The sequence below is a fragment of the Lynx canadensis genome, chromosome A1, assembly GCF_007474595.2.
Source record: "Lynx canadensis isolate LIC74 chromosome A1, mLynCan4.pri.v2, whole genome shotgun sequence".
NCBI lineage: Eukaryota > Metazoa > Chordata > Mammalia > Carnivora > Felidae > Lynx > Lynx canadensis.
The window spans coordinates 14969289-15038766 of NC_044303.2; the positions used below are offsets into that span (position 1 = coordinate 14969289).

At 38.0% G+C, this 69478-nt stretch overlaps 1 protein-coding gene across 4 annotated transcripts; it reads right to left on the reverse strand.

Annotated features, from left to right (window-relative positions):
• Window positions 1-680: 680 nt before the first annotated feature.
• SPART (spartin) lies at window positions 681-47476 on the reverse strand. Of its 4 annotated transcripts, none has more exons than XM_030309068.1 (9): window positions 47455-47476; window positions 27176-27984; window positions 23061-23258; window positions 20334-20501; window positions 17900-18023; window positions 12893-13087; window positions 11685-11843; window positions 11515-11605; window positions 681-2336 (listed from the first exon to the last, which is right to left on the reverse strand). In XM_030309068.1, exons 2-9 carry the CDS (start codon window positions 27980-27982, stop codon window positions 2063-2065), a joined length of 2016 nt encoding a protein of 671 aa, XP_030164928.1. In that variant the 5' UTR covers window positions 27983-27984; window positions 47455-47476; the 3' UTR covers window positions 681-2062. The 4 variants fall into 4 exon arrangements, with proteins under 4 accessions (XP_030164928.1, XP_030164925.1, XP_030164933.1 ...); XM_030309065.1 differs by lacking the exon at window positions 47455-47476 and adding an exon at window positions 31742-31843; XM_030309073.1 differs by lacking the exon at window positions 47455-47476 and adding an exon at window positions 31559-31578.
• Between the last annotated feature and the right edge of the window lie 22002 nt (window positions 47477-69478).

Here is a 69478-nt window from a genome sequence, read left to right on the forward strand (position 1 = left end):
GAGATTAACATTTCCATCAGTAGACCTAATAAATCAGATTGCCCTCCCAAAGACAATGGACCTCATCCAATCAACGGACCTGAATAGAACAAAAAGGCTAAGAAGGAACTTGATTTAGTTGAACTTGGTTTAAATCCTTAGTTTTCTGGCCTTTATACTCAGACTGAAATGGGCTCTTTTTGAGTTTTGAGCCTACAGGCTTTCAGAATGGAACTTACACCATTAGCTCACCTGGTTCTCAGGCCTTCAGACTTGGACTGAAACAACACATTAGATCTCCTAAGTCTCCAGCTCACTGAAGGGCTATCTTGGGAATTTGCAGCCTCCATAATTTCATGAGTCAATTCCTTGTAATAAATCTTATTCTCTCTCTCTCTCTCTCTCTCTCTCTCTCTCTCTCTCTCTCTCACACACACACACACACACACACACACGTATTTATCTCCCCTATTCTGTTTCTCTGGAAAACTCTAATATAGAAGCTATACTTATGAAGATTTTGTCTGTCTAGCCATTAATATGAAAAAGCAACCCACAACCAAGTAAGCAGAACGGAATAAAGGAAAATGGACAACACAAATCCAATTTTTCGACCTCTGGTCTAAGTGAACTTTGTAATCTTTAGGCTCCACTATTTGTCATCCCACTTCTCAAACTTAAGGCAGAGACTAACTGGAAGCTATATGCCAACTCATTTTTATTTCCACTTTAATTAGTACATTATCCTTGGCCTTAGGGAAAGGATCCATCAATTCTATGTGTTCCCGAAATACAACCCTGTGAACACATTTGAGGACAAGCAATTCAGAAAGTTTATTCACAAAGCACATTTTTTAAGACAGTTTCAAATAAAATCTAATAAACTAAGTAGCCATTAGACGTTTAGAAATATTAGAATGGACAATAGTTATGAACACCAGTACCAATCATTTTAAATCTGTAGACAAAAATAAAATGCCGTTAGGTACTTATTTATATATTTGTACCTTATAGGTCTGTAAGTGTCCTGTCTTCTGCCAGAGTGGAACCTGTTAAACCTACTTGCCATGGATTAAGTCTAAAGCCTTCACATTCTTTACCATGACTATGAACAGAACATTTTCTTTCTAACAATTTATTGGCTTTCTAACATATAAAATTCCAATGACTAAATCCCAAACTAAAAATATATTTACCATCCAAAGAATCCTGCTTGTATTTTTATAAAATTTTAGCCTCTTGGAATAACTTAAAGTGGATATGGTAAAATGATTTCTTAAAGCAACTTTGTCCTATTAAGCTCATGATATCACTTCATATTTTAACACAAATCATACACCAAAATTTCCTAAGTTCCTAGTAGATCAACACCAGTCTAAATCCAGAAGACTTAAAAATCTTTGTATTCATTCTAAATCAAAAAGGCCATCCCACTTCCTAACAAAGATACAAGCTACCAAATAATTTTATAGAACCTCATTTTATTTTTCATGATTAGCCTAGTCCCTGTATTGAAAAAATCTTTTAAATATTATCTGAGTTTTTTTAGTTTAGGATTACAGTTTTTGTGTCTAGCTTACACACTGAAAATTTTGGCAAGCACCTAAAAAAAAAAAATCCACAATTAGTGCAAAACCAGGAGATAATATTTTAAGTTGGTCTTTCCAAGTACAACTCAAGCTAAGGTTACTAAATGAGAAATTTTATGTAAATATATAATTTCCTACCTTGCTTTATGAAAGACGGCAAATACAAAAATAGCTTAACATTAGGTTTAATGAGGTTTATTAAAGCAAATGTTTTATTAGTCTTATTTTAACTGCAAAAATATTTTAGCCACATTTAGGAAAAATAAACTTACTGAGACTATATAATCCTGTATTTGTAAAAGCCAGATGCAAGAATACAGATTCTTTCTTTTTAAGTAGAATACATGCTATAAAGCTTATGAAACAGTCACTTTGTAGGAATGAATACATTTTTAAAATACTGGTTAATCTGTGGGGAATTCCACATTTGCCTATTAAAAAAAAAATGCATCCACCTTGTAAGGCTTTGGTATAGGTGATTCACAACACTTCCATCATTTTTCTTTCTTCTTTGCCTCATTCTTCTCTCGTTCCTCTGTCTGCTCACCTTTCTCCCTTTTCATGTTTACATTTGCTCTTCCTTCTTGATGTCCCCCCTTAGAATTATCAACTATTTTATAGTCTTCAAGGAGGGTTTGTCCTGTTTGTTTTGCTGTTTTCTTCACCATTGCTTTGATACCAATGTTGTCAATATTATAGGCAGTTACACCAACATTGATGGCAGAATCTACTGCATCATGTGTAGCTTCTCCTGCAGTATGCCCGTATCTTTAAAAGATTAGAAAAAAGTGTAATGACATTATAAATGTAAATTAAGACCTTCTTATTTAGTATTATATAAGTCACATGATTAGTATGTTATTCCTAAAAGCAAAATCAAAGATTTGGTTTCAATTTTTTTTTTCAATTTAATAACTTAAAACAAAGTAAAAAATAAAATCAAACTGTGCCAAAGCTATTATTTCTCCTTTAGCAAAAACTGTGTGAAAATAAAATCAAGCTAGCCGAGATTAATGTAATAAAGACTGTTTATGATGAAGAATAAAATGTAAATTATAATCAGGGTACCTGGGTGGCTCAGTCAGTTAAGTGTCCAACTCTTGATTTCAGCTCAGGTCATGATCCCACAGTTCAGGAGTTTGAGCCCCGTGTTAGGCTCTGCACTGTGTGGAGTCTGTTTGGGATTCTTTCTCTTTCTCTCTCCCTCTCTCTGTCTCTCTAACCCCCTCACTGTCCCATCCCCACTTGTACATGCTCTTACCCAAAATAAGTAAGTTTTTAAAAATGTAAGTTATAATAAAGGTTGTTAGTCATTTTTTTTTAATCCACCCCTTCTGGAAATAGGGGAGAACTTTCAGTGAAAACAACTACAGGACACAAAGAATCGAGAGTCACTATAAATGGTTTTGAGTTCTATGTTAACCAGACTTTGGTAACGTCTTTAAACTATCAGAATCTGAGCTTGTCTTTAAGCAAAGATTGTATAACACTTTCTCCCTCACTCCACTCCACTCCACTCCACTCTGCTGCAGACTCACTGGCCTTTTTGCTATTCTTTGAACCATCAAGCATACATGTGCCACTTTATGACCTCTGCACTGGCTGGTATTTGCCTAAACTATTCTCATACCAGGTACTCACATGTCTAACTGCTTCACCTTCTTTCAAGTCAGGTAAGTATTGTATTCTAACTATCCCGCCGATTTCAACTGCCTTACCCCACATGCTCCACCCCACGGCCAATCAATCCCCCCTAAAGCTCCTCCCTCATTTGTTTTAATGTTTATTTATTTTAAGAGACTGAACAGGCACACACAAGCGGGGGAGGAGCAGAGAGAGGGAGAGAGAGAGAAGCCCAAGCAGATTCCATGTTCAGCACAGAGCCAACACTGGGCTCGATCTCACAAACTGTGAGATCATGACCTGAGCTGAAATCAAAGTTAGACACTTAGCCAACTGAGCTACCCAGGCATCCCTTAAGCTGCTCTTCCTTATTCTATAACTTATCACCTGCTACATACTCTAGAACTTATTTACTCTCTTTGTTTTGGTTTGCTTATTGTCTGTCTTGCTAGAATAAAAACACTATTATCATAAAAGTACTCTGCTGTATTAACATATCTTATGCATTGAGAAAACTGACATTCGATATTTGTTAAATAAATAAATGAGTAATTCCTGCCCTATCCATCTGAGAGTTTCTTTAGCATCAAACATACAGCAAAATGCTTGGGAGATTATACAGGCACTATACAAAATAGTATTATTGACAATTATCGATATATGTGTTTAATATCATTTCTACGAGAAAATACAAGTTGAGGACCTATACAAGGATACTGAAAGTTATCCCACTGTATTTTCTCTTTCCCTTTTTAAAGTACCAGGTTTTTATAGTTCTCCTTGCTTAGCAGAGAACTGCCTAAACAAGCAACAAGAGGGCAACATTTTACAATTGTCTTCAGGATGCCCTCAAGTTTCATATGTGCTTTGTGACCTGTATCTGGACATTTTATACTAACACTGGATCTGCCCTCTGAATTAACAAGTTCTGTATTACTGTAAGTTTGGCCTGGACTTACAGTCCACAAGACTCACAAACCGCAAGATCATGACCTGAGCTGAAGTCGGCCGCTTAACCGACTGAGCCACCCAGGTGCCCCATTTTTTTTTTTTTTAGAAGGCTAGGTAACCACTTTATTAGTTACTTCTGGTTGGCAATGCTAGAGAAATGCGTAAGGTCTGAATATGAAAAAGACAGAGCGACTCTGATGAGTCTTATCAATTAAGTCACTTAAACACCTAGAGTTAAGGTTAAATACAATGGGAACAAACCTAAAGAGGTATACAATCTAGTTAGGTGGATAAAATAAAGATACAAAATAACGGGAACAAACATGAATGCACTTGTTACAGTTAAAGAATATCGTAGGGCCGTGCCCTGTAGGACACAGTAGAGTAACACTGAGTTCTCTGGTTTTCTTCTTTTTGCAAAGCAAATCTTGTTAAGTTTCATGAGTGGCCACACAATGAGAGAACTGGCCTGGAATAGTGGTTTGTGATCCTACCAGCTTGTTCATGCTTGTTTTTTTTTTTCAACCTCAGGGCGAATAATGTGAATCTTCGTTCCTGAATGAGGATTCCATTATATCCTTAGCCTAATTTTAATAATTAGAGTCAGAGAATGGCAGAACTTATAATGTGCCAAACCTTACATCCATATCACTCTTGACTGGGGACTTCTCACCAGTTACCAGACATCAAAGCTTCTTAGCTGCTTTCTGCTGGTCTCTATTGCAACCCTTCAGCATTCCATAGTACTTGCTGATGTTGCAAAAGACATGGAGCTTTCTCACTGTCAATCAAGCCCCCACAAATACCAGGTGGCAATGGTTATGGTTATGGTTAAATGAGAAGAAAGGGGTGGAAGAATTGGAAGAGTGACCATAACTCTTGGTTGAGCAGGTTTCTCTTAGGGCTCTTTTCTAGGACTGTGTGACTAAGAATTTGGCCATATTAGTGTTTATGAATACAGGAAATCCTCCAGATTCATGAACTTCCACTTCCCTATTCTAATGTTGCAGTTTGATACCTCTAACTGCACTCACAGTATTTAAAAAAGAATTTTTTTTAACGTTTATTTATTTCTGAGAGAGAGAAAGTGAGTGAGCACAAGCAAGGGAGGGGCAGAGAGAGAGGGAGACACAGAATCTGAAACAGGCTCCAGGCTCTGAGTTATCAGCACAGAGCCCCATGCAGGGCTCGAATCCACAAACCGTGAGATTATAACCTGAGCCAGAGTCTGACGCTTGATTGACTGAACCACCCAGGTGCCCCATTCACAATATTTTTATATATAACACAATTCTAAAGGCTACATTATTAGTAATAATGTGCTGAAAAGGAGTCTGTGTTGGTACCCTGATGTTTTGCTTGTTTTTCCATGCTATCTCCATTTCAGCAAGAATTCCTGTTAATTTGGGGAGAAGTATCAAACTAGCAGTCAAAGAACTAGATTCTAATACCAACTGTGCCAAAAACTAGCCATATGACCTTGATGAGGTCTCAACTTCTTTACAGTTCATTAATTTTTTTTCTTTCATCTCATAAAATGAGATTTGTAGGTTAAAGCACTTTGAAAATTCCACAATACTAAATGTATAATTATTTTTAAAGACCTTATAAAATGGCTTTTAAGCAGTTCTGTTTATTTCCTTTAATATATCCTCACCCTATCATCTCTGCTTCCCAATATGCCTTAAAACCAGTATTCCTGGCAGGCATCTATTTTTCTCTTCCTTTATAAGTAACTGCTCAGTTCTTTCCTTTATTTGGACTACATTGTAAATTCAAACTACACTGTTAAAAACTAGAAAGTCTACCTCTGATAAAAAGACAATGTTTATTTTTGATTTCTTACTTTTTAAAAAGTTAACTTTAATTATAGCTTATTAGATTTTATATTAAAGAGCAATAAAAATGAATACAAAGAATGCTCTAAATAAGTCAATGAGACTTAATACACAGTTTGAATGAGACTTCTCAGAAATTTCTCCAGCACATTCAGTAATGTCTACAAAGACAGCACAGTGGTGGTGATTCTAGATTTCACTAATTGTAACAAAATTTCAGTCATAACAAATTTCAAACAAATCTTCCTAAAATTCAATTCACATGCAACCTTCAAAACTATTCTTGAAAATATTAATCTTAAATATTTTAAATAGAAATAGCTTCTTCTTAGTGTACCCATCAAAGATAGGTGGATTGTGGCCAATTTCTAAAGGATGTTTAAGGTGAAGCTGAGGAATTTAAACTTTATCTTGAAACCAATGGGAATGGCATAACCAAAAGTACATTTTAGAAAAATCTAACTCAGGTTGCATCGTGAATTGTAAGGGTGTCAGAGACAGATAGAGGAACCAGTTAGGAAACAAGCTGTGTGATGGATGAGAAACAATGAGGGTCTATTCTACAGTAGTGGCAATGAGGCTGGAGAGGAAAGGATAAATATAAGAAACAACAGCACTTGGTGAATGAATAGCTGTAGTGCTATATAGTTGGGACTTATGAAGCCTAAAGATTACAATAAAAGTTAATCAAAAAACATAGATTTGAGAGGTTGAGAGGTTGTATGGACACGGTATAGGTAATATCTATGAAGAGTAGAAAAGGATAGAACATAGAGTAAAACTCTAGAATGAATGGATGTGGAAGACAACAGCCCTGAGAAGAAGTTTGATAAAACTGAAAGGTGAGCTACATGAGAATACTGTTAAGATTTGGAGACATCTGACCCACCAATCTTAATAAGCATATCTTAGTGCAAGATCAATCAGGACAGGCTACAGTAAGCATGTGACTGGATTTTACCCATGAAAATTTAAGGAAAATAAGACATTAAAAAGACAAGTCTTTCAAATCTACAGATAACATAAAATGGAAACCTGGCTAATATGACATACACTAAATCTGAAGCCAAACTGAAGGACTTAATAATGGATCAAGATCAACAGATGAAATTAAGCGCAAATATAAAGTTCTTAATTTTAGGTACAAATATCAACTGCCCCCAAAATAAGAGGAAGGCCCAAATTTTAAATAAAAGTTTCATTTTTTAAAAAAACACAAGTTTGATATGGGTTAATCAAGTAACAGCCACTAAACAGATAGTCTTTGTCTTGTGTGCCATGTATGCCAAATGCTAAGTATGACCTTATTTTAAGAGAGGCAAATCTCATGGTATTCTAGCTGGTCACAGCAAATGTGAAATACTTCATTCAATTCTGGGTTCTGTATTTTGAGAAGAACAATGATGAATGAAGTATCTGGAAACCATACTATATAGAGAATTCTTAAAGGAACTGGGAGTAGTTAGAAAAAAGTAAGTGAAAGACACAATAATAATGTTTAAATATTTGTACAGTTACCACAAGGAAAAAAGAAGACTGACCTTAAATACTTAAATAATTCCTGAGCAGATGTTATATAGACTGGTTTTGGGTACTATGACATCTGCCCAAGGAATTGCCTTCAATAAATTTGAATGTGCCCCTTCATCCAAAGGCAATTTTAATTAAAATTCACTAAACAAACCAATAAAATATGGTACCTGAAAAGAGTAAATTCCTCATAGAAGAACAATTTTACTAAGCTTATTCTTCACAAATATGTATTGTAAGATAAAGTTTCAATGCAGGGAAAACAAAAATGGATCTAACTGATGTTATATGATTTTCCTCTAAACAAGGGTTTTTAGTTTTTTTAGTTTTTTTTTTTTGTTTTTTTTTAAGTAACCTCTATACTCAACATGGGGCTCAAAGAGTTGCACACTCTTTCAACTGAGCCAGCCAGGTGCCTCATCCTCTAAACAATTTAAAATGGAAAAAAAGAAACTTAAAGGTGAAATTTAGAAGCTATGTAGAAGAGTGATGAATTATTTACTAAATGCTATACTGCAGTTATATATAACAGGTTTGAAGTTACTTATTGCTTTTCGTTGTTCCTGTAAGTCTTGATGTTCCTAAGTCTAAAGTAAGACAAAAGCATTAATGTAACTGACAAAAATAAAAGTATTAATGAATAGTTCGCACACATTTACCTAAAAATTTAAGAGTATAATTAATTATACAGATCCTTAAGTAAACCACTCATCATCAGTGAACACAGTCCCAAATCCTAATCAAAACCATCAAAAGTATAAATAATATACTTCTCCAACATAATCTGCTTTAATTTATTTATTTTTAAATGTTTATTTATTTTGAGAGAGAGAGAATCCTAAGCAGGTGCCACACTCAGGGCAGAGCCCAAAGCAGGGCTCAATTTCACAACTGTGAGTGATGACCTGGGCTGAAATCAAGAGTCAGACACTTAACCCACTAAGCCACCCAGGCGTCCCACAATCTTCTTTTAAATATGCTTAAATTAAAAGATAATCCTCTATGTTGGCTTGTAACACCAGAAATCAGATAAGGAAGTTTATATATAGTTTGTTTTTCTTCTTGTCATAATGCATGTAATTATGGCAGATTTAAAACAAGCTGGGAGAATAATTTATCATAGGCAAAAAGAATATAAATTTTCTATATTATGCAATCATCAGTTGGATTGGAGAAAAACACAAATGCTTACTCATCAAATACTTTTTCAAAGTGCAAACAAATGTAAATAAAAGTAAATTTATAAATATAAAAATATAAATTACATTTATACTCATAAATGTAAATTTACATAAATGAGAAGTAAATTTAAGAACTAGCTCTTTCTTTTCTTCAGTGATAAATATCACTAAGTTATTATTAGTTTCATACCTGCAGTTTCTTCTCTTAAAAGACAACTCTTCTTCTTCTGGGCAAGATTATTTATAAGTATTACAAAACCCTTTGTATCCCCTTGCCCCTCTCCATCTTCCCAAGTTTTTTTTTTTTCTTTAAAAAAAATTTTTTTTAATGTTTATTTTATTTTTGAGAGACAGAGAGACAGAGTGTGAGTGGGGGAGGGGCAGAGAGAGGAGACATAGGATGGGAAGCAGGCTCCAGGCTCTGAGCTGTCAGCACAGAGCCCAACATGGGGCTTGAACTCATGAACTATGAGATCATGATCTGAGCCGCAGTCGGCGCTTAACCGACTGAGCTACCCAGGCACCCTTCATCTTTTCCAGTTTCTAATTAAATTACTGCTAAGACCAAAGTAGTCTTATAGTTAGAAATACAAACCTACTGGGGCACGTGGGTGGCTCAGTCGGTTGAGTGTCCAACTTCAGCTCCAGTCATGATCTCGCAGTTCGTGAGTTCAAGCCCCACGTCAGTCTCTGTGCTGACAGCTCAGAGCCTGGAGCCTGCTTTGGTTTCTGTGTCTCCCTCGCTCTCTGCCCCTCCCCCACTCATGCTCTGTCTCAAAAATAAATAAATGTTAAAAATTAAAAAAAAAACATATTATTTAAAAAAAAATACAAACCTACTTAACTAAATTCTCACCTGTTTTTTCATTCCGTGAATCTTTGGAGGAAAGGATAAAAAGAATAGCAATATGTACCATAATAGAAATAAATGAGCTCAGAGTCACTGTTAAAATATCCTTCTCATCATATTAAGTTCTCCTCACTAAGGACAAAAAATACAAAATCTACACCAAAACTTTGATAGTTATGTGAATCCCTAACCTTTAATAAGGCTCCACTTAATCGTACTTAGGTAACCTTTTTTTTTCATTAAAGTAGGAAATGGACAAATCCAATGAAGCATTTCCTAACATGACTAACATGTTTCTAACATGACTGCTTAATTATCTCTGCTAACAAATGATACTGATAATCTAAAACGAATTCACTTCTGACTTTCTTCTGCTCTTGCAACAAGAAACTGTTATTCTAATTACGACTGATCCACCAAAGTAACCTCAAAGCCGTAACACAAAGAGCATTAGAGATCAATGGTATAAGTAGCAAAAGATAAGACTGAAGACTTGGGTTTTATATTTCTACCAAAAGAATTACAGATCTTTTCTGGATCTTCTTTGCCAAATCTTTTAGTCAAATTGAAACTGTAAGATGATGTGTCATGTTGCTTTGATTCAAAGGTATGCATGCCCCAGATGGAGATCAAATCAACTCAGGAGAAATTAAGTTAGTTTTTTCTAAGTCAAAGGTAATTTACTATGGTGGAAGAGAATCTAAATGTATGACAGATAGTGCTGGAAAGTAACTCTAGATACTGAACTTGCACAGATGTCCCAACAAGGGCAGGGTTGGTCCACCACTGTTGTTTCATACTGCATGACACAAAGATACCTGGCTTACATCCCAGCTCTACCACTTACTAGAGGTATAATCTTTAACAAAGTTTAACAGCTCTACACTTTGGCTTCCTCATCTGTAAAAATGGAGATGATAGTGTTAAAGATTAAATAACATATACTGAAAAGAACCAAACACACTATCTGATACAGAAGTATGAACTCAAATGTTGTGAGTGGGTAATTAACACAAATAACTGAGATTTGAGAACACCACTAATATTACTTTTTTCTTTCTAAATAAAAATTTAATATTAGGCTTTAAACTCATGCAAAGCTAAGAAAGCAACTCAGGTCCTTCATATTATCTTTAGTTTTTAGACCTTGATTGCCCTAGGACTTATAAAGAATAAAGACCTCAAATCAGAAGACCTGTTTTAAGTCCACCTTAAAATAGTTATCAGATCAGCTTAGACCATTCATTTTTTGTTTGTCCACTTGTTAATATATGAAACAGATGACATACCACCTGTCCATTCTAATAAAAATGAACAGTGGTAGAGTCAAATAAGATGTGACAGAATTTAACATTCTTTGTAAACAGAAGAGGCTAATATTAACAAGGTATAATAGTTTAATTATAATTCAAGTTTTTCCCATCAAAACTAAAGGCAAACATCACCCATCAAGAACATGCAGTAGGGGCACCTGCATGGTTTAGTCGGTTAAGTGCCCAACTCTTGATTGGGGCTCAAGTCATGATCTCATAGTTCCTGGGTTCAAGCCCCGCGTTGGGCTGTGTGCTGACAGTGTGGAGCCTACTTGGGATTCTCTCTTCCTCCCTCTCTGCCCCTCCCATGCTCTCTCTCTCTCTCGAAATAAATAAACTTTAAAAAAATTTTTTTAACCAAAAAGTACCAAAATTTACTAAAAAAAACAAAAACATGTAGTTGATAAGGTATACAGAAACTCCAGGCTTTTTTTTTTTAATTAAAAATATTCTCTGCATTAATGATGAAGAAATATAACCATTAGTAATAGGAGGCAAAGTCATAGTAATTCTATTAATTTGCTAAAAATATTATTAAGAAAAACAGTGAAAAAAATTTTGTTTTAGCAGCTACTCAATGACATAATCATTTTAACTGTCCTGAATTTTTACAAATGCTGTAAGAGTTTTTAGTCATTAAAATTATAAAAGTCAACTTACTTGTATCTGACAGTTTGTACAGTTTCTGCTGAAACATTGTTAACAATACATTTAGCTGCACATTCCAATCCCTGCCAGACAGTTGAAAATCCTGCAAATATATTTAAAAGTAAGTAAAATGATAGCTAAAGAAATGGACCTTCCTAGTTAAATTTCTGGCCTATTGTTACCTTGAACACTACTTGCTGCTACGACCATAGCACCATCCAGAGGAGACTTCCCATTTCTGTCTTTTTTAAGAGATTCTGGAACAAGTTTGCTTCCATGCTTCTTGACGTGTGGAGCTAGTTCCTTTCCAACACAATTTGCTACAGTGCAAACTCCATCAACTAATATAACCATAAAAAGAAAAGAAACACTTAGAAAATGTTTCCCTTGATTCTACCATTCTTACTTAGCAAAATTCTTATATGAGCATCTAACATTGTTTTACTGCATAATTTACCATTTCTATATAAGGATGAGAACAAGGCCTGGCTAGTTTTAAACAAAGGCTATTATCTGGTTTAAAGACATGTTTGCAGGATTATAACCTTGCCTCTTAAATATGTTCTTTATGGCAATTTGCTTAAAAGAAAACAGAGACTGCTGCAGTGTAAGAGCTATAGGTCCACCTTTCATGTTTTTCAGCTATGAGTGTTTCTATGTTCTATCAACAAATACCTTACTGAAATAGTAATAAGGTATTTAAATCTATAAAAAAAATAAAACCATAATCTGATTCAAAAGAATATTGAATATTGAATCCCAAGAAGATAATCTTACTAAATTTAATCATAACCTATTAAGGGGTGATTTGACCATCTCAAAATACCAAACTTTAAGGCTATGATTCTCAAAGGAGCAGGAACGAGAAGCATATTGCTTGGGAAGACGAACACCAGAATCACTGAATCTGCTTAACTGAAATAATACATCCCTCCACTTGACCCTCAGCTATGACACAGTGAGCTGTCCTTAAAAGAATGTATCATATTCAAGGATAGCCAATACATTCAGAGCCATTCCTTTTCAAAGGTACAGACACTTCCCTCTCCGACCCATCAAAACAACCCTTTAACCAATGTTTCTCAAACTTTAATATACAAATAAAAATCACCTAGGAATCTTGTAAAAATGCAGATGCTGAATTGGTAATGTGTGCCAAGTACCTGAAATATATTTGGGTATCAGTATTTCTAACGTATTTGAGCCTTAGTATTTCTAAGGCTCTCAGGTTGATGCTGCTACAGATCCCACGATGAACAACAAGGTGAAACAGCTTCATCCTAATCCTTTACTCTTAAGGTTAAACCACATAAATGTGCATTTAGATTAACCCAGATTAAGAGACCATTTTTAATTTAACTGAAAGGAAAGTCTTCCAAAGTTACTTTACCCAGGAACTGACTGACTTTTGCTGCTCCTCCTGTAGCCTGCTTTGCTATATAAAGTCCCCTGGTCACAGCTGGACTAACTTCCACTGGTTTTTCTTCTGGTTGAATCCGTTCACGGAGTTTAGAAGCGCCTTTCTGGATTGCTTTTCCAGTAAATTCAGCACCTTTGACCAAACCCCAGCTCACCCAGGAAGCACCTTTTTATAGGAAAATTTAAAATTGCACAATTAGAGTTGATTATACCTGTAAACCCTTTAATAACTTACCAACAGGAAAAAAACAAAACAAAACAAGGAATTCAATGTTTAGATCCCAAAGATGCCATTAACTTTCAAGCCAACTTTATACTTATAATTTTCTGCCTGGAATACACATCTTTTCTAAGTAAATTCATCTTTCAGTACTTAGGCCATAGATCACTCAATAACAGAGTTCTATATTACTCTATGCTGCCACTATAACTTGTAGGTATCTCTCCATGTCACTGACCACACTATTACTATTGTTACGAACTAATTTTGAGTTGGTACCATTAAGATGGTATTTGGCTTGAGGACCCAGGTATCCTTGTTCTTCTTGCCTTAGTCCAGGTACCACTTTTCGTCCATGAAGTGCTGAGGGGTTTAGACGCAAGTAATGCAAGCTGGAAACCAATACACCTATATCTCAAACTCCAAGGCAGAAGAACTCTTTGCTTCCTTTAGACTAAAGGCATAAGGCAAGGGGACCTGTTCCTCCCTCAAGCCCAAACCCCACGATCTCAGCACCTTTTAGCTTATATCATAAACCTGAATAACAAAGACAAAAGAATACTCAAAAAAATTCATGAGAAGAAAAGATGTAAGAAGAAAACTTGGGAAGCCTAGATGGTTTAGACATTTGTCATGAGAACAGGCCCTAGCACTTTGCTTTGGCTCAATGCTTCCTGCAGAATGAATGAAAAAAGAGAGAGAAAGCAGCACAGTACAAACTGCTCTAGCGAAAAGGCCCTGCACACATGCAGGGAAAGGAGAAGTGGGAATGAAATGGGAAAAGCAAGAAAAAATATACAAAGAGAATAGTTGCCCCTAAGAGGAAGAATCAAGTGTTACCCTGCCTTGGAGAGCTTACAATTTTAAATATTTCCTTTTTGGCTATACCCTGGAACAATGAGCTTGGACATATAAAATACTTAAGTATATTGTACCAAGGTCTGTGGCATAGCTTTTACATAATTACTTTCGCCTGTGAGTGAGCAGGCACCCAATGTCATGTGAAAATCCTGTTTGTTTAAAAAGGCTGACAATGAAAAGTAAAGTGGTCATTGATTAAAAAAAATTGTGGTACTTCTGTTTTTGTTTTAGTCAACACATCCATCTGACTCAAACCCTACCCCCACCATCCTACCCCTGGGGAAGGACCAGGTCTCAACCCAGGGAAAAAGCTTCCAGCCAAGAGTTCCCATAACAATAAAGAGATTAAAGACCTCTATTAAAAAACAAACCAAACCAAAAAAAAAAAACCAAAAAAAACCAAAAACGTGTATTTTTAAAGTTAACTCACAAGTTGAAAAGATACAAGAAGTAAAAAAACCAACTGAACTTGAAGACTGAGAAATCATAAAACAAATGATAAAGGAAAGCTCTATACTCCTGCAATGAAACAAGCAAGAGGGACAGAGTCCATTGATGACTGAGAAGAATAAATGGAAATGAGATAAATGAAAAGTCACAGGACTGATAAAGAGAAACACTAGATCAAATTATAAAGAAGCTATCACAGGGGCGCCTGGGTGGCGCAGTCGGTTAAGCGTCCGACTTCAGCCAGGTCACGATCTCGCGGTCCGTGAGTTCGAGCCCCGCGTCAGGCTCTGGGCTGATGGCTCAGAGCCTGGAGCCTGTTTCCGATTCTGTGTCTCCCTCTCTCTCTGCCCCTCCCCCGTTCATGCTCTGTCTCTCTCTGTCCCAAAAATAAATAAACGTTGAAAAAAAAAAAATTTAAAAGAAGCTATCACCATGGAAGAGCACATAACAGAGATAATGTGTTAAAACTGAAAAGACTGCAATAGAAGATCAAGAAATGTAATGCTTTATTGGTAGCTACTAAGATCTTTTAAATGGCATGTGTAGTACCAGATATAAATTTATTCTATCCACGTTCACATTATTTGCACCCATTTAATGTTGAGATACAGCAGGCAATGAATGTTTGCTGAATAAATGAGAAGTTGGCAGACGACTTAAAATGATCTCACTCAAATCTAACATAATGGGGGGGGGGCTCTAATCAGCCCATTGTCATATATCCTCTACCTCCTTCCAAATTAGCTTACTAAACTCTACTCCATCTAAGATGTTTGGCAGTTGCCTTCTTAAAAGTAATTCTAGGCTCCTCAAGCCAATATTCTACACAGATAATTTTTAAGCAGTTCATATTTTTTCACCTTTTATATTCATAAAACCTAAGACTGTAGCTTTTACTGATCTTAACTGATTCTCTGACAGTGGACAGGAATCAATCATGGGCTAAACTGACTGAGCTCAATTTAGATCCCTGATTACTTATCTTTGTATAGAGCCTGCACAAGTCAGGAAGAAATAGTTGCTTGACAGATCAGATTATTTTCCTCTGGAATAAATCTTGGGTATTTTCTGCACCTCTTTGCTACTTATACTTTTAAGTATTTGGTGAGGTGGTGGGTTTTCATTCTATCTACTAAAAAGCACATAAAGAGATATATACTCTGATTGGCAGTTAGTTTTAATGTAACCAACTATTAGAGATATTTCTAGAATTCTGAGGGAATGAGATGAAAAGTGTTACAAACACCTGCCAAAGTCTCAAGCAGTAAAGTAGGCCTCTTTGCGTTACCATAATGTAGTTTTTGCTCATTCTCAAATGATGCACTGCTGAGAGTTTTTCTGAAATCTCTAAAGAGATCTCTGCCCAGAATTAGCTGATACTAAGGATGCTCTACCTCTCTGAATAGAATCAGTGTGTGAAATCTTTGGAGGTCTAAGACTCTGACATGCTATACTTTCCAAAGATGGTCAAAATAGTATTTCCTGTTCTACATGTTCTTTTAACATGACCTTGACATTCCTCCCATTGAGAAGTGGGGTCTCTGTTACAATCCCTTCAATTTGAGCAGGTTTGTTACTTTCTTGTGATGAGTGATACTAGAAATTTCCAAGAATATGTCAGGAAGAGTATGCAGCCTCTAGCTGTTTGCTATATCATATACGCTTCGAACCCTGAGCTACCATGTAGAAGCCAAACTGGCTTAAGGCTGCCAAGCTGTGAAGAAGTTAAACCACATGGAGACCATGTCTAGCCACTCTATTTGGCAGTCCTAGATTTTGAGCTCTTCCAATCCAGATGCCAGATTTGTGAGTGAAGGAGCCTTTGGATGATTCCAGACCCCAGACACGGAGTCACTAGTCAGCCTTTGAGTCTTCCTAGCTAAGGTCCTGACCTCATAGAGCAGATCTAAGCAATCTCTGCTGTGACCTTCTGGAATACCTGGTCCACAGTTATCCTAAGCATAAACAAATTGTTGTTTCATGCCATTAAGTTTGGAATGGTTTGTCACACAGCAATAGTAAATAGAACTATTTACTATTTACTATAAATAGTGGTATAAATTTTAAAAAGTTTATAACCTTTGAAATTAGTTATCTACCTATGTGTGAATATAGGCAAGTTTTCTGAATACTGACCTAATAGCCTAGCAACCTGTAAAGTTATGGGCAGGGTAGTAAGAGTGAAGGTTTTCTTTATAACTTCTTTGAAAATCTTTTTCAAGAATCAATTTTAACTGTTAAAAATTGTAATTGAAAATTCTGGCTGTCTTTTCTTACCTCTAGCAGCTCTCTGACACCAGGCAAAATATTTTGTTAGCTCCTAGCTAATTAATTTCCCCTTATTTTAGCTTGTTGGCTTTTCATGTTGAAGGTTTTTTCTGCTTTAGACACCTTTTTATTTTAATAGGGTTTTAGTACAGACATGGAAGTCTGTATTGACAGTCTTTTAAATGACTGGTCAAGATGCCTTTACAGGGTCATGAATTTGGCTAACTAGTGACTGGTAATGTTTTTTAAAAACAAATTAGAATGTCTAAATCTGAGAGCTACTATAGTTGAAAAGCTAAAATGTTAACCAATAAAAGTGAAAAGATCTGTGTCAGTAATGATAATTCTGGTTTTAAAATAACTGATCTGGGGCACCTGGGTGACTCAGTCACTTAAGTGTCTGACTCCTGATTTAGGCTCAGGTCATGATCTCACGGTTTGTGAGTTCAAGCCCCAAATCAGCTCTGCACTGACTAGCTGAGCCTGCTGGGGAGTCTCTGTTTCCCTTTCTCTCTGCCCCTCCCCTGCACTCTCTTTCTCCCAAAAATAAATATATAAGTAAATACATAAATATATTTATATATATCCAACATATATATAAACGCATGTATATATTAAATAGATACAAATATATATATATATATATAGGCCTTTAAATATATATATATATAGGCCTATAAAAAATTATAAAATAATTGATCTGATGCCCTTTCTAGCCAAAATTAAATAGTAGGGCCTACATCCCAAAAAGCTTGGCTGTAATCCTCAGATCTTTAATACCTCCACTGCTATGTGGTTAGGGAGTGCTGGTTTGCTTCCAAAGATAGATGAATATCTTATCATTTTTTGGAGGAAGAGGGAAGGGGAGAAAAGAAAAGGATTAAGGGAGACTTTCAAAGGGGAAAGGAGAATAACTAATTTTATGTTCAGAGTTGTCCTAGGAGTTTGGGGATTCCTGAAGTTTTTCACTATCAATTTTCCCAAAAGTGAAACAGAAAAAAAGCAAGAAGAAACTTATACCTATAGGATAATATGTGATGTTCTAAGAGACTAGTTCCTTTCAGGTATTTATAAAATGATCATTTAGAACCAAAATACAAAATTACCTTTCTAAGTAGTCACTTATGGATTCCAAACATTTCACATTATATGGGGGAAAAGTTAGCATTACTGTAATACCTGACAAAATATTTTGAGCCACTTTCTCACTCCATTCGGGTAATTCCTTTGCTTTGTCTTCTGAACCTGGCTCATAGGGTACAATGTGACTCAGATTAACTTCTTCACTTGGAGTATCTTTGGTCTAAATAGTAAAAATATTTCAAAATGTAAAACAGTAAAATACTAAGGGGAAAAATGATAAGCAGTATTTAATAAAATATTAAGCCAACAAACACTAGTTATAATTAATAAGATTATTTCCACCCAACATAGCTATCAGTACATTTTATACACAATATCATAACTGCCATGAAACTGAAAACTATACTGGTCTTATGTAAGGTCTCACTGGTAAATAAGGTTTAAATACCAACATATCTCCAATAGAGCATTTATCAACTCATATTTAAATTGATGAGATTACGGGGTTCCTTTATATAGCTATCAACCCCTTAATAAGAGTATGCACATGGTGTACTCAGTAAGATTTAAAAGATTTGTTAAATGACTCAATCGGTAAGAATACATCCAAATAAATTGGTTTTGATAGAAATCAAGTAAGGCAAGTAAAAATATATAAACACAGAAAAATCTACTCCATCTGAATGGAAATGGGGAACATAGAAATACCTGTATTTTGCTAATTTAATAGCTGTTATGTGAGCTAGGGCCAACACTCAAATTGTCAAAGCTCAATGTACTTATTCTAAGAAATTAACAGCAAGCTAACTCAGACCTCATAATATAAAATAATTTGAAAATAAAACTGCTTAAGAGAACTAAGAGAACTTCACTTAAAATGTAAAACATTAAAAACAAAACAAAAACTTCTATGGGAAGGGGGAAGCCATTCATAAGTAAAACCTAAAGACAAACGGAACAAAATATTTACAATTTCTATCTCTGATAATGGGCCAATGTGCTAATATATAAAGAGCTCCTGGAAATTGAGAAGACTAGTGACCCAGTCATAAAAAGTGGACAAAGTACAAGAACAGACAACACACAGAAAACAAAATTCAAGGAATCCTTGAGCATATACACATCACTCATAATAAAATCAATACAAATTAAGATATTCCAATACACCATTTCTCATCTATCAGACTGCCAAAATACAGAAAGACTGATCAGCTTCTCTGTGGATGAGGCTATGAGGAAATGGGTCTCCAACACTGCTGGTGGGAGTGCTGAAGAGTACAGTCCTTGGGGAGGGGAAATTAGCAAAATCTATCAAAATTAGGGGTGGCTTGGGTGGCTCAGCTGGTTAAGCATCTGACTCTTAATTTCTGCTCAGGTCATGATCTCACAATTTTGTGAGTTCGACCCATGTCAGGCTCTGCGCTAACCCTGCAGAGCCTGCTTGGGATTCATGCTCTCTCTTGCTCTCTCTCTGCCCCTCCCCTGCTCACACTCTATCTCAAAATAAACTTAAAAAAAATTATTTAAAAAAATCTATCAAAATTACAAATGCATTTATCTATTGACTCAGTAGCCCCACTTCTAAGAATTTACCTTATGAATTACCTGCAATGTATGAATCAATGGATCTAAAGTTATTCATTGAAGCACTGCTTCTAATAGCAAAAACCTGGAATCATCCAAATATTCCTCAACAAAAGATTGGTTAAAGAAAACTATGATAAACTCATACAACGAAATATGAGGTAACTATAAAAAAGATTGAGAAGGTTCTCCATTTATTAACATTGAAAGATTCCCAGAATTTATTATCAGATAAAAAAATAAAATAGAGAACACTCTATGATGTTACCTTTTGTGAAAGAGAAATCTAACAGTTTTTACGTAAGGTGATGCAATCTAGCCTTCTATGTACCTTCATCTAATGATCACACTGGATAGGGAAATTATCTCTTTGTTAATCTGTCCTCCTCACTAGGTATTAAATTCCTTAGGATAAGAAATTTAACTTTTCCACTATGCTCAGCATTCTGGCACTAAACACTTACCGAACTGTATTCCCAATTTACCATTTAGAGAATATATACTCACGAGATGAAAAAAAAACCTACTAAACATATTTTTAAAAATCCATTCTCTTTCCTGATGACAATCCATAAAGAAACAAGACTGAATAAAAATGGTAGTGTAAGGAAAAGCATACCTAGCCCCAAGACCTTGGTATATACAGGGAAGTGGAGAACACCACAAAACAAAACAAAAAAATGCATTAATGTAAATACAAAAAATCTTTCAAATACTTGAAAAAAAATCTATCCCCAAAACACAGAATATGCTATAAAACAGTTTAAGTCACAAACACTGTAAAGGAAAATATTAAAGCTGATTCTAATAATTTTTACCAGTGATTTTATGACTGCAAGTTGCTCTGCTTTAGTAAACAAGAATAAGGTTTACTTATTTATTTCACCAGGTGAAAGGTACCATTTGAGTAGAACTCACACACATACCTTATTGTTTTTTTACTTACTTTTTTCCCCCGTTTTCCTTTATGACGCACGTCCTTATTGTCTTGGTCCAATGAAGGACCCAACTGTCTCACATCAGTGCCACTGGCTTCTTTCAACTGGTCAGAGGAACATCTTGCTCTTCCAGGGATTTGGAATTCATTTTCTCCTTCTGCCCGGTTCCAGTTGGCCTAAGGGGTAAAGGACTAAGCTCAAATTCAAATTTTCTCAAATGACTGTCCTCTTAGCTATGCTCTAATAATGTACTTGTTCAACTATCAGTGTTTGACAGTCTAAATATGACCACTTTTACTTGTCTTTCTTCTATAATTTTGTTTTATCTCATCATCCAAACCCCAACCCTTTGAGTTCTTTAGTTTGTAGCATATGGCGTAAAGCAAATTTCCAAAGACAAAGCATAAAAGATAAACTTACAGCAGTTATTAGGGTAAGTTATCATTAAATCAGATGTAGCTACATTTGAATTTCATTAAATTAACAAATTGTAAGTTTTAGGAAACAGATAAATATAAGACTAAGTGAGTTTAAAGCAATGAACAAGGGGCGCCTGGGTGGCTCAGTCTGTTAACTGTCCAACTCTTGATTTTGTTTGAGGTCATGATCTCATGGTTCATGAGTTTGAGCCCTGTATCAGGCCATGTGCTGATAGTATGGAACCTACTTGGGATTCTCTCTCTCTTTCTCTCTCTGTCCCTCCCCTGCTCGCTCTCTCTCTCTCAAAAAATAAGCAAACTTAAAAAATAAATAAATAAAGGCAATAAACTCATGTCTGTTTAACCACTCTGCATTATTGGAAAACTGATTTTGTGTGTGTGTGTGTGTGTGTTTTTTTTACTTAAAACTACAGGTATTTTGCTTGCATATACTTTACTGAATAAATACTTAAAAGTAAAAACAAGTCAAAATTATAGCTAATAACTAACTTTTGTTTACAGTTGGAGTTCTGGGACAATAGAGCAAACTAAAAATGAAATGCAACTAGGGGCGCCTGAGTGGCTCAGTTGGTTAAGCATCTGACTTCAGCTCAGGTCATGATCTGACAGTTCGTGGGTTCAAGCCCCGCATCAGGCTCTGTGCTGACAGCCCAGAGCCTGAAGCCTGATTCAGATTCTATGTCTCCCTCTCTCTCTGCCCCTCCCCCACTTGTTCTCTCTCTCAAAAATAAACATTAAAAAATATTTAAAAAAAATAAAACAAAAATGACGTGCAACCAAAAAATAACACCCGAGGAAAGTAAACATGTAACCTAAAAGTCAGTTTAATTTCTTTCCTAAAGCCCAGTAATATATGTCCAATGAATGTAGGGGTGAAGGGAGTAACTGCTCTATAATAGGTCTGAAATAATTAAAAATGTCACTTCATTCAGCTAAGTAAATGGCAAAGCTAAGACTTGAACACCTATCCACTTGGTCATGTTTCTGTCTTTATAAACTACTCTCTATGAGCACACTAAGGCTACACACATTTCTGTCTGGGGGGGGGGGTCACATGTTTTGTTAATATACTTTAAATGTTTAGTATTGGCTATGCTAAAGTATATATTGACCACCAGATCATTCTCATATGCAGTTCATGTAACCTAATGCTACAGATGACTCTGACCTTTGGTTTAGCCGGTAGTCTATTCCTATCATCTGTGATCTTTTCAATATAGGTATGAATTGAAAGAGTATTCGAATTCCTGAGAAAAGAGTAACAAAGCTTTCGAGACTAAACTCAAGGGAAACCATTTTGTGAAATCCTCCCTGATCTCCTTCCTGAACTGTGTGTATACTTTTATTTCATCACCTATCATACTGTACTGTGGTTACTCAGCCACTGTAAGTACAAGAGAATAGGAGTTGTTACATATCTTTATAGTGTCTTATTCTATCTTCCCACCCACCATTTAATACCTAAACAATGGATTCTAAATACACACTGACTAGAGAATAAAAGATTATACAATTATGCTGTGAATCTCCTTCAACTTCAGAAAACTGTCAATATTCACAACAAAAATATTTTTCCCCTCTTGTCCTACATCAGGATGAGCAAGAACTAAAGAAAGCCTCTCCTTAATACTCTATTTTATCTCCCCATAACAGATCAACATGCAGGCAAAAAAAAAACAGGCTCAAATAAGGAAAATTCACAGGACGACCAACCATATTTTAAATCACACTTTATTTTCTCTTTATTTGGTTTCACTTATCATGAGAACAAAGATAATTCCCTCAAATAAAACCTGTTTCTTCCTCAAAATGCCAATCATACCCCTAAAATGTCCAACTTAGCCCATATGCTAATGCCAAAATTACCTTCACTTCACCATTTAGTCCCCTTAACCTATTTTTCCAACTGAGCAGGAACACAGTGATGATAACAAGAGCTAACATTCACAGAACACTACCGCCTGCCAGCACTGATATAAGACAACATTAACTTTAAATCTTTGCCACGGCCCAATAAAGCAGATGATATTATTTCCATTTTATGATAAGGAAACTAAAAAGAAGATCAATAAGTTGAGTTAAACAGCTATTAAGTGGAAGAGCTCAAATTCAAACCCAGAGCTCACAATCTTAATCATTACCTCTAACCAATTTCCAACTAGTATTTGTGAACACACAAATTATATATTCTCAATCTCCTAACTCTGATTACATTACAGCCTATTACAATTTCTCTAAAAGCAAAAGTTGCTTATGTTAAAGCAGATTTTCATCCTAAAGATGATCATACATTACCTGAAGCCGAAGGTCAGACATCTGTCTTAATAAATCCTCGAAGAGTTCTCTATCATCTTCTGGTAATTCAGAAGACAAGACAACCCCCACAAAGCATCCTGACGCTTGTAACATGGTATCAGGAAACATGTAGGCTCCCACAGTACATTTAAGAACTGGAGATCTATCAGGAACTAGAGGATACAACCAGTCACAAACCTGAAGGAATTAGTTTAAAAAAAATTAATCAAAGGTTAACTAGGTTTTCACTGAAGTTTTAGAATTGTTATACCAGAAAATAAACATTTCCAAGTTCTAAATGCATTTTACAAAGCTTTACAGCATCAATGATTCTCCACTAAAAATTAGCTATTTGCTAGTATGATCTTTGTGCATACCACTCACAAGAACTGTCCTAAAAATGCTATTGCTCCACTAATTATATAGTGTTGAAATTAGTGACCTTAAATAGCCCACTATTAACCAATGATGAGTCTAGTTTTAAATAAATAATGGTCAAAGTAAAGCGAAACTATATTATTCAAATTAGACATCCCTTTGTGGAAATACATAAAATCAAACTGTTTTCAATTTACTGATTTAATTAATTCTCACAACAATTCCATGAAGTTAGTTATTATCATTTCATGTACAAAACTGAGGCATAGAGAGGTTAATTAAGTTGCTCAGAGTCAACTAAAAAAGTAGAGCTAGGATTTAAACACAGATCTGGCACCAGAGAAGCCAGACAATTACTTTAATTAAATACCCAGAATTCATAATATTGAATAATTTTTTTTTTTTTTAGAAATTGACATGACATAGCTAGAATAGAATATGAAGTTATGTTTATGGAGTTACCTTCTATTATTAAGTTCAATCAAAATGACACAAAGCTGCCCAGCAATATCATCAGATTGTCCATATGCTAAGACTTAAGCTCACTGGATGAGGCACATGGGTGGCGCTGGATTGAGTATCAGACTCTGGATTTCGTCGTAGGTCATGATCTCATGGTTCATGGGATTGAGCTCCCCATTAGGCTCTGCACTGAGGGGGCAGAGCCTGCTTGGGATTCTCTCTCTCCCTGTCCCTCCCCTCCTCACGTACACGTTCTCTTTCAAGTAAACATTGAAAAAAAAAAAAAGACTTAGGGGCTCCTGGGTGGCTCAGTCATTTGGGCATCTGACCGGCTCAGGTCACAATCTCGCAGTTTGTGAGTTTGAGCCCCGCATCGGCCTCTGTGGTGACAGCCTGGAGCCTACTTCTGATTCTGTATCTCACTCTCCCTCTGCCTCTCCCTGGCTCATGCTCTGTCCCTCTCTCTCTAAAAAATACACAAATATTAAAAAAAAATAAAAAAGAAGAAGACTTAAGCTTACTTTCTGGAGATCTAAATTCAGAAAAGACTAAGCTTAAATCATAATATCCAAATGAATTCATTTCCATCGAGATTACATTCTTTGAGCAAGGAGAATATAATTGTGTTGCTCACTCAGGACACATGGTCCTAATAATAACAAACTGGGAAGAACAATCTATTATCAAAATATTGTATAGTAAATATGAGTCAAAGAGCATGGAAGATTTCATATAAAAAATGAAAAATTCTCGGGGCGCCTGTGTGGCTCAGTCGGTTAAGTGTCCGACTCTGGCTCAGGTCATGATCTTGTGGTTCCTGAGTTCGAGCCCTGCATCAGGATCTGTGCTGACGGCTCAGAGCCTGGAGCCTGCTTCGGATTCTGTGTCTCCCTCTCTCTCTGCCCCTCCCCCACTCACACTCTGCCTCTCTCAAAAATAAGTACACATTAAATTTTTTTTTAATGAAAAATTCTGGTATACTGCCATCATTTCTGACCAACAGAATATAAACCTGCAGGGATCAAAGAATCCAAGTCTGATTCTTTCTTGGAAAGTGCTTAAAAAACATTTTCAAATTCTTCTTTCATAGATTGTCTTTTTTAGTCATCTCAAATGCCACTTTCCAACTTTTTTAAAAGTCAAACTTTAGAGAAGTCACAAAATTGATTATCACGTTTTCCAAAGTAGGATATATTGCCATGAATAGTATATGAAATAAATTTAAGTAATATACAGACTATTTGAGTAGTAATGTATTTTAATATATATTAACAAAAAAATACATCTTTCTCTCAACTTCACAGCTGTTATCGGTTAGGATAAAATTAACAAATGAGACATTTAAATTCAAATATTAGGAAAGTTATAGCAGAGATATGAAATTGACAAAAAAGTTGTAAAGATTATACTTACATAACTAAAGTTTGGGAAAGTTTTATTTTACAATGTCATGATTTCTCTAAGATTAATTACATTCTGGACACCTTGATTGAAAGGGAGTATCCCCAAATCTTCTGAAATAAAACCTTATAGACCTTTCTCAGGGTAGATCATTAAGAACTGAAAGGCTCATCCACCACAGGCTGATTTCACCCAGATTCACTTTCAGGGGGCAACTTATGTCTAAGTTCTAATTAATGGAATAAATGTAATAGGTTTAAAAGGTATATTAAAACTAAAACCAGGGGAGTGCCTGGGTAGCTCAGTTGGTTAAGCTTCTGACTTCAGCTTAGGTCATGATCTCACTGTTCATGAGTTTGAGCCCCATGTCGGGCTCTGTGCTGACAGCTCAGAGCCTGGAGCCTGTTTCAGATTCTGTGTCTCCCTCTCTCTCTCTCTGCCTCTCCCCCACTCACGCTCTCTCGCTGTCAAAAATAAACATTAAAAACAAAAATTAAAAAAAAAAAAAAAAACCTAAAACTAAAACTGGGGCATCTGAGTGGCTCAGTTGGTTGAGCGTTCAATGCTTGGTTTTGGCTTGGGTCAATATTTCATACTTCATGGGGGCTCACATCAGGCTTTGCACTGACAGCACAGAACCTGCTTGGGACTCTCTCTCTCCCCCTCTCTGCCCCTCTCCCACTTGCATGCACTCTCTCACATGCACTCTTAATATTCCAATTTAAATGTCTCATTTGTTAATTTTATCCTAACCAAAGGAAATGAAATCTAGGTAACTAGTGCCACAACTAAACCAACCACATCATCTGGACTCTGGACAATAGGACCTGCTTTGCTCAAACAGTCATCTCTCTTCTAAGCAAACTCCTTTGTTATACCCAATGTAAATAGAGTCCTCATTTGTACCAATGTCCAATCTTTTAAAAATACATTGTTATTGGAACATCACCTTCAGAATACTTCATTAATTCTGTAACAATGCCCTAACATCCTGTATTTATAGCCAGTCTTTACTCTTCGACAAAGAGCATCCTGGTAAATTTATCTGCTTGGAATGTTAAAATGCATCTTAAATTATCATCAGAGTCTCTACTTCTAGACCAAGGTTTCTCAACCTGTGCATGATTAACGTTTTGAGTTAGATAATTTTTTTATTGACAGAAGCAATACTGTTTAGATGTTTAGCAGTCCCCCGGCCTCTACCTACTATCTGCCAGGAGCAGTAGCACAACAATAGCAGTGTGACAACCAAAAATGTCTCTAGACGTTCCCAAAATGTCCTTGGGTTGGGGGGTGGGGTTGGGAACCACTGTTCTATATACTGGGCTGCGTCTAGCCCAGATCAACTGTTCAGATGGGGCTTGACAATATTTGTGGAAATTTACACATCCACATGAGTTACATAAATCTCTTCTGAATTGAAGTTATTAGGTTTCTTCTTCAATAAAAAATTGAAATTTTATGGGTACCTGAGTGGCTCAGTCAGTTTTAAGTGTCCCGATTCTTTATTTCAGCTCAGGTCATGATCTCACAATCCTGAGATCAAGCCCCACATAGGGCTCTCTGCACTGGGCACAGAGCATGCTTAAGATTCTCTCTCTCCCTCTGCCCCTCCCCACACGGTCTCTCAGAAAAAGAAAAAAAAGAATTCAATTTTAAGGATGAATGCTTCGATACCCCTCAGGTCCTGTCATCATAATTTTAAAAGTAAAACACAAGCTTGTATCTTTAAGGGTCATAAATTTCATACAATATATTAAAAAGAACCAGAATGGTCTTTTTACATTTATTCTCCTGGATACATAATATTGACAAACAAAAATAACGTATTTCATACATATTTCAGATTATGTTTACACTTTTCATTGACTTACCTGAAGAAACCCAGGAGGACGGTTTAGAACTGTATCAAGAGAATTATCCAAGAACCTCACAATTCGAAGATACCCTGGATACGAAGGTGCACTAACCTCCCCTGCAGGATTTACAAAAAAAATCTGTACTCCATTTGGTATCAAAATCAACTCATCTGCATCTAGCCCTAAGGTCTCAAGAGGAGGTGGTTGAGAATGATTCCTATAAAAGTCTTCTCCAACTGATGAAAATTCCCCAGATTCTGTCCCATAGGATACAGTATAATGACCCTCAGCAGCCTGAGGAGTATAAGCAGGAGGTGCTTCTGCTGGATGACTCTGAGATGGTAAGGATAAAGAACTAGATGCAGAAACCAACCCTGGACTTGTTGAAGTGCTTCCATTTACTTCAGTGTGCTGAGAAAGTGAACTAAAGGAGTGAGGCTCTGGTGACTTTTCAGGTATGTCTTTAGGCGGAAATTCTGGATATAACTTGGGCACCTCCTGGAGATCATTCCGTAGAGAAGTGGCAAGACCCTTCTCCAGAATTTCCAATCTGGTACGTACATTCTGTAGTGTTTCTTTCATTTTCTGTTGCATCTGTCTAGCAGATTCCCAACCAGGACCAGTGTGTTCAGGCTCTGTGGATGAAATGCTGATTCCCCTGAGCAGGTGTCCTATTCCTTGCTTATAGTAGTTCTTTGCTTCTTCCTTCTGACCTAATTCATCTGTATTTAGTCCTTTATTAACAAATAAAAAGGCCTTTGTGTATGCTTCCTTGATGATCTTAATTTCAGAAGGTTCTCCATTTTGTGGTTCTTGCTCCATTTCTGCCAAACAGAAAATATTATCTTCAATTATCTAATTTAACTATTTGTTTACTGATTATCAATTTCTCCTACCTAAAGATATTTCAAGAAGACAGGAGCTTTGTTGGTCTGTCTTGTTCACTATTGTACTCCCTAAGCCTAGTATTAGATCTGACACAGAGAATGCACTCAATATGTATTTGTTGAATAGATAAATAATGCTCGTTCCTAAATATCTTTTTATTAAAAAAATTTTTCTTAACATTTTGGAGAGACAGAGACAGAGGCGAGAGGCAGAGAGAGAGGAAGACACAGATTCTGAAGCAGGCTCCAGGCTCTGAGCTGTCAGCACAGAGCCTGATGCAGGGCTCAAACTCAGGAACCATGAGATCATGACCTGAGCCAAAGTCGGATGCCCAACCGACTGAGCCACCCAGGTGCCCCTCTAAATATCTTTTTAATTAAAAACAGAAGAGAACAAGACTATATCTACTGAATAATTTTCTTGTTCCAGTTTCTTATAATAAATAAAAGTTTCCTATCACGTATCTAACGTTAGAACCAAAGAGCTTCATTCTAAAGTGTACTATAATACAGATCCAGATTTTAGCCAACTAATTAAAAATGAGGTTGAAACACACATTAGAGAGGAGAAAAATGAGAAAAAAATATCTGGATAAATCTTTAAAGTTACCTGCTTCCATTTAAAGGTGTCAAGTTACTCACATGTGGTTAGTTCTATTCCCTCCCAAAACTCCATTAAAATAACTCTAACAAGGGGCGCCTGGGTGGCTCAGTGGGTTAAGTGTACAACTTTGCCTCAGATCATGATCTCATGGTTCGTGAGTTCGAGCGCCACGTTGGGCTCTCTGCTGTCAGCAGAGCCCACTTGAGATCCTGTCTCCATCTCTCTCTGCTCCTCCCCCGCTCATGCTCTCTCAAAAAATAAACATTAGGGGCGCCTGGGTGGCGCAGTCGGTTAAGCGTCCGACTTCAGCCAGGTCACGATCTCGCGGTCCGTGAGTTCGAGCCCCGCATCAGGCTCTGGGCTGATGGCTCAGAGCCTGGAGCCTGTTTCCGATTCTGTGTCTCCCTCTCTCTCTGCCCCTCCCCCGTTCATGCTTTGTCTCTCTCTGTCCCAAAAATAAATAAAAAACGTTGAAAAAAAAATTAAAAAAAAATAATAATAAACATTAAAAAAATAATAAAAAATTAACATGATTAAAAAGGCATAACCTCTCATTCTTGTTAATGAGAAAATGACGTGAACAGGTACTTCACAAGCATATATTTTTTAATGTTTATTTTTGACAGGAGGAGCTAGTGGGGGGAGGGGCAGAGAGACAGTGGATCTGCATGGAAGAGGGCTCTGCAAGAGGGCTCTGCAGGAGGGCTCTGCACAGGAGGGACAACAGGGAGTCCCATGTGGGCTCTTACTCACCGAACCATGAGATCATGACCTGAACACAAGTCGGAGGCTCAATCGACCAAGCCACCCAGGTGTCCCCCAAAAAGAGTATTTAAATTTTTTTTTTAATGTTTATTTATTTTTGAGACAAAGACAGAGCATGAACAGGGGAGGGTCAGAGAGAGAAGGAGGCACAGAATCTGAAACAGGCTCCAGGCTCTGAGCTGTCAGCACAGAGCCTGACGCGGGGCTCGAACTCACGGAGTGTGAGATCATGACCTGAGCCGAAATCGGCCACTTAACCGACTGAGCCACCCAGGCGCCCCAAAGAGTATTTAAATAGCCTATGAAGGGGAGCATGGGTGGCTTAGTCGGTTAAGCGTCTGACTTCAGCTCAGGTCATGATCTCACAGTTCTTGAGACAGAGCCCCAAGATGGGCTTGCCCTGACAGCACAGAGCATGCATGGGATTCTCTCTTCCTCTATCACATGCACAAGCACTCTCTCAAAACAAACTTAATCTAAAAAAGAAAAAGAATTACAAAATGCCTGTCATATCCCTAATCGCAATTAAAAGTTTATCAAAGGCTTGAAAAAATGAAACCCATTATTGCATGATTTCACTTATTTTAATTTTTAAAGTTTGGAACAGAAAGTCTTCAAAATGTCAATCTGTAGTATTTAATAAAACAGTATAATCGTCTTAAAACCGAAACCTGGTTCCAGATACAAGCAGTGCATGTTTTTTTTTTTTAACGTTCTAACAAAGTAAGTACAATGTGTGGTGCATGTGTGTAAGCTTTAAAAAAAATCTCAGGAGAAAAGGTGAAATTCTGAATCAAACAACTAACAACTTAGTTCAATCCCATAAACCCTAAAAGCAGTAACGATCAAGGTAAAGGTCAACATGACAAGTAGTCTTTAATACAGACGTTGCTCTACTACCCACCTATCTGGCCTTTTACCAAAAAAGGAGGGGGAACTTTACCTGTATGCAACGCCCTCCAAAACCATCCCATCCCATTCTCGTCAGGAGAAATATATAAATGATGGTCCACAAGGCCCCACAGGTGAGAAAGAACCCACGTAAAAGCTTCCTGTTTCAAACAGGTTTCCTATAAAAACACCGAATGAAGTTTGATACTGCAATGGAGAGCAATTAAAAAATAGCTCGATTCGTAACCGGGGACCTTACTATATTTTTTCTCGGTTTTGCTTTTGGAAATTTTGAAGAAAAACTGTTGAATTCTGAACTATTTAAAGCAGGATTTCAGAGGCAACAGCAATCTCGAACGCAAACCCATTAAAATGACACGGCAACAAAGTTAAGTTTCGAGGATCCTCAAGTGGGAGTAAAGCAATCCACTAGTGGAAAACTGGGCCAACCCTACGGTAACGCAATAATGCCCCGTCACGAAACAGTGCACATTCCAAGAAAAACTTTCCAGGCACAGAAATTAGGTCAGAGAGATCCTCTGCGGTGCCCAACCTCCAATGAATATGAACAAATGTATTCCAAAGAGCAAAATCCTGCGCTCTCCATTCCCATTACAACTGCTGTTGGTTGCTGACATTTTGTAAACAAAGACTACCGAACTTTCACGAAGCCTAAGTGCTGGGTAAGGGCGAATAACCACAGCCATTTTCGAAGCCAAGTAAACAGAGCGGAATGAGGCAGCAAGAAGGGTCAAATGAGACATTCCGGGAGGACGACGACCAAAGGGGAGGGGGTGGGAGGCAGCGCTGAGGGCGCAGGAAGCGCAGAACTCGTAGGCTCCATAAATATGTATGATATGGGGGCTAAGTGAACAACTTCTCAAACTTTTCTCTAGAAATTGCTCCCTTCAACGAAAGTTGCATCTCCTACTTGGATGAGGGGGTCCGGGCCTTCTCTGTCCTGCCCCTCCCCCCAGCCCCGTCAGCCCGCGGGGCCCGGGGCGCTCACGCCACCAGCCCGCCTCGGGGGGTCCGCGCGAGGGCGAATCCTTCTCCGCCGGCCGCCGCCCCACCTGTGCCTTCCAGATCTCGGGCGCTCGGGCGCCACCCGAAGAGCTCCCCGCCCGGCTGCCGCAGGCCAGAGGCCTGCTCCCTCAGACGCGGCGCGGCGGCGAAGTGCCCGGCCGGGACCGGTCCCGAGGTTCTTCGCGCTTCGCACTAGCGCGCGCGCGACCGCACGACGGAACTCACAAAGCATTCCAAGTCGCGCGCTCCAGAGCGCGCCACGTCACGCGGCCGCGCCGCCCCGCCCGTCAGCTCTCGCTCCCGCATCAGGGCACTGCGGGTAGGTTTTCACGTGACGCCCACTCGGGCGCGCCCTCTCTCCCCGCCCCCCTCCCCGGCCCGCCCGGCCTAAGTCCTACCCACCCTGACCTTCTAAATGGTGTGTGCGGAGACGTCCGTCACCTTCGAACCCCGGAGTCAAGGCGAAACTCTGTGGGGAGACAAGGGGCGAGGGCGGAAGGCCCCAGAGAACTACGTGAACCAGCCCCTCGCCGCGGACCCCCGACCCGGGTCTCCGCGGCCACGTCGACAACCCCCGCGCTTGCGCAATATCTTCTGCCTCCCCCGCCCCCTCCCCCCCACCTCCGCGGACCCAAGGCTGCCGGAGAGGCTAGGAGAGAGTGGTGGGCAGGGGCGGAAGTCATGGCTAGAGGGAGCCCTGCGCGCGGTGCACGTGCGAGAACAAAGGCCGATTCTCTCCGCTCTTCTGGAACCTGGGCTTTGTGACTCCTGTATTCTAAGACCGTTGCCTCCCAAAGTCCACGTACGCTACGTGGTAAAAGTCTCGGGGTGTGTAATCTAGCAGTATGGTACAAAATGTTAAATTCCTGACACGTCAGGATACAGAGCAACGGTGCTAATACTTAACGACTGTGAGAGGCTAAAAGGGGAACGGCAAAGTGAACATACCTTTCTTCAAGACCTCTTTAAAATTAGTAAAATAGTGTGGACGCCAGATTTTAAACTCTTCGATCGGCCTGCCTTTAAAAAACTGCATGCATAATGCCCTTAGCCTTTACAGCTAGTGACTTGTTTAGGGATGGCAGTGACTTACCTCCAAATGTATTCTTTACCTCAGTCAAAATTAGAGGACTGTTGGATGACCACTGGGTGAGGCTTTTAAATTAGGGGCCATTTGGGAAGTTCCCCAAATTGAAGAAAGGTAACAGTCATCCCAAAGAGAAAAACCTGTTAGGAAGATACACATTAATACGATGGTTTAAAGGATTTTGTGCGTACACATCTTCAAAGAATTCTGGAAAAAATGTGACTGTGTACCTTCTCCCTCTTTTTATATGGACCGTAAAAATTTTCATCTTAAACAGTTGCAAAAGATGCAAATTGTTTTACTGTAAATTGACATTTTTAAATAAAACTGTAACATGTAACAGTTTTAAATGTAGCCAGTGAAACTCAAATACCAGGTAATTTGATATCGTTCACCAATTTTTAAAACCGCATTAACAAGCTTCTCTTTAATGGGAAATTTTACATCATTCCTTTTCTTCCTGAAACTGTATTTCCATATTTCCTCATAAAATTTTCTCTCAATATAGTATCTCTTTCTTCTGGAAAGTCTTTTATTGATCATCTATTACACTTCTCTGCATCATAAATAAGTACATAAATTTAAATCTAATTTTATTTTTTCAAAGGAAAGTATTTTCTATTTTAATTTTTTGAGAAAGACAGAGAATGGGTCGGAGGAGGGAAGAGAGGGGCAGAGGGAGAGAGAGAGAACCCAAACAGGCTCGGTGCAGAAGCCCAAACAACCTCAGGACCATGACCTGAGCTGAAATCAAGAATCAGACACTTGGGGTGCCTGAGTGGCTCAGTAAGTGTCCGACTCCTGGTTTCAGCTCAGGTCATGATCTCAACATTTCTGAGTGCGAGCCCAGCATCAGGCCCTGTGCTGATAGTGAGGAGGCTGCTTCGGATTCTCTCTGTCTCCCTGCCTCCCTACCCTGCTGGCACTGTCTCTCTCTCTCTCTCTCAAACTAAAAAATAAACTTAAAAAAAAAAAAAGTCGGTCATTCAACCAACTGAGCCACCCAGGCACCCATTTAAATCTAATTTTATAATTTTGCAATAGTCGTAAAGGTTAAAGTGTTTAAAAATGTGAAAATATACAAGATCGTTACATATAAAAACCCTAAAATATACTACAAAGCAACTAAAACTAATCAAGTACATCAAGGTTGCAGGATAAAAGATCAGCATACAGAACTCAATAGTATTTCTAAATACTAGCAATGAATGCTCCAAATATGAAATTAAGAATTTCATTGACAATATTATCAAGAGCAAATTACTTTGGAATAAATTTAACAAAATAAGTGCAAGACTTGTACACCAAAAACTACAAAACATTGCTAAGAGGGTTTATAGAAGACCTAAATAAATGGAAAGACATCCTACCTTCACAGACTGCAAGATTTTATATTGTTATAATGGCAATATTCCCCAAACTAATCTATAGATAGAAGATAACCCCTTACCCAAATCCCAGACAATTATTGTGCAGAAATTGGCAAACTAATCCTAACTCATATGGAAATGCAAAGGAGCCAGAATAGACAAAACAATCTTGAAAAAGACGAACAAAAGTGGAGGATTTACCCTTTTTTTTTTTTTGGTTTTTGATTTGTGCTTTGCTTCTTTTATTTGTTCTTCAAGTTTTTATTTAAATTCCAGTTAGTTAACATACAGTTAGTTAACATACATGCAGTGTAATATTAGTTTTAGATGTAGAATTTAGTGATTCATCACTTACAACACCCAGGGCTCATCACTACAAGTGGCTTCCTTAAACCCATCACCCATTTAACCCATCCCCTCTTCCCCTACCAACCTCCCCTCCAGTAACCTTCAGTTTGTTCTATATAGTTAAGAGTCTGTTTCCTGGTTTGCCCCCCTCCTTTTTTATATGTTTATCTGTTTCTTAAATCCCACATATGAGTGAAATCATATAGTATTTGTCTTTCTCTGACATTTCACTTAGCATAATACTTTCTAGCTCTATCCATGTTGTTGCAAATGCAAGATTTCATTCTTTTTTATGACTAATATTCCATCATATATATACATATGTGTGTGTATATATATAATATACGTGTATATGTGTGTGTATAATATATGTGTGTATATATATGTATATATAATATCTCATATTTTATTTATTCATCCATAAGATAATGGACATTTGGGCTCTTTCCATAATTTGGCTATTGTTGATAATGCTGCTATAAACATAAACATCGGGGTGCATGAATCCCTTCAAATTAGTATTTTTATATCCTTTCTGTAAATACCTAGTAGTGTAATTGCTAGATCATAGGGTAGTTCTATTTTTAACTTCTTAAACCTCCATACTGTTTTCCAGAGTGGCTAAACTAGTTTGCATTCCTACCAACAGTGTAAGAGGGTTCCCCTTTCTCCACATCCTCACCAACACCTGTTGTTTTCTGTGTTGTTAATTTTAGCCATTCTGACTGGTGTGAGATGATATCTCACTATAGTTTTTATTTGTATTTCCCTAATGATGAGTGAGGTTTAACATCTTTTCATGTGTCTGTTAGCCATCTATAGGTCTTCTTTGGAAAAATGTCTATTCGTGTCTTCTGCCCATTTTTTAAAACTGGATTATTTGGTTTTGGGCTGTTCAGTTTTATAAGTTCTTTATATATTTTGAATATTAACCCTTTATCAACTATGCCATTTACAATATCTTCTCCCATTTCAAAGGTTGCCTTTTACTTTTGTTGATTGTTTCTTTCACTGTGCAGAAGCTTTTTATTGATGAAGTCCTGATAGTTCATTTTTGCTTTTGTTTCCTTTGTGTCAGGAGACATATCCAGTAAGAAGTTGCTATGGTTGATGTCGGAAAGGTTACTGCCTGTATTCTCCTCTAGGACTTTGATGGTTTCCTATCTCACATTTAGGTCTTTCATCCATTTTGAATTAATTTTTGTGTATGGTGTAAAAAAGTGGTCCAGTTTCATTCTTTTGCATGTTGCTGTTCAGTTTTACCAACACCATTTGTTGAAGAAACTCTTTTTCCCATTGGATATTCTTTCCCGCTTAGTCAAAGATTACTTGACCATGTAGTTGTGGGTCTATTTCTGGGTTTTCTTTTCTGTTCCATTGACCTATGTGTCTGTTTTTGTGCCAATACCATACTGCCTTCATCACTCTAGCTTTTAAGTCCAGAATAGTGGTGCATCCAGCTTTGCTTTTCTTTTTCAAGATTGCTTTGGCTATTTGGGGTCTTTTGTGGTTCCATACAAATTTTAGGATTTTTTGTTCTAGTTCTATGAAAAATCCTGGTGGTATTTTAATAAGGATTGCATTAAGTGTGTGGATTGTTTTGGGTATGGATATTTTAACAATGTTTGTTCTTCCCATACACGAGCACAGAATATTTTTGATTTCTCTGTATCATCTTCAATTTCTCTCATCAGTGTTTTATAGTTATCATAATACAGATCTTTTACCTCTTTGGTTAAGTTTATTCTTAGGTATCTTACAACTTTTTGGTGCAGCTGTAAATGGGATTGATTCCTTGAATTTTCTTTCAGCTGCTTCATTATTGGAGTATAGAGACGCAACAGATTTCTGGACATTGATTTTGTATCCTGCAACCTTACTGAATTTGTGTATCAGTTCTAGAAATTTTTTGATGGAGTCTTTGGGGTTTTCTATACAGAGTATCATGTCATCTGCAAATAGTGAAAGCTTGACTTCTTCCTTGTCTGTTTAGATACCTTTTTTTGTTGTTATTGTCTGATTGCTGAGGCAAGGACTTCCAGTACTATGTTAAATAACAGTGGTGAGAGTGGACATCTTTGTCTTGTTCCTGACTGTAGAGGAAAAGCTCTCAGTGTTTCCCCAGTGAAGATGATATTAGCTGTGAGTTTTTGTATATGGCCTTTATTATATTGACATATGTTCCCTCTATCCCTACTTTGTTGAGAGTTTTTATCATGAATGGATCTGTACTTTGTCAGATTCTTTTTCTGAATCTATTGAAAGGATCATATGGTTCTTATCCTTTCTTTTATTAAGGTAGTATATCACATTGATTGATTTGTGAATATTGAACCACTCTTGCAGCTCAGGAATGAATCCCACTTGATTGCGGTGAATGATTCTTTTACTGTACTGTTGTATCTGATTTGGCAGTATTTTGTTGAAAATTTTTGCATCCATGTTCAAAGATATTGGCCTGTAGTTCTCTTTTTTAGTGGAATCTTTGATTTTGGAATCAAAATAATGCGGGCCTCATAGAATGATTTTGGAAGCTTTCTTTCCATATATATTTTTTGGAATAGTTTGAGAATGATAGGTATTAACTCTTCTTTAAATATCTGGTAGACCTGGGATGCCTGGGTGGCTCAGTCAGTTAAGCGACTGACTTCAGCTCAAGTCATGATCTTGCAGTTTGTGTGTTCGAGCCCTGCACTGGGTTCTGTGCTGACAGCTCAGAGACTGGAGCCTGCTTCAGATTCTGTGTCTCCCTTTCTCTGCCCCTCCCCCACTCACACTCTGTTCTCTCTCTCCTTCAAAAGTAAATAAACATTAAAAATTTTTTTTTAAATATCTTGCAGACCTCCCCCCATGAAGCCACCTGGCCCTGGACTTTTGTTTATTGGGAAATTTTTGATTACTTATTCAGTTTCTTTGCTGGTTATCAGTCTCTTCAAGTTTTCTATTTCTTCTTGTTTCAGTTTTGACAGTTTATAGGAATGTATCCATTTCTTCCAGATTGTATGATTTGTTGGGATATAATTTTTCCCAATATTCTCCTATAATTGTATTTCTGTGGTGTTGGTTGTTATTTCTCCTCTCTCATTTGTGATTTTATTTATTTGAGTCCTTTTTCTTTTTGATAAATCTGGCTAGAGGTTTATCAATTTTATTAATTTTTTCAAGGAAACATCTCCCGGTTTCATTGATCTGTTCTTTTCATTTCTATATCATGTATTTTTGCTCTAATCTTTATTATGGAAATAATAAGTTCTTCTTCTGCTGGCTTTAGGCTTTGTTTGTTGTTCTTTTTCTAGCTTCTTTAGGTGTAAGTTCATGTTGTTTGAGATTTTTCTTTCTGCGATCCATTTCTCTCTGAAACCACATCTCCACACTTCCTACCTTCCTCTATGTGGCCTCTTCTCTCCTTCTAGTTGTGCACTTTGTTCTGTCAGTCCTCAGGTCATTGTTGGGCATTCAGAATGATTTGATAGTTACCTAGCTGTGTTCAAGGGTCAAGGCAAGCCTAGAGTCCTCCTACTACACTGACATCTTAGCTCCCCCTCATATGTTTCCTGATAACCAAATTTACCACAAAGTTGCAATAATCATTTCAGTTTGGTATTGGCATAAGAACAGACATATGTGGGATAGAACTGAACAATGAAATAGAATTAATAACCCATAAATAAGCCCATTCACAGTTAACGGATTTTCAATAAATCTCAAGAATATTCAATGGGAAAGAAGTATTATTTTCAACAAATGGAACAATAGGAAATTCATTCAAAAAGGAGAATTTGGACCCCTACCTCACAACATACTAAAAAATTAACATAAAATGGATCAAAGACCTAAATGTAAGAACTAAAACTGTAAAACTCTTAGAAGAAAACATGAGTAAATCTTCATAAACTTCGATGAAACAATGATTTCTTTTTTTTTAAGTTTATTTATTTTGAGAGAGAGACAGCATGTGTATGTGTGAGCGGGGGAGAAGCAGAGAGAGAGGGAGAGACAGAATCTCAAGTAGGCTCTGGCTGTTAGTGCGCAGCTGGATGTGTGGCTTGATTCTCATGAACCATGAGAACATGACCTGAGCCTAAATCAAGAGTTTGATGCTTAACCAACTGAGCCACCCAGGCACCCCTGAAGCAAGGATTTCTTAGTTACAACCCCCAAAATATAACGAATAAAAAACAATTGATAAGTTGTATTTCATCAAAATTAAAATATTTTGCTTTTCAAATGACGCCATCAAGAAATTGAAAATAACAACACATAGACAATGAGAAATGATTCGCAAATTATTATATCTGATTTGTATTTAGAATATATAAAGAACTATTATAACTCAACAAATAAGGCACAGTTTTAAAATGGGCATAGGATTTGAATAGACATTTCTCCAAAAATATACAAATGCCCAGAAAGCACATGAAAATATGTTCAATGCAATTAATCTTTAGAAAAATGGAAATCAAAAATACAACATGTCATTATTTATCCTCTAGAATGTCTATAATAAAAAAGATAGATACTAACAAGTATTGACAAGGATGTAGAGAAATTCAAACTCTCATATACTACTGGTACCAATGTAAAATGATGCAGCCATATTTTGGTAAACAATTTCCATCTTAAAAAGTCATTTGTAGACTTACTATATGACCTGCAATTCCCATGAGAGATGAAATTGTGTACATGTTGTCATTTCTCTTGGTTCAAAAAAATCAAGTGATGCTCTTGTTATAAAACTTCCACTTCTGTTTATTTAGTTTAGGTGCATAGAGTCTCTCAGTTTTCACATCTATAAATGTTAAAATTGAGATAGAACTGATGCTGTATCCTGTGTTATTCTGGAAATAGAACACATATAATACAAACAATAATATAAATAGCTATAAACACATACAAAGTGTACAGGTATACTTGACCGAAATGTTCACAGCAACATTATTTAAAATGGCCAAAAAGTAAAAATAACCCAAACATATCAATCATGAATGGATTTTTGAAAATGTGGTATATCCATACAATGGAATATTGTTCAGTCCCAAAAATGCTGCACATGGATGAACCTCAGTGAGAGAAGCCAGATATAAACATATATTGCATGATTCTATTTTTGTGAATTTTTTTAAATGGCAAATATACAAAGACAGAAAGTAGACTGGTGGTTGCCTAAGGCTGGGGTTGGTAATTAGAATTGACTGTAAATGGACACAAGGTTTTCTTTTTAGGGTGATAGAAATGTTCTAAAATTAGATTGTGATGATGGTTGTATAGTTCTGTAAATATAATGAAATCCATTGAATTGTACATTTAAAATTAGTGAACACCATAAATGGTGTATACATATTATATTTAAAGCAGTTTGAAAAATACCTCCTGGGTAGAGGGATTATTATATTTTTATTTATATATATTTTAAGTGTGGGTAAATATTTATTGAACAAAGAGTATATATTTATTGGAAATGCATCTTAAAGTGGTGACAGGGACTTTTTTTCCAGTTAATTAGTATACTTCCAGATGATTATCATTTATTTCTAGAATGGGACAGAATTCAGCTTCAATTCTATTCTAATTTCAATATTTATATATGTAAAGGCTGAGAAACTCCACATAAACAAAATGAACTAATCTACGTTATCACTGGTGATATTACCTAATTGCTCCCAGCTCATGTTGAACTCAACAGAACGACTTGGTATAAAATAAAAGTCCCGGAAAGTACATTTTGTTTAAGGCTAATGTGATAATACTATTCTAAAAGTTCTAGGGGACCTTGAGTGGGTCAGTTGGTTGACCGTCCAACTTTGGCGCAGGTCATCATCTCACAGTTCACGAGTTCGAGCCCCACATCAGGCTCTGTGCTGACAGTTCAGAGCCTGGAGCTTGCTTCAGATTCTGTGTCTCCCTCTTTCTCTGCCCCTCCCCTGCTCACACTCTGTCTCGGTCTCTCAAAAGTAAATAAACATTAAAAAATTTTAAAATAAATGAATAAAAATAAAAATTCTACATGATGCTAGGTCTTCACTGTATGACCTCATTCAACTTTTCTTCCTTAAATTTTTTGCATATGAAAAGCATGAATTTGACCAAGGGTCAATAATTGTGATGTTCTTAGTACAGTATAATTTTCCCCTGGCAGACCAAATAGTGGATGATGGACAAATGTAGCATTTTAAAAACTGAGTAATAAATACATAAAAGTAATTTCTTATTCAGATTTGTAGATACATATGTAGGCTTTATAAGTTCTATATTTCCATATAAAATATTTTATCTGTTCCTTAGCAAATATATATACCCTTAAAAAACATCTATTAAAGTATGAAAAACAATTCCTTTAATATTTCTTACTAGCCTGATTTGGCTTCATTCTTGCCAAATTGATGTTTTTTATATTATAAAGAGGCTAACGGCTGGTTCAGTAAACTACCTCATTTTCTTTTTCTTTTTTTAAATTTACATCCAAGTTAGTTAGTATATAGTGCAATAATGATTTCAGGAGTAGATTCCAGTGATTCATCCCCTACATATAACACTCAGTGCTCATCCCAACAAGTGTCTTCCTTAATGCCCCTTGCCCATTAAATCCATCCCCTATTCAGCAACCCTCAGTTTGTTCTCTATATTTAAGAGTCTCTTATGTTTTGTCCCCCTCCTTGTTTTTATATTATTTTTGCATCCCTGCCCTTATGTTCATCTGTTTTGTATCTTAAATTCCACATATGAGTGAAGTCATGATATTTGTCTTTTCTCTGACTGACTCATTTCACTTAGCATAATACACTTGAGTTCTATCCACATTGTTGCAAAAAAGTACCTCATTTTCTATACACTTAATATGCATAACAAGATGGTGGGGTAAAGTTTAACACTAGACACCAAAATAATTCTTCTTCTTCTTCTTCTTCTTCTTCTTCTTCTTCTTCTTCTTCTTCTTCTTCTTCTTCTTTTTAATTTTAGAGAGAGTGCTTAAGCAGGAGAGAGGGTCAGAGGGAGAAAGAGACAGAGACACAGAAAGAATTCCAAGCAGGCTCCATGCTCAGCATGGAGCCCAACGTAGGGCTCAGTCCCTAGACCCTGAGAATCCCAAGCATGATTCCATGGGTCTGGAACTCACAAAACATGAGATCATGATCTGAACTGATATTAAGAGTTGGATGCTCAACTGACTGAGCCACCTAGGTGCCCCCCAAATTATTCTTACAGCAACTGTGTTGCTTTAAGGAAATCTTGATAAGTCACTTAGAGTCAGGGTGAATCCCCAAGGACATAGGCAAATAAGAGAAAATAAATGAAAAAACACCTACAACATTTTTAATACTGTTACTACATTAGAAATGAGCCAAGGGGTGCTCATTTCTAATGGGGCTTCAGGAACGAAGGAAAGAAGGAAGGAAGGAAGGAAGGAAGGAAGGAAGGAAGGAAGGAAGGAAGGAAGAAAGAAGGATGGAAGGAAGGGAGGAAAAAGTCAAGATTGGAAACAGGTGGAATGGGGAATGAGGGGCACTGAAAACTTAGAAGGGAGGAAAAGCCAACCAACATGGTAGATTGATAAAGGACTCAGAAGAAAACAGTTTCCTGAGTTTGCATTTGTGGTGGTTTTTGCTACTGTAAGAGACCTACAATTTCCAGAATCCTTCAGTGTAGTTTTCAAAAAATTCTTTGTGTTTTGTTTTTGTTTTGTTTTGGTGAGGGATTTAGAAAAGAGGCTCAATACCCATCTTGTTTACATGGTTCAGAACAAAACAAGTATGTGAATGATGAGGAGAAGATCAATGAACTGAATTAGGGAAAGGAAAGGCCCAGATCCAGATGTGTCCTTGAGACTGTAAATCCTTTGGGAATTTTTGAACATCTCAAAGAGAGCATCAGATTTTTTACAAAAGGTAGAGATGGAGCTCAAGGAAAATGTCAATGTCTTTTGTCAGAAACCACCAAGAATATACTGGAGTTTGAGCTTCTGTTAAACACTGCTTGTCTTTTTTTTTTTAATGTTTATTAATTTTGAGAGCGAGTGTCAGTGGGGGAGGGGCAGAGAGAGAGAGAAAGAGGATCCAAAGCCGGCCACACACTGACAGCAGAGAGCCCGATGCCGGGCTTGAACCCACCAACCGTGAGACCATGGCCAGAGCCAAAGTTGGACGCTTAACCAACTGAGCCACCCAGGCACCCCAACACCACTTGTCTTTTTATAGAAGAAATTGTAAGTGGAATGTGAAAGAACCCCTTGATAAAACACCAAAGCAATTGCATTTTCAACCTTATTAAAATGTGGCTATATTTAAGTATTTCATGTATACTTGTAAAGGTTTTTCAAGTTCTGTGTAATTAGGGATTGTAAGAATAAAGAGAAGAAGGTATCTTTAGTACTGGTTGACTGTAATACCAGTTAGACACTAGCCCTTTCCCCTTCTTGAGTATGTCACTTATTAAGGAGGCTAAAAAGAAAAATGTGTGATGAACTGCTGGTAAAATCCACTGAACACCAGGGATTCATTTTTGGATATCCTGATGGTCTTGGAGGGATTCCCACTGCAGAACAACCAGCACTTTTCTGGCCATATTCAGGCAATATCAATTGAAAGATCTAGGTCTAGGAGTTCCATCTTCAGCACTCTCAATTCTTGGAACTATTTCATTCCAGCCTGATTGCCCAATAAACTTATGTGATAGCAGATGACAAGGAACACAATATTCAACAAAACAAAGATTTGAATGCATCAGTTCACAGAGAATTCATAAGCAAAGATACTGTTTATGAAATAAAAAAAAGAAAGAAATAAAGAAAGAAAAGCCTGCTATTTTGTGAGACTGTAAAAGTACACCAAAGGTTACATTTTTATAGTTAAAATTTTCAAGCAATTCTTTCCAGAAACTCTTTCTTCATTGTTCAATAATATTTATTTCCTGAATAGTTTATGTTTCTAGGTCCTTTTTGCCAGTTTGTAGTCTAATTGATGTTGTTTCTTTAAAAATAAAGTCCCTTTTCCTAAAGCAACACAAACTTTAAAAAACATTCATCTGGGGCACCTGGGTGGCACCTGGGTGGCTCAGTCGGTTAAGGGTCCAACTCTTGGTTTCAGCTCAGCTCATGATCTCATGGTTCGGGAGTTCAAGACCCACATCGGACTCAGCACTGACTCTGCTTGGGATTCTCTCTGTCTCCCTCTCTCTGCCCATCTCTGCTCATGTGCTCTCTCTCTCTCTCAAAATAAATAAATAAACATTACAGAAATTTAAAAAATAGGGGTGCCTGGGTGCCTTAGTTGGTTTAGCGTCTGACTCTGGCTCAGATCATGATCTCACCATTCATGCGTCGCAGCACCATATCTGGCTCTGCACTGACCTCTCAGAGTCTAGAGCCTGCTTTGGATTCTATGTCTCCCTCTCTCTCTGCCCCTCCCCTGCTCACACTCTGTCTCTCTCTCAAAATAAACATTAAAATTTTTTTAAATAAATATAAAAAAATGAAATTCAAACATTCGTCAACCTAATATAACTGCAAAGACTTGATGCCATGATTAATATATGAAGACGAGAAATCAGATAAATTTGAATTTATCCATTTTTTCTTACATGCTGTCTGGAACAATTGCTATTGTTCTTGCCAACAAAAACCGCTATTGGCTATTAAAAAAATCACATTCAGGACAGAATTGTAAGATGAGAATACCTGTGTGCCTGGCTGGCTCAGTCAGTAGAGCCTATGACTCTTGATCTCAGGGTTGTAAGTTTGAGCCCACATTGGGTACAGAGATCAGTTAAAAATAAAATCTTAAAATAATAAATAAAATAAAGGAACGAGTTCTGCCATCCAAAAATAAATAAATAAATAAATAAATAAATAAATAAATAAATAAGTTCTTTAATTTACCTATAGACAAGTCCCTATGGTGTCAGATCACAGCATAGCTAAGCATCACTGAACTGTATTTAGTTTCAAGCCTTGCTTGTAACAGTGGGGTTCTTTCTATGCAGTTCTGAAGTGATAGAAATTAAAATGCTAACAATACCCAGTTTTAAACAGCCCACAGAAACTACATATGTATTAAGCCTACTCTCAGAGTCTATAAATTACTCCATCAGAATATATTAAGTAAGGGCTTTGGAATTTAACTCTTTCAGATGAAAACAGTTTCCATCAAATTTTCTAAAAAGTCAAATATGGGGCCATAGTAATATCAATTTTTTGAAGCCCACTGTACAGAAGGTCCTCTGCTGGCCATCTTACCTCCCTCATCTTATTTTACCCCCCAATAAACCAATAAGGAGGCTATCGTCAGATGAAGAAATGGAAGCTTAGGAAGTTTAATATATTCTAAACAACACAGCAAATACCTACCAAAGCCAAGATTCCCAAAGATTGTTTTCAGAATTGCTATTTTGTCAAAATTAATGTTTTATTGAATAACTATTACCATATGCTCAGTATACAGTCATATATTATAGTTTCCATATATTACCTTTGAATCCCCCCCCCCAAAAAAAATCATACAGAATGAGGTTTGTTAACATTAACATTAAGTAACATGATCAAAATCTCACAACTAGTAAGTAGTAGAACTATAGTTTAAACTGGAGTTTTGACTTTAAAAACCTTAGCATTTTCCACTGTAACACAGTACCTTAGGGTTGGTTATCCAGTTCCCAAAAAGTAACATAATTTGGAAGAATCTGAAACATCCTAGGACAGAGAAAATTTCGCCAAGACTACAAATTTGCTGGTTTCTTTGGTTTAGCGCTAAAAACAAATATATACTTAGAATCATGATCTATCTAATGAACTCATGTTTGAATCCTAGCAGTCATACCTACTGCCTACATAATTTTGGGCAATTTACCTTCAATGCTTCAGTTCTCACCTTTGTGTAATTGGGATAACAATAGCTACTTCATAAGACTATGCTAACAATGAAGTAAGATAATATATGCAATGCTCTGTACCTTATAAGAAGCAGCTGACCGGAGTGGTCAAGAGCACAGATCTTGAAACCAGCTGCCTGAGTTCAAAATCTCAGTCCGCCACTGATCACCTCTGTGATCTTGGGGGAATTTACTTTATCCATCTGTGCCACCATTTTCTCACTGGTAAAACAAGGTAATGATTAAACTACTTCATGAGTCGGTATGTGTAAAATGCTTAGGATAAAAATTGTTTCCATTAAATTAAATGTGCCTGGCACATTGTAAGTACTATTTAAGAGGTTGTTAAATTTTAAAAATACACTTTGAACATAGCAGATGCTGAATAAATGGGAGCTATTTTACCCTGCAATCACTTGGGTGATTTTAAAATGATATACATGTATACATTTCTACCAGTATTTAATTTTTTTATCTTTGGAGAAAATTCCTCTATTGCCATTAAAATAACATGTAAAACTGAATCTGCAGCCCAGAATTATTAGTCTGAGAGCTACCCTAATAAGTTCCCTGAAGTTGGGGAGCGAGGAGGAGAGAGGGAGGTGTTATGGTGTCTTTCAGATTTGAGGTTAAGCAACTGAACTTGTCTCCAGGTGCTATTTACTGAGATGGGAGGCACTGGAGAGGGTTGCATATACGGGAAAAGAAAGGGAAAGCGAACTAACAATTGTTTAGTACCTTCCAAGAACCGAGCATTATGCTAGGCACTGTGTCCATATTACCTCACATCACTCTCAGAACCACCCTATGGGTATCACCCTCTGATTTATAGATCTGTGAAAATCTCTGAAGAAGTATGTTGCACCACAAAGGCAAGTGAGTCAACTTGTTAAATAAAAGTTTTTTTGCATAAAATAGTAAGAATTTTTTGTCCCCCACCTCCTCCCGCTACCTTTAAGTTCTGAATGTTCATACCAATATTTACATTGGTGTGTTAGCGTAGTCATCACTTTCAACCCAAAGTGACACTTTCCTATCCTCTGTAGTCCTTTAGTACCTCCGTGGACAAAGAACCTTTTGAGATGCCAGGGAAGCTGTAAAAGTTCAGTAACTGCTTGGAAATCTGTAATAATTAGATTACTCTGCCCAAAAATGTCATGGGAGTTGCTGTCGTTCTCCAATACTTACATTAGGCACAGCCATACTACCATGGAGCTAAAATTCAGTGTAACGATATTGCACATTAACGTAGTAATGTTGTCTTATATCAATTTCAACGTTGATATAATGTAATTGGTTCCAACTGGAAGCAAATCAAAGTCTATGTGTTTCTATTCCAATCTTCTGAATAATGCATGCTATCTGTATTACTTCAAAATTCGGGGAACAAAATGCACTAAACAGAACCTCAAATGGCCAAAAGAATTTGTCTTTTTAAGGGTGGTATTTCTGAATTCTCTAACAAAGACAACAACAAAGTTCTGAATCATAGAACCCATAAAGTCTTCAAACAAAAGCACCACCAAGGCAAATTACCCATCCGTTTTCCAAATTTACCATAGTGCAAATATTAGATGGAACCATATTAAAATGCTGATACAAGCACTTCCATATGGTTCCACTAATAGATCATAAAGAGCACATAGTTCATAAATCTCAGGGAACATTAACTACCATAGTTATTTTAAAAATCCCTGCATTCTTTAAAAGCCCTCTTTTCATTCTGATGGAAAATCAAAAGTGGACACTTACTTTTTTTTTTTTTTTTTTTTTTTTTTATTTTTGAGACAGAGAGAGACAGAGCATGAATGGGGAGGGGCAGAGAGAGAGGGAGACACAGAATCGGAAGCAGGCTCCAGGCTCTGAGCCATCAGCCCAGAGCCCGACGCGGGGCTCGAACTCACGGACCGCGAGATCGTGACCTGGCTGAAGTCGGACGCTTAACCGACTGCGCCACCCAGGCGCCCCCGGACACTTACTTTTTATTGCTACTGCTTACTTTTCAAATTATATTACAACATTCTTATAACCAAGCTTTACTAATTATAACAGATGTATTTATGATGGATATTTTTGCTCTTTGGCTTTAAGATCAACTCTTGCTATCGTGACCATCAATGATAAACATATATATATATTAGGCTCTTGTGAGACTTCACGGTTGTCAGCATCCTTGTGCAGATACTACATCGTGCAGTCCCTATGACCTTGCATTTTAGGTGAGCATTTATTACCATTCCAGCCCTCACACTGGACATGTGGCAAATATTAGCCATGCATCATGGAAGAAGAAACAAATATATCAAAGAACTCAGATCTCACGGGTCATAACTGAGTGCAATGTATTCACTACATCTCTGTTAAACAACCTGTCCACTGGTGACTCAGTTATTGAATAAAACATGAATTCTGATATCACACCCTGAAGAAAGCATTGCTGTCAGATAGAGACATACCTTAGGATGCATATTCCCTACTTCCTCTCTGCTGTCAGGCTCATCCTGAGCTCCAGCTCCTCTTAGGCAATCTCCACACTACAGTGAAGAGAAAGTTTGCAGCCAGAGCCAGGGGGAAGCTGTAGGGGCCACAAGCACGGGCCCTTCCCTCTACTAAGCTCACCCACCACAGGGGTTGTGTGGTGACTGAGAAGGCCCCATAGCCTGCTGCGCCTCAGCTACTAACCCAAAAGCAGCAGAAGAAAACAGACCATAATGTGGAAGAGGAAGATTTTTTTTAATGACATTTTGTTCATAGAGAATTAAAAAAATTAGTATCTTACCCTATGGATCTTTTTGGTTATGTGAGGTTATTTTCCCAAGTGCTGGTGGTAATTGTCCTCTTTATTAATTTTCTGTTGGTGATAATGAATGTGATGGAAAGGCAGGACTGGCAAGACCAGGCCTTTGCATTTGTTAAAGTGCATACATATCCTCTGAATACTTGGAAAAATACACATTCATCTTCAGTAGGTCTGGGGTGGGGCCTGACATTCCATATTTCTGGCAAATTCCCAGGGGATGCCAATGTTGCTGGCCCACAGACCAAATTTTGAGTAGAACGGAACCAAATCATTTCAAACAGTCCTTATATCCCCTAGGATCTAGGAGAAGAGGAAATATCTAAAAATTATTAATGATTTCATTTATCCTGAAAGCAATAGACAATGAAAAAAATCTAGCTCATTTTATTTTTCATTTATTAGTTTTTCTGTGGAAGTATATGAAATGAAATAGAATTCATTTTCTTAGTGTCTGTGAACAAATCGGGTGTTGGACTGAATAGGCATTTCTCGCTCTCTTCGATCCCCAGTGGCACAGAGAAATGTTGAGCTGCTTCCTCTTGGTTCACCCCTTCTCAGAACTTTTCCCATCTAGTCTTCTCTGCCTCTGCCTGATTGTTTTGTGTTTTTTTTTTTTTTCCTATAAAGATTCAGGGTTTTTATTGACCGGAGACAGATTATAGCAGGAATGTCCCAGTTGTTTTAGCTTGTGCAGTTGGCTGCATTCTTTTGAAATTAGCTTGGAATTAGATCACTGCTCAAAAGAGCCATAAAAATAATATCAGCATACAATATCTTATTCTAAATTATCAGCCCTGTCTGAATGCTGCAGCCTTGTTTGTATTTTTAACTTTTTATTTTGAAACCAACAGAAAAAGGTGCAAAAATAGTCGACTCATGCACCCTTCACCCAGCTTTCCTCAAGGATAACATCTTGCAAAACCATCTTATGTTATCAAAAACAGGAAATTTACACTGGTACAGTAAACTACAAGTCTTAAGTTTGGATTTCACCAGTTTTTACATGCAATCTTTATTTGAAGAAGGCGAGTATACATGACTATGAAATTTACAGATTCATGTAATCACCATCACAATCTGATTGTTAAAAGCTGGTGTCCCCCAGGATTCTGTCCCTAGCCCTAGTCAGCTTTCGTTCTTCACACTGTCCCTGAACCTTGTCATTCATAATTGTGATGTTAACAGTCTTGTATTTGGGTAATTCCCAAATTGATAGCCCTACCTCTCTCTCTTGAGCTCTATTCCTAACCATTTCATGGCCTATTTATGGACACCCACTGAATATTTTATCGGTGCTTCACACTTAGCATATCCAAAATTGAACCAGTATTCTTTCATTATTAAACTAAATAGTCTGCATCTGTGGGAATAACACCCTGTAGCCCAAGCCAGAATACCCAGAGATGTATCCATCAGCCGTATTTCACCTTCACATAATAAAAACATCTGACACTCCTATGGCAGTTACCATGTGTCATACACTCAATGTAAATTAGCTCTTTTCATCCTGAGAGCAATCCTAAGTACTGTCAGAAATGGCTCCAAGTTCCCTGAAGCCAAGACTTGGACAAGTTTTAGTGTCCTTTTTAAAGTAAAAACCCAAAAACCAGAAAAAACAAACATCAGGAAATCTTGCCAGATGCTACAACCTGGATGAACCTTGAAGGAAAACATCGTGCTAAGTGAACTAAGACAGTTACAAAAGGACAAATACTTACATGAGGTATTTGAAATAGTTAAACTCATAGAAACAGACTAGAATGGTGGTTACCAGGGTCTGGCAGCAGAGGGAACTGAGGAGTTGCTAATCAGTGGGTATGAAGTTTCGATTATGCAAGACGAATAGATTCTAGAGATGTGCCATGCAACATAGGGCATAGTTAACAACGCTGCACTGTACACGTAAAGTTTGTAAGAGGATATACTTCATGTTACGTGTTCTCATCACAAGAAAATAAAATTAAAAAAAGAAAATTACAAATATCAAAATTAGTATCTACAAAAGTAAATACTTGGACTGACACAAGTGATGGATCCTGAAAACTGACCTTCATTAGTTTCATGACACATCTACCCTCAAAGCAGGTGCTATTCTTACTTCTATTTTACAACAAGACAATAGAGGCACAGAAAGTTTGCAAATTTAACTTGATCAGGGTCCTCCTGCCATGGAGGTCCCATGAGCCCATGGCCTCCTATATGATCTCTCAACTACTAAACACCCCTGCTTTGTCCATCCTCCACGCTGACCCCAGAGGCATCTGTGCAGGGACCACGTGTCTCTCCTGATCAGAAGCTGTGGTTAGTTCCTCATTACTTATGGAATAAGTGCTCAACTCTTTTGCATGACTTCTGGGCTGTCTCCGGCACTTGATGCCGTGGGATGCCGAAGTGCCCATGGCTCTCCAACACTCCATACTTCCAACTCCTTTCCACATGTCCTTCCCACTGCTAAGACTGCTCTTTGCCCATCCCCTCTACACTCAATGTCCTTTATCATTTTTCTAGATTAAAAATAGCATTATTAGTTAATTTTAGCTTACAAGAGTAATATATAGTTCAAATGAAAACAAATTATACCATACAAAAAAGCACAAAGAATTAAATGAAAACCACCAGGTCTGTAACTCCATTGTCTGGGGAGAACCACTATTAACAATTTAGTGTATACAAACTTTCTGTTTTTCCTGCACGTCAGTGTGTGCATGTGTGTGTGTTCTAATCTATAAAGTTGGGATATGTTACTATGGTTTTTTTCTTCTATTTTTATCAGTCTACCACTCTCCCTCCAAATATTTTGTTGTTGGTATTTTAAAAAAAATTTTTTTTAACGTTTATTTTTATTTTTGGGACAGAGAGAGACAGAGCATGAATGGGGGAGGGGCAGAGAGAGAGGGAGACACAGAATCGGAAACAGGCTCCAGGCTCCGAGCCATCAGCCCAGAGCCTGACGCGGGGCTCGAACTCACGGACCGCGAGATCGTGACCTGGCTGAAGTCGGACGCTTAACCGACTGCGCCACCCAGGCGCCCCCTGTTGTTGGTATTTTAATACACATCTCTGATTACTGGGGAAGCCAAGCATCTCTTTATGTGTTCTTCTACTAAGAACTGCCTATAGACACCTACCCTTCTCTCTTGAGCTTATACTAACGATATTGGCTATGTATGTTACAATATTTTTTTCAACTTTATCCTTAGTCCTTTGACTTTGTAATGATGTAATTTGGAGTGATGCAATTTCACATACTGTTGGTGTGTTAGAATAACAACCATATATTTTTACCTCTGTAGCACCAGAATCCAATACAATGCCTGCAACAGAATAGGTGGTCAACAAATATTTGTGGAATGAATGTGTGGACTAAAGATACATCACCTCATTTTAGAGTGTCCAGTGTGTTGGGGATAAGGTCTCATCCTCTGATTTCCTTATCCCTTCTCACACAGAACCAACAGCCAAATCCTGTGAATTCTACCTTCAGAATGTCTTTAAACATCCCACCTTTGCCCACTCTAGCTCAGACTATTGTCCTTCCTTACCTGGATTTCTGTTCTAGGCTCCTCTTTCTGGTCACTCTAACTCCATCTTTTCTCCATCTGCGACCATGGTTTTCTAAAATACAATCCCTTCACTTCACTCTCCTGCTTAAAATCCTTTAATGATTCCATACTTAGAAAGGGTCTGGAAGCCGCCATTGAATCTGGTTGGATTTCCCATCTCAGCCTCATCTCTCCTCCTTCCCTCTCTTTACATCTTCTATGCTCCAGCCACATTGCATTTTCGTTTGTTCCAGAACAGATTACGCTTTCTATACTCTTTGCTTTCTAGATCTATCTCCAAGGCGGCAAGTGCCACAGAGACTTGTCCTTTCCCTCCACCAAAATTGTCACTCTACTATCACCACCCACCACCAGCAGTACCACCACTGCCACCCCTGCCTTGGGCACCTCCCTCTAAGCTTCTATACTTGCTCATTACCTAATACTTCTCCCCCATTCCATTTTCCCACCTGGGTAGGAATTCTGGTTCAGCAATTTCAAAGAAACAGTCAAATATCTCAGGACCTATTATGTGCAAAGTACTGGCTCTATTTATGATCCTCAACTCAGTTTCCAGCTGAAATTTTGAGCACAGCTGAGGTCTGAAAATATATTAGTTATAAAAGTCTAAGAGCCTACATGAACCTTTTTTTGTGATTTCAAAATAGTGTAATTTGAGCTCCTTTTCGAACAGGGGATCTGAGAACAAATGGGGAGGTAGATGTCAGTGTTTTCTCAGCCTTGTTAGCTAAGCAGGCAAAGGAGAAGCAGAAATTCTGCTTCACTGGTGATACCTTCTCACTCACAGTGGGACGATACAGTCATCAACCTAGAGTTTTTCGTTCAAACATAATAGGCACATATACAAAAATTATTTTGATTAAGCTTTAAAAAATAATACATTCTCTGAATAAGTGTGAATAATCATCTGCCTCAGCAAATTTACAGTCCCTAATTTATTTGTGCCTTCCCTATTCTTGCTGCAACATGCTTTAAGTCTAAATATCAGAAACAAGAAAAGGATTCAATACGTGTATATTACTATTCATAAACTCTAAAATGACCATGGCTATAAAATTATAAAGCTTACTGCTTTTCTTTCAAGGAAATGACCACTTGAAGATATTTTAAACATGCCAACAAAAAATACTGTTTCTTTTGTCGCTTCCTATCGCTTCACTAGTTGCTGAGGATACAAGAATAAAAAACAAAAGCATGTCCTCGCCGTTCAATGGGCTTACATGAGCTCCCAAATAAAAACCAGTCTGGAAAGCTTTTGCAGAAGAAGGGCCATCAAAAACAAAACAGAGAAATTCAACTTTTAGTCATTTATCAATCACTGAAATACAATAGGACTTCCCCACAATCTCCATGATTCTCAGACAAGATATTTTTATTTCTCCTTACTTTATTTTTTTTATTTAAAATTTTTTTTAATGTTTATTTATTTTTGAGACAGAGAAAGACAGAGCATGAACGGGGGAGGGTCAGAGAGAGGGAGACACAGAATCTGAAACAGGCTCCAGGCTCTGAGCTGTCAGCACAGAGCCCGACACGGGGCTCGAACTCACGGACTGCAAGATCACGACCTGAGCCGAAGTTGGACGCTTAACTGAATTTCACCATTGCTTTTTGGGTTACCTCTGAGTTTTCGTTTTCATGTGGAAGTACAACTTATCCCAGCTGTGAAGAGTGCCTGGACTCTGGTTTGGAGTGTTTTCCAACCCAGACACACTAGCCTCTTAGAAAATAATCTTTGCCCAACCCGGGTTGCCGTGCTTGACTTCAGGGTGACCCGAACATGATTTTGTGTCACGTTTACTCCTAAAAGTAAAGCAAAAACCAACGGATTCAACTCCCAGGAATTATCCCTCTCCTCTGACAAATGGGAAAAATTCCCTATGCTGTCCACTGCCAATTTCCCTCATTCCTCTTTCACGTTCACTCAGTGATTCGCCAGATATTCACGGAGCCCTTGTTGTGTGCAAGGCAGCCAACTCAGCACTGCAGGAAGAACTGACACGTGGAACCAGGTCTGACTCTCCATCCCCTTGCCTTCTGAGGATGTTAAGGCATGGTAGAGGACGGCGCAGACAACCAGCCCTTAAAAAACAAAGTGCTCCCATAAATACCTTCTGGAAGAAGGAGTGATATAGTGCATAAGTAAATAATAGTGATTAGTAATTATAATAATGTTTGTTCCTTTACTCACTCACGAGCAATCTTTCCTGGGCAAGTCACTTACGATTTCCTTCTAGAATTGAAGAATGCATTCGCAGAAGGAAGGTGGGGCTGTTGCTGGTGCTGTGCCTGGCGTGGGGGCAGGAAGAAGCAGGGCGTGAAAAGAGTCTTTCATTCCTCTGGCAAAGGCAGCCTTGCAGCTGGGGTCACGGTCTGCTCTGCTGAGCCTCGGCCTCCTGAGAGAGAGTCTGTGTTCCTCTCATGATAGGAGTCTAAGCCACCAGCCTCTGGCAGCAGCCAGGAGACGGGGAAGACAGTAAAATGACCCATTTACTTTTATAAAACGTGGGCAAACATTTTATTTTCCCTCCAAATCAAGAATGTCTACGCAATTTAAACTTTTATCTGTAATGCCTCTACCTTAGGACCGGTATGGTGAATTTCTGTTTAATCTGGGCATGTCAGTATTACCCCATCAGTCTCCTCATCTGTAAAATGAGAAGGGAGTAACAGATGTTCCTAAGGTTCCTTCCAAGTGAAACAAATACGATTTTTAAATCAAGAAAATTTCAAGTGGCTCACACTTGACTGTTAAGGAAAAGAATATTTAAAAAAAAAAAAAACTATTTGCCTAGTTTTCTGTTGGCCTTTTTCTATCATTTTTATTACTTCTTGTCATTTATTGACTCCACTTTGTGTTTATTATTCCGTCACTAACATCCCTGGAATAAAACAAGCAAAAATGTAAAGGTTTATAGTCTAATGCGAAATTTTAAACACACACACACACCCCATGACGCAGCACGGAAATGAAAGCCCAACCGAAACAAAACTCAGTGCTTCCCAAACTTTAGCAGGCATTAGAATCACCTACTGAATTTGGTAGGTAAAGCAGACCCAGGGGTTAATGTTTTTAAAAAGTTCCAAGTGATACTGATGCTGCTGGTCCAGGACCACACTTTGAAAACTACTGTATTTTTTTAGCAGAATTCCTATGAATTTAGCAGACCTATCCCCAGCTTCTGTTCTCTTCAAATCCTTAAAGTCATCATGTGCCTCAGGCAACAGTTTCTCCTTTGTAAGGCTTGTGTCAGCAAGTCCTGAGGATAATGGTGTTTTTCTTCGTGTGGAAGCACTTTCCGCCTATTCCTAATCGATTGCGATTGCCTATTGATTTCTCTGTTCACTTGACTATTTCCTTAAAAGGAACTCAAGCCACTGTAAAACTTGCATTTTAATACCTAGCATGACATTGTCCTTTGTTTTATTTTTGCAGCAGATTAACAACTACCTCTCGCGCATATCCCTCCTTAATCCTTCGGCCAATGTGGTCCAAAACTCTGCCAAAAGTTCGGAGCTGCCCAGAACACAAAATAAACACATGAATGAGAGGCCACTCAAGTCAGGGTAGTGAGGCAGAATGTTTGCAGCGCACTTAGCTAATGTGCTTAGGGATACGGTGTCGTGTCTGTTCTACCAAGTTTCCATCTTTGCTTTAAACAGGATATATATGAGCCTAAGATTGTGGAAGGATTCTGTTTGTAACTTTTATTTTGTGGTATTTGTGGATAGATAGTCCTTAGTAACATAGAAATAGCTTCGTAGGGGTGCCTGGCTGGCTCAGTTGGTTGTGTCCAACTTCAGCTCAGGTCATGATCTCGTGGTTTGTGGGTTCAAGCCCTGTGTTGGGCTGTGTGCTGACAGCTCAGAGCCTGGAGCCTGCTTCAGATTCTGTGTCTCCCTCTCTCTCTGCCCCTTCCCTGTTTGTGTTCTATCTGCCTCTCTCTCTCTCTCTCAAAAATAAGTAAACATTAAAAAGAAAGAAAGAAAGAAAGAAAGAAAGAAAGAAAGAAAGAAAGAAAGAAAGAAAGAAAGAGCTTTATACCCCCAACTACAGGAAATGCTTGTCAATTAATGCTTCTTTATAATCAGTGTGTTCTCAGGTCCCTGTCTTCTAAGAAGGGTCTAAAGAATAAGTTACTCTAGAAGTTTGTGGTATAGCAATAAAGAGGAAGAAAGTATATCATATCATATTTAATATGAAATAAAAACCATAAGTTTTTAAAGGTATTTATATGACTTAATTTCTTAAAAGGCTGATACCTTACTCTAGAGGTATAGGTACATACCCTATTCTCTTTTCATCTGCCAATATGAGAAATCAAGACTGACATCTTGTTAGAGTGCCAGCATTTACACAAAACATAATTCTAGAGACTTATTTAGCAGCCCTCTTTCTTTTTTTTTTTTAAAGTAAACTGTACCCCCAACGTGGGGCTCAAACTCACAACCCCAAGATCAAGAGTTGCATGCTCTACCAACTGAGTCAACCAGGTACCTCATTAGTGGCCCTCTTTCAAGATGATAAAGCCAGGTCCACTCCTCACTTACCTGCCCCTCCTCCCCACTTCCCTTTCTGCCTATAAAGAGAGTCTTGGCATTTGGCAGCAAGAGGAGTAAGTCTGGAGAAGGCCAGTGGGGGCAGATGAAGGTGAGAGCTGTTGGTGGTGAGTGCATGGGGTCAAGTAATTTCACCCAGTGCTAAGCAGATCCAAGCTTTACTTGCAGATAACCTTGCCGAAGCCAGTCACTCATCCCAGCCCTTCCAAATTCTGCCTACCCAATGGCCCTCCCAGGTACTAAGGCATTTCCTTTCCATTCATGCTTGTTATGACATATTTTAAAACTTACATGTATATTTTTAGCATGTGGTGTGTGTGTATGTGTGTGTGTAAGGGTAAGAATAAGGGTTACGATGCTTTGGGCCTCACTATCCTAGCCATTGCCCTCCATCTCAAGAATTCCAACTCCTTTTTTTTTTTAATTTAAATCCAACGTAGTTAACATATAGTGTAGTAATGATTTCAGGAACAGAATTCAGTGATTCATCACTTACATACAATAACCAGTGCTCATCCCAACAAGTGCCCTCCTTAATGCCCATCACCCATTCTGCCCAGCCCCACCCAACACCTCTCCAGCAATCCTCAGTTTGTTTTCTGTATTTAAGAGTCTCTTATGGTTTATCTCCCTCTCTGTTTTCATATTATTTTTGCTTCCCTTCCCTTATGTTCATGTTTCTTAAATTCCACACACGTGTGAAATCCTATGTTTGTCTTTCTCTGACTGACTTACTTCACTTAGCATAATACACTCCAGTTCCATCCACGTTGTTGCAAATGGTAAGATTTCATTCTTTTTTGACTGCTGAGTAATATTCCAGTGTGTGTGTGTGTGTGTGTGTGTGTCTGTGTGTGTGTATACCACATCTTCTTTATTCATTCATCAGTTGATGGACATTTGGGCCCTTTCCATAATTTGGCTATTGTCGATAGTGCTGCTATAAACATTGGGTGCAGATATCCCTTCAAATCAGCATTTTTGGATCCTTTGGAAAAATACCTGGTAGTGCAATTGCTGGATTGTAGGGTAGTTCTACTTTTAGTCTTTTGAGGAACCTTCATACTGTTTTCCAGAGTGGCTGCACCAGTTTGCATTCCCACCAAGAGTGCAAAGGGTTCCCCTTTCTCCACATCTTCGCCAACATCTGTTGTTTCCTGAGCTGTTCATTTTAACCATTGTGACAGGTGTGAGGTGGTATTTCATTGTGGTTTTGGTTTTTATTTCCCTGATGATGAGGGATGTTGAGAAGAATTCAAAACTTCTTTTCACCAAATGCTTCTGAATTAGAACTTTCTACCAAATTTAATCTATGCAATAGAACCTAAAGTTTCCCTTTATTTGTTTTTATTTTTAGGTTTGTTTTTTTGTTTATGTAATCTCTGCACCCAACATGGGACTTGAACTCATGATCCCGAGATCAAGAGGCACATGCTCTTCTGAAAGAGCCAGCCAAGTGCCCCTCAAGCTTCCCTTTCAAAAGGCTTAAATACATCAAATACTTAATTTAAAAAACTTTTTTTTTACATTTATTCATTTTAGAGAGACAGAGTGTGAGCAGAGGAGGGGCAGAGAGAGAGGGAGACACAGAATACAAAGCAGGCTCCAGACTCTGAGTTGTCAGCACAGAGCCTGATGCGGGGCTCAAACTCTTGGGCTCTGAGATCATGACCTGAGCTGGAGTCGGACACTTAACTGACTGAGCCACCCAGGTGCCCCTCAAATACTTAATTTTTGAAAGCTACTCACTCAATGACATTTCTGACACTTCACATTTCCAGAAACAGCTATCATATTTTTTTTAACGTTTATTTATTTTTGAGACAGGGAGAGACAGAGCATGAACAGGGGAGGGTCAGAGAGAGGGAGACACAGAATCTGAAACAGGCTGCAGGCTCTGAGCCGTCAGCACAGAGCCCGACGCGGGGCTAGAACTCACAGACTGCGAGATCATGACCTGAGCCGAAGTCGGCCACTTAACCGACTGAGCCACCCAGGCGCCCCAACATATTTTACTAAAGAGATTCTAAAGTCACACAAAACTTATTCAACACATTGCCCTGACTCTAGTGGCTGTGTTGTGAATTATTACTGTGAGCAGAAGCTATAGTATTACTCCATGACGTTTATCAGTATAGATTAGTGGTGACCTAAGCATTTCTTTTTCTAGATGTCTTATATTTTTTTAGTCTTTAATTAGGCTGAGGTACTGGAGTGGCCATTCCTTTTTTAATTGTGAATATTCTCATTTCTACTGCTATTTATAATACAAAGATAGATACTTCCTAATTATTTACTCTGGCCAGGGGAATAACTTATTTACAGAGCTGGTAATGTTTTATGACTCTTGTGAACAGGTCTGCATCATGATTTTTCTGTTGTTCTAAATTTTGCTTTCCATTTAATTGTAACCCTGAGCTAATACAGATATTGTTTTTAGCATTTCATTAGGTATTCATGTCAAGAAGGTAACAACAGATCTTCTTTCTGAACTCTGAAAACAGAAGTTCTCTGAGGAGCCTCTAAGAATTGAATCCCTTCAAGGCTGAAACTCCTGGTTCTCATCAGCTTGTTAAATCTAGATTAGAGTTTTTGTGATTTGTGATGTAGTTGTATACACTAACTGTGGAGTTGCTGAGACAATAAACATTACCAGTTGCCCCTCCCCAACCCTGCCCCCCTGATATGCCTGCCAGAGGGGCCAGGGGAAGTGTCTGGGGAAAAGAACAGCTGTTAAATCCTCGCCTTGCCTTTTTGCTTCTCACAAAAACAAAAACAAAACCAAAAAAAAAAAAAAATCATCTCCAGAAGATTGCCTTCCCCCCAAAGATTAAGTGAATCCCATCACCAGCAAGCTCAGATATACTCAGTTTTCTAGAGAGAGGAAACTTATTTTTTTATATGAAATTTATTGTCAAATTGGTTTCCATACAACCCCCAGTGCTCATCCCAACAGGTGCCCTCCTCAGTGCCCATCACCCACTTTCCCCTCCTTCCCATCCCCCATCAACCCTCAGTTTATTCTCAGTTTTTAAGAGTCTCTTATGATTTGGCTCCCTCCCTCTCTCTCTTTTTTTCCTTCCCCTCCCCCATGGTCTTCTGTTAAGTTTCTCAGGATCCACATAAGAGTGAAAACATATGGTATCTGTCTTTCTCTGTATGACTTATTTCACTTAGCATCACACTCTCCATTTCCATCCGCGTTGCTACAAAAGGCCATATTTCATTCTTTCTCATTGCCACGTAGTATTCCACTGTGTATATAAACCACAATTTCTTTATCCATTCATCAGTTGATGGACGTTTAGACTCTTTCCATAACGTGGCTATTGTTGAAAGTGCTGCTATAAACATTGGGGTACAAGTGCCCCTATGCATCAGCCCTCCTGTATCCCTTGGGTAAATTCCTAGCAGTGCTATTGCTGGGTCATAGGGTAGGTCTATTTTTAATTTTTTGAGGAACCTCCACACTGTTTTCCAGAGAGAGGATACTTAATGACCAACATACCTCAACCAGCCGGAGCCCCTGGTACATAAGACTAGGGTAAGAACTTAGTACCATCTTTTGAAAGGTAATCAGATCAATGTAAACCAGAACATTCTTTCCAAATAGGAAAATGTTATTAGTCGTGAAAATGATTTCACCCATCATACTATAATCTCAAGTCTATGAATAAATATGTGATCATAATAATAATGATGATGATGATGGCTTAATTCTTATCTATCTAGGGATCCATATTGCTTATTTGCAGAGTAAAGTCACATTCCAAAGGCAGAATTCAGCAACCATAAATTCTACAGAGTGTTTACATTCTTTATTCACTGAAGAACATTAGAGGGATAGAAGTCATAATCTGGGGCAACACCTTCTGAAAGCCCTTCTCCACTCTCTGATTTTCCTGTATGTTCCAGGATTTCTCCTGTGTCAGTGCTCTAAAACTGTCCCTCCAGGTTCTAACACTGAACTCTCCCTCTGTGGTAGATAGAGGTAGAGGTAGGTAGAACTCTTCCTCTGTGCTCTTACTGTGGTAGATACCCGGGCTTCTATTCCAGGAATTAAAAACACACCCACACCCTCTTTAAGTGGAAGAGAAATGAAGACAACTGGATAGGCATTGTGTTAACCGTATTACTGGACCGGGTTTTGGAAGTGGAGGACCAGGAAAGGCATCCTATTTAATAACTTTTGCTGCAACACAGAAGCTGTCCTTCATTATGCTACTACCACAACGTGATCACATATTAGATGCAATACTTGTGTCTTGTCATTGAATTCTTACTAGCCTCATTATAAAGGAGAGACATCTGAGCTTCAGAGAGATTAACGTTCCCATGGGCACATTGCCTAAATGTGGAAAAGTCAGGTTCTGAATTCAAATCTTTCTTCCTCCAGAATCTACATGTCTGCCATGTGTCATATGCCTATTATCCTAAAGAGTTAATTCAAGGGAAACAAATAGGCCATTTGTACACATCATTTAGCTTAGATACTGGCCAAAGCATCAAGGCACACACACAAAACATGAACATGATGAAGCAAATTATTAACCATCAACGTAACAGACTTATGTGGCCATTGAAGTATTATAAATTAAAAAAAACTTTATGTGTATTTATTTTTGAGAGACAGAGAGAGAGAGCAAGTGGGGAAGGGCAGAGAGAGAGGGAGATAGAGAATTACAAGGAGGCTCTGCGCTGACAGCAGAGAGTCCAATGTGGGGCTCAAACTCATGAACCGTGAGATCATGACCTGAGCCAAAGTTAGATGCTTAACCAACTGAGCCACCCAGGTGCCCTGCCATTGAAGTGTTAAAAAGTAGATTGATAAAATATTAAATGAAGTTTAGTATACATATAATTATAATCATTTATAACTAAGCATACAGAGAATTAAAAATCATAAAAGCCATAAAGATTACAAGATATATCTACGAAGGTGAAGGGACAGGGGTCATGTTTTCCTCTAAGATTAACCTTTAAAGAGGGGGAGAAGAGAAGGAGGAGGAAGGGGGAGAAAGAGAGGTGGAGTGACAATCCCAAGCAGACTCCATGCTCAGGGCAGAGCCCCATGCGGGGCCCTATCTCACGACACTGAGATCATGACCTGAGCAGAAATCAAGTCTGACACTTAACTGACTGAGCCACCCAGGTATCCCTGCAAGATTAAACTTTAAATGACTTCTGTTTGTCCGACAGAAAGATTGTCATTCCCAGGTGTACTGATTCTGTTGACCACAAGCTTTGTGAGCTCAGGTTCAAGCTGGGAGAGCTAAACTCTCATTAATCTGGTAGATGGAGGCAATTCATATTCTTCAACTTCTTATCTATCTTGTCTCTACCAAAATGGTACCTAACAGGGAAAGAACCTAAAACAAAACCAACCAAACCTCTGCTCTCCTCCCTGCAGGGGGCACTGTGGGCTTGTTTAAAGGGACGACTGGCGGTGACAACCCAGAGCCAAGTGGTCAGTTAGTTTGACTTTCCTGCTCAGTCTACTTCCAGGACTGTTTCTCTGCCACCGGCCACTGAGCGTTTCCCACTCTTCCTCTTCCTGCTCCACCAGACCACTCTGCTAGTCGTCCAAGGACAGAAGACTGGTATCATATGAAGTGTGACTTGAGGAGATTTGTGTCAAATCTTTCAGCTTTGCTCCGAAGAGAAATGGAGACCCCATGCTAAAGGGAAATTGAGGCACTGTTGAGAAGGCAGGGAAGATACATTTAGAGCCAGGCTCCCTCTGCAGTTCAAAATCACCTTTTTGCTGCTGCTAAGACTGCCTTCCTGAGGGGCTGTATCCTCAGAGGGAAATATTCTTTTTTTTTTCTTTTAAATAATAATTCTGGCATTTATTGCTTTTGTGAAAGAGTGGATTTTGAAAAGGAGACTTACCACAGTATATAAAATAGCCTGCTGTGCTCATATGTCAATCCACGCATTCTCCCTAAAGAAGTATCTCTTTATTCTACAAGTGCATGTGGATCCTTTTACCAGACAACTGGTGTGGAAGTTTAGAATTTACAACTCTACCATTCTCTGTGGCAGGTTCACTTTAAATTCAGTTTGTTTGTTTGTTTCCCCACAGCTCATCACAGGAGGCCTCACTTTACTCCAAATGTCAGGCTTTGTTTCAGACTCCGAGCTTGGAGAAGGTAAGGCATTCTGTGTGTCTGGGCAAGAGCTTGTGGTTGAGGGTGTGGGATTTATCCATCAATGGACTCAGGTTCCTTCCATATCTTGGCTATTGTAAATAATGCTCCGATGAACACAGGGATGCATATGTCTTTTTGAATTAGTATTTTTGTTTTCTTCAGATAAATACCCAGAAGTGGAATTGCTGGATCGCATGATATTTCTATTTTTAATTTTTTGAGGAAAACCCACACTGCTTTCCATAGTGCTACACCAATTTACATTCCCACCAACAGTGCACAAGGATTCCCTTTTCTTCACATCCTCTCCAACACTTATTATTTCTTGTCTTTCTGATTATAGCCATTCTAACAGGTGTAAGGTCATCTCTCATTGTGATTTTGACTTGCATTTTCCTGATGAATTGTGATGTTGAGCACCTTTTCACATATCTATTAGCTGTTTGTATGTCTTATTAATGCCTATTCAGATCTTCTGCCAATTTTTAATCAGACTTTTCTTTTGCGATTGAGTTTTAGGAGTTCTTTATATATTTTGGATATTAACACCTTATCAGATATATGATTTGAAGATATTTTCTCCGATTCAATAGGTTGCTTTTTCATTTTGTTGATGGTTTCCTTTGCTGTGCAGAAGCTTTTTAGCTTGATGTAGTCCCAATAGTTTATTTTTGCTTTTGTTGCCTTTGCTTTTGGTGTCAAATGATTGTGAATGCTCTTAATGACACTGACTTATATACTTAATAATTAGGGGGTGCCTGGGTGGCTCAGTCGGTTAAGCCTCTGACTCTTGGCTTTGGCTCAGGTGATGATCTCGCAGTTTGTGAGTTCAGGCCCCATGTTGGGCTCTGCACTGACAGTGTGGAGCCTGCTTGGGATTCTCTCTCTCTCTCTCTCTCTCTCTCTCTCTCTCTCTCTCTCACACACACACACACTCTGCACCCCACCTCAAAATAAACAAACTTTAAAAATAGTTAAAATGGTAAACTTTATGTTATGCTTGTTATATCACAATTTTTTAAAAAATTACAAAACTAAGATCAACTTGGACTGTCTTCCTATAAATCAGCTTGCCATTTCCAAACCTAAAATGCCCTTCCCAATATTTGCTCCTTATTTGTTCCTAACCAATTTCCCTGCCTGTGTCCTGAACTCTACATAGCCACCCTGACCATGCTTGTGCCAGAATCACAATTGAGCCCATAGCTGCCTGACTAGTCAGGCTCTCTCCCTCCGCATTTGGCTTTCCCCAGCTCCCTGGAAGGTTACCTTGCCTGTGACTTGCACCCTCCATTTATGCCTTTAACTGTCCCTCCACCTGTGATTAGGAGACTGTATATCCTGCTCTACTCTCACCCTCTGGCTTAGATTCTTTCCTGCAGGGGCTCAACTTTGCTGTTTGTTTGAGGGCTGACAGAACAGATGCATTTGCCACATACTTCCTCTGCCTTATTCCTGTCCCCAGGTCCCAGTACACATGTGCCACATTTGTGAAGTCAGGCTGGAGGCACTGCTTCCAGTAGCACTCTCTTCTTTTTAATAGATTTAGACTTTTGTGGAAAATCGATACTTATGATTTAGGAGGAAGTTATGTATTTACCATATTCATCTATATCAAATGCCAATCAAAAATCTCAGTTCACTTATGATGAAGAACATTACATGATACATACTGGCTTAGAGATGACTACATCCCCATTCTGGTGACATGTTTCTATTTTAGGGATAGAAACTGCTGGATCCAAGTGTTCTGTTCTCTCCCCACTTAGACCATCGAGTCTGCAATACAGACTCAAAAACAACTAGTTGTTATGAAACATATCCAACCATAACAGAATTCTTCATTACTTAAGAACAACAAATTGTTATATGTTCAGTTGGAGAAGGCATTACTCTCTGAGGAAAATCTTTGTATAATGAAAGTATTCTTGACAAAGTATCCTATACACTCTATCATCTTAAATATTTGTGTAGAGTAATGGGGATTCCACTAGGAGTAAATAAATTTAATGCCATTTGGACATGTCAGTAGTTACTAGAAAGACACTCAGGGAAGCAACCACTTTTATTCGATTAATTAATTAATTAGTTATATTTATTTTGAGAGAAAGAGTGTGGGGGAGGGGCAGAGAGAGAGAGAGAGAGAGAGAGAGAGAATCTCAAGCAGGCTTCATGCTGTCAGCATAGAGCCCAATGTGGGGTTCGATCCCAGGAACCATGAGATCATGACCTGAGCTGAGCTGAAGAGTTGGATGCTTAACCAACTGAGCCACACAGGTGCCCCACGACTCCTTTTATATTTACTCACTCATACACGGATTCTAAAAATACTTTTTAGTGTCTACTATGTGTCAAGCACTGTTCTAGGAACTGACTATAGTGGCAAACATATGAGGGTGAGTCTGCGTTTGTCTTTCTCTTCTTTCTACTCTTGGAGTTTATTGATCCCAGGCACTCCTAAAACTTGACTGCTCTGGAAGTTGTGCGAGGCTGGCCAACAAGGACATACACAATGGAAAACCTATTCTCAGCCCAAACAGTCCTATTTCTTCTTCTTAGATGGTTTCTCTTACTCCTGACACAATTTCCCACATCTACCCAAAACAATATCCATGGGTGAAGTCTTGTGAAAAAAAAAAAACAAAAAAAAACACAACACCTTCTTTAAACTGTAATAACACTTGTCTGCCCCGAAATAGGACTGACTGCTCCTTTTTTCTCTTTCTGAAACTCTTTCAGGAAACCTAAGTAATCACTAGAATTCTGAAATTTGAATATGTATAATCTTTTAAGTTTGGCTTATGCAAATCATAAAGCATTAGAGAAATTAGCTTTACAATCTTCCTTGTAGAAAAAAAAAAAATCAATTTTCTTTTAGTCTCTGCCATATAAATTGCAAATTGGCTGAAGAGATTTTGCCAAAAGGCAAATCTATCATTATCATCTTAGGATTTACTGGAGGCAAAATGGGACCATTGGTTAGAAACTATAATATAGACTATATTTTGGTGTTTATACTTTCAGTGAAACTGTGTAAAACAGGACAATCCCTGCTGGAAATAAGATTTTAGAGTTGCAGGATACTTTTAGGATCTACTAAGTCCATTCCATTTGAGAACTTTTAAAAAAATAGTTTCTATGAAATTATAGTCATCCTTAATATGATAAAGATAATTACTCAAGGAATAATTAAAAAATTGTCCAAGCCCAAAGAGATTGCCTATGCGGGCAACTGAAAAAAGTAGAAATTTCCCTTTGTAGCTATAATTTGGAAAGAAAATTTCTAAACTATATAATTTACAAAGACTTCTTGCTTCCTCTTTAAGAAAAGACTTGGACTTGATATAACGCCTACCTGGTGATGTGGAATTTTGAAAAATTTCAGCAAGACCCTAACAGCACAAGTACTATGAGTGTTGAGTAACAAGCATATCAAGCCTACCCTGGCACTGAAAACACTGAAAGCGAGCATTTTCTGGTTTCATTAATAATCTTGTTGCTGCTCTAACAAATTACCAAAAATTTAGTGTCTTAAAATACACCTTTATTCTCTCACAGTTCTGGAGCTCAAAAGCCCAAAATGAGCCTTGCAGGGATATAATCAAACTGCCCACAAGGCTGGTGCCTTGTGGACCCTCCAGAGGACAGTCCATTCCTTTCCTCTTGCAGCTTCTAGGGGCTCCCACATTCCTTGGCTCATAACCATTCCCTACCATCACTCCAATCTTTTTCTTCTCTCATGGAATCTTCTACTGCTCTCTCTTATAAGGACCCTGGTGATTCCATCGGGCTCACCCAGATAATCCAGAATCATCTGTCCATCTCAAGGTCTTTACCTTAAATACATTTATGAAGTCCCTTTCACCATGTATGGTAACGTTCACAGGTGCCAGGGATTAGGGTGTGGACATCCTTAGGACACCATTACTTTGCCTACCACACAGAGCAACCTCAATCAGTTATTTAACTTCTGCAAACCTCTCAAATGGAGAAAAAATAAATATATTTTGTGAACTCTGGAAGGATGATACCCATATTAATATTTATGCCATCTCTAGCTTTGTGTATCTATGGAAATCTCACCCCAACAAGAAGAGTCTGCATCAGTGATTTTTTTCATCTTACTGAGGTATAATTGGCAATTAAACTGTTTATATGTAAAGTGTACAATATAATGTCAGTATTTGACATATTTTGTGAAATGAGGTTAACAATTAGGTTAACATATATACCAAGTTATATAAAGCTACTTTTTAAATTTTTAATTTATTTTTTTGCTGAGAATGCTTAAGGTCTATTCTCTTAGCAAAGTTCACGTACACAACACAATACTATTAACTAATCACCACGCTGTACATTAGATCCTTAGAGCTTATTCATGTTATAACTGAGGGCTTGTACCTTTGACCAGCATCTCCCCAACTCTTCTACCATTCTGTTTCTATGAGTTCAACTTTTTCTTTTTTTTAGATTTCACATTTAAGTGAAATCATACAGAATTTGTCTTTCTCTGTCTGGCTAATTTCACTTAGCATAATGCCCTTTAGATTCACTCATGTTGTTAGGAAAGGAGGTATTCCTTCTCAGCTGGAGACTCTCCTAAAACTTTTATGTTTTAACAAAAGCATAAGATTGGGTGACAGGGTGTCTATGCTTGATCTGAAAAAGAGAACCTTGCAACTCATAGCCCATAATGCTGGGGCAAGCTGCACAGAAGGTAGGGCTCAGTATACACCTGCAGCTGCAGGTATGCATGGAACTGCATATTGCTTGCACTCAGATCAGCTGATTCTTTACAACCAAGCCCTGTCCCATGGGGGAGTCATGGTATGAGGGGCGAGCGAGAAATCTACGAGGCAATAAGATGTGCTTGGGGCAGGAAAATATCCTTTGGTTTCTACCTCACCCACATGTTCAGATATCCCAGAACAAATTTTTATTCTCACTGCCACACTTTGCCAACAATTCTAAAATCAGCAGCAGTTGATTCAGTTTGGAAATACGAGGGTGGATACAACAGAATGGAACAAAGGGACATGGAGGTAAGCGAGTGAGAGTTGAGAATGGGATGTGGGTTGGAGAAAGAACTAAAAGTTCAGTGAGGTACAGATCAACTGTACAGCTGGTATTTGCCAATTGATACTATAGCTGCGAAACAAGGGGGAAAAAAAGAATGTTATAGCAAGTTAGTGATTATTTTTGGATGAAACGCTAGTATAATAATTATTCAAGTATTTTTTTACAGAATATCATGCTCATAACAACTTTATTTTTTTTAATTTTTTAAATATTTATTTTTGAGAGAGAGAGAGAGAGAGAGAGACAGAGCATGAGTGGGGGAGGGGCAGAGAGAGGGGGAGACACAGAATCCGAAGCAGGCTCCAGGCTCGCTGTCAGCACAGAGCCCGACGCGGGGCTTGAACTCATGAACCGTGAGATCATGACCCGAGCTGAAGTTGGATGCTTAACCTACTGAGCCACCCAGGTGCCCCGTTCATAACAACTTTAAAAGGTGACAAGATTTAGGTACAGTCTGAAGCCGATAATTAATTGGTACCATATATATCTTGTAACTGAAAAGAAATGTAGGTGTGCCTGGGTGGCTCAGTTGGTTAAGTGTGGAACTCTTGACTTCAGCTTGGGTCAAGATCTCACGCTTCATGAGACTGAGCCCCCCTGTGCTGACTGCACAGACCCTGCTTGGGATTCTCTCTCTCCTTCTCTCTGCCCCTCCCCAGCTCATGCTTGTGTGTGCAAAAGCACTCTCTCTCTCTCTCAAAACAAACTTTAAAAAAATGTAGTTAATGAAAACATAATTACACACAAAGGTTACAACTTCTTTTGGGAACTTGATTGATGGTGTTTGACATGCTTCCAATTATTTTTAAAATCTGTTTTTTGTTATAGTATGACAAATCTGAGGGTGTTGAAAAGTAAACATTAGGGGTGCGTGGGTGGCTTAGTTGATTGAGGGTCTAACTCTTGATTTTGGTTCAGTTCATGATCCCAGGGTCATAGGATCAAGCTGTACATTGGGCTCCAAGCTCAGTGTGGAGCCTGCTTAGGATTCTCTCTTTCTCTCTCTCTCTCTCTCCCCGGCCCCTCTCCCTTGCTCATATGCTCTCTGAAATAAAAAAAAAAAGTTTTTTAAAGCATTAATTTGTTTGAACATATGAGTCAATGGAAATTTTAAAACTGCTTCATAAACATTTTGTTAAAATCTATGGAATGCTAATGTACAGAATTCCACACCATTGCCAATGAACAGAAATTGTTAAGATAAACCTGGTTCTATTTTGTTTTGAAGCCCTCAGGTCCAAAACCCATAAATTCAAAATATTTACTTTAAAAATCTTTTAGTGAGTTATAAAACATTACCATTGGTTCATGGGGTAAAAGGCAACTAGATGTTCAATGAATCAAAACTTAAGCACAATACTCCAGGAATAAAATTCAGAGGTCTACCACTCCCGGTTGCATAGTTGGATATATAGCCTGGAGGAGCTAAGAGGGAGATAGGTGGGTTTTTTTTTTAAAGGACATTTAGATATCATACCTATTATTGCAATAGAGACATTGCCAAGGAGAAACTTTCTGGCAAATGAGCATTATCTTGGATAAATTCATAGTCCTCAGCTTTGTTAGGCTCAGAAAAATAAATATTCCTGGTTTGTTTGAGATTGATGAAATTCTGAAGGGTTGATTTATTCAAACCAAAAAAGAAACTAATAAACCTGGAAAATGTTTATAATGGGAGCAATAGCTGGCAGAATAATTTGGTACCTGCCATTTGCTCAGGGCGCTGTGTCCTGGTATCTGCTCGGAAGAGTGAATCAGACGTTAACCACAGAGATGTAACAAAGGCAGGGAGTTACTGACCAATGATGAATGAGCTCTTCGTAACTCTGGAGACATACTCATCCGTATGTCGGATCCTCCTCGCTAACCTGCTAGTATCTCAAGTAGTTGAGGGCCTCTTTGGTCTCCTGGATATATTATGTTACATCTCTACTAAGCTTATCTACCCGATGCATAGATATGTTTAAAGTATTCTGAGGTTGGCTGACCTCATCAGCATTTTGTTAATTCTCTGGTTTTCATCTTAGATGGTCATATCTTCTGACCTTACCTTCATTTTTTAGATGTTTTCTTGTATTGCTTTACAGATGGGCTATATATCTTGATGTTCAACTGTAAATCTCCACTTATGGTTTACCGACCACACCAATAGCACATGATATCTTAAAGGCAAACTATGTAACTTCCCAGCTTAAAAACCCTTCAATGATTTCCTGTTGTCCATGCACTAAAGCCTAAACTGCTTAGGGTGGTAGACAAGTGCTTCATGGGCTGACCTCTGCCTTTCTCTCCAGTCTTATCTTTTGCTATGGACTCAACCCTTCCT

What these genes read in the sequence shown, in the direction of transcription:
- SPART (XM_030309068.1), bottom strand. Translation starts at nt 27,982, where the DNA reads ATGGAGCAAGAACCACAAAATGGAGAACCTTCTGAAATTAAGATCATC. An exon ending in GTCCTCCTGGGTTTCTTCAG is followed by an intron (nt 23,259 to 27,175) that starts GTAAGTCAATGA and finishes TAATTCCTTCAG; the next exon opens with GTTTGTGACTGGTTGTATCC. An exon ending in GTACAAACTGTCAGATACAA is followed by an intron (nt 2,337 to 11,514) that starts GTAAGTTGACTT and finishes AATCTTTTAAAG; the next exon opens with ATACGGGCATACTGCAGGAG.